The sequence below is a fragment of the Carex rostrata genome, chromosome 17, assembly GCF_964058835.1.
Source record: "Carex rostrata chromosome 17, lpCarRost1.2, whole genome shotgun sequence".
Lineage (NCBI taxonomy): Eukaryota > Viridiplantae > Streptophyta > Magnoliopsida > Poales > Cyperaceae > Carex > Carex rostrata.
Window position 1 is genome coordinate 1172018 of NC_135934.1, and position 70682 is coordinate 1242699.

The 70682-nt window shown below is 32.8% G+C and overlaps 8 protein-coding genes and 1 long non-coding RNA gene across 12 annotated transcripts; 5 read left to right on the plus strand and 4 right to left on the minus strand.

Moving 5' to 3' along the window:
- The first annotated feature begins 3961 nt into the window (after positions 1-3961).
- LOC144568645 (GDSL esterase/lipase At5g45910-like) lies at positions 3962-15894 on the plus strand. The gene is made up of 6 exons (XM_078319018.1): positions 3962-4208; positions 4338-4550; positions 4647-4795; positions 5203-5476; positions 5567-5752; positions 15694-15894. The coding sequence occupies exons 1-6, from the start codon at positions 3962-3964 to the stop codon at positions 15780-15782; spliced, it is 1158 nt and encodes a 385-aa protein (XP_078175144.1). The 3' UTR covers positions 15783-15894.
- On the minus strand, positions 14727-15481 carry LOC144567952 (uncharacterized). The gene is made up of 3 exons (XR_013515570.1): positions 15198-15481; positions 14908-14958; positions 14727-14811 (listed from the first exon to the last, which is right to left on the minus strand). It is a non-coding gene; the product is annotated as an uncharacterized LOC144567952 (long non-coding RNA).
- Positions 15895-16143: 249 nt separating the features above from the next.
- Positions 16144-18867, plus strand: LOC144567951 (U-box domain-containing protein 70-like). The gene is made up of 3 exons (XM_078318152.1): positions 16144-16867; positions 17092-17844; positions 18622-18867. The coding sequence occupies exons 1-3, from the start codon at positions 16532-16534 to the stop codon at positions 18811-18813; spliced, it is 1281 nt and encodes a 426-aa protein (XP_078174278.1). The 5' UTR covers positions 16144-16531; the 3' UTR covers positions 18814-18867.
- Positions 18868-27824: 8957 nt separating this feature from the next.
- On the plus strand, positions 27825-30264 carry LOC144568496 (GDSL esterase/lipase At5g45910-like). Its single transcript, XM_078318857.1, has 5 exons — positions 27825-28176; positions 28367-28582; positions 28704-28852; positions 29507-29780; positions 29865-30264. The coding sequence occupies exons 1-5, from the start codon at positions 27930-27932 to the stop codon at positions 30092-30094; spliced, it is 1116 nt and encodes a 371-aa protein (XP_078174983.1). The 5' UTR covers positions 27825-27929; the 3' UTR covers positions 30095-30264.
- Positions 30265-32628: 2364 nt separating this feature from the next.
- On the plus strand, positions 32629-34556 carry LOC144568711 (GDSL esterase/lipase At1g28600-like). The gene is made up of 5 exons (XM_078319080.1): positions 32629-32948; positions 33347-33562; positions 33672-33820; positions 33910-34183; positions 34268-34556. The coding sequence occupies exons 1-5, from the start codon at positions 32705-32707 to the stop codon at positions 34483-34485; spliced, it is 1101 nt and encodes a 366-aa protein (XP_078175206.1). The 5' UTR covers positions 32629-32704; the 3' UTR covers positions 34486-34556.
- Positions 34557-37682: 3126 nt separating this feature from the next.
- LOC144568521 (GDSL esterase/lipase At5g45910-like) lies at positions 37683-39879 on the plus strand. The gene is made up of 4 exons (XM_078318882.1): positions 37683-37981; positions 38474-38689; positions 38791-38942; positions 39324-39879. The coding sequence occupies exons 1-4, from the start codon at positions 37735-37737 to the stop codon at positions 39876-39878; spliced, it is 1170 nt and encodes a 389-aa protein (XP_078175008.1). The 5' UTR covers positions 37683-37734; the 3' UTR covers position 39879.
- A 1244-nt stretch (positions 39880-41123) lies between these two features.
- LOC144568415 (protein trichome birefringence-like 38) lies at positions 41124-44670 on the minus strand. 3 transcript variants are annotated; one of them, XM_078318760.1, is made up of 6 exons: positions 44332-44670; positions 44058-44229; positions 42387-42559; positions 42141-42296; positions 41695-41987; positions 41124-41246 (listed from the first exon to the last, which is right to left on the minus strand). In XM_078318760.1, the coding sequence occupies exons 1-6, from the start codon at positions 44574-44576 to the stop codon at positions 41149-41151; spliced, it is 1137 nt and encodes a 378-aa protein (XP_078174886.1). In that variant the 5' UTR covers positions 44577-44670; the 3' UTR covers positions 41124-41148. The 3 variants fall into 3 exon arrangements, with proteins under 3 accessions (XP_078174886.1, XP_078174885.1, XP_078174887.1); XM_078318759.1 differs by having other exon boundaries at positions 41124-41242; positions 41691-41987; XM_078318761.1 differs by having other exon boundaries at positions 41138-41251.
- Positions 44671-51143: 6473 nt separating this feature from the next.
- On the minus strand, positions 51144-52349 carry LOC144568352 (fruit bromelain-like). Its single transcript, XM_078318671.1, has 2 exons — positions 51927-52349; positions 51144-51797 (listed from the first exon to the last, which is right to left on the minus strand). Exons 1-2 carry the CDS (start codon positions 52303-52305, stop codon positions 51199-51201), a joined length of 978 nt encoding a protein of 325 aa, XP_078174797.1. The 5' UTR covers positions 52306-52349; the 3' UTR covers positions 51144-51198.
- Positions 52350-60717: 8368 nt separating this feature from the next.
- Positions 60718-66737, minus strand: LOC144568536 (uncharacterized). 2 transcript variants are annotated; one of them, XM_078318898.1, is made up of 11 exons: positions 66592-66737; positions 65885-66087; positions 65519-65774; positions 64945-65034; positions 64363-64494; positions 63841-63909; positions 63332-63409; positions 62634-62723; positions 62328-62459; positions 61452-61552; positions 60718-61006 (listed from the first exon to the last, which is right to left on the minus strand). In XM_078318898.1, exons 2-11 carry the CDS (start codon positions 66077-66079, stop codon positions 60893-60895), a joined length of 1257 nt encoding a protein of 418 aa, XP_078175024.1. In that variant the 5' UTR covers positions 66080-66087; positions 66592-66737; the 3' UTR covers positions 60718-60892. The 2 variants fall into 2 exon arrangements, with proteins under 2 accessions (XP_078175024.1, XP_078175025.1); XM_078318899.1 differs by having other exon boundaries at positions 65885-66079; positions 66592-66720.
- Positions 66738-70682: the final 3945 nt, after the last annotated feature.

Here is a 70682-nt window from a genome sequence, read left to right on the forward strand (position 1 = left end):
TTTCATTTTTTGCATTTATAACAAATACTCCAAAATAATTGAGAAACAAAAATAATTGTACAAACTTTGTGACACAAAACATAGACAACTATTGATTCACCAATATTAAAACTCTTGATTGGAAGAATCGAGGGCCTAGAAACTAAATTCATCCTCACCTTGGTCCGTGTCCAACTCTTCGTCAGTACATGCCAAAAAATATAATTACAGTTACAATTACAATTACAACTCTCCGTACATTACATGCCAAGAAACAATTACAATTACCAACGCACTATCTAACTAGTTGAGAAATAAAATAACTTCCACAGCACCCAACAAGTAGAAGTTACAAAAATTGCCCAATGCACCCTGATTTGTACATTTCAGTTCTTTTTAGCATTAGTTTTAGCATGCTACCAATGCACATGATCCCTGTCTGTCAATTGCTCAACAGTAAGCGCACAGAAAGAGACAAGACTTGATCTACTGTTTAAAAGACAATGTGAGCTGAGAGGGACATTAGTAATAGAATTTATAAAAGAAATATGAAATTTCATACCTTATAAAAGAAATCTACTGTTCAAAAGACAATGTGAGCTGGTAGCATAATCATTATGCGGACTCAAATATTGGGATCGAACAGATGTTCTGCAGCCCAAATTCTTTTTTTTTTAGAGAAAATTTATTAAGAATCATTTTCTGTGCCAGACCCCAAAAATTAGAATGGTTCTGTACTTTTGCGGTAAAAAATCAAATCATTTTCCGTACCAAAAATCATATCACTTTTTTTTTTATTAATAAATTTTTTGTTAAAAAAAGAGGTTGGGGCCGAAGAACGTCTGTGCGGACGGTGAACTTTCAGTATTTGAAGTCACAAAACACCCGTGCGACCTGGGTAATTTTTGAATTCTAACCAAACGGATCGAGATGCTTTATTTTTTTATTTTTATTATGCTATAAGTAAACATTTCGGTCTCATGCAAGCATAACTTTGTGCCCCGTGAAACGCTAATGAAGTTTTTAAATGTTTTGTTTAAAATTACTTGTGACATACAAGGCGTAAATAGTAAAACGTTTATAAGTAACTTCGCGAATTGGATATAAGGAACCGAATTTTCTGCTCCCTTGTGGGCAGGAAAATCCTGCCCACATGTGGATTTGGCCGTGCGATCTGTGTTTAGATCCGCGCTGTGATGAAGCGTTGATGAACTTAAAATAAGACGGAAACGGAAGATTTTGTAAGCAGCGTCTCCGTTATTTTCATTTTCTCTTCAAATTCTCTTCCTGATCTATCGTATTCCCTTCCTAATTTCTCTCTCCTTGGGCCCCTGCTTCCTTTCCCGCTCCGCCTCCCGATTGCTCTCTTCCTCTTCGTTGCGCCTGGCCTCCTGCTCCTCTTCAATTGCTCATGCACTTCCTCGTCCTACACACAGTACCATTTCTTCCTCTTGGTTGCACCTCGTCTCTCTCAAGACTCATGCCGTGAGGGAGAAGGGCTCTCTCCACAGCTACTAATTAGCAACCATGTGTAAATACGTAATTCCTTGAGAAATTGTTATGAGCGTTTCGATGTGTAACTCCTTCAGGCAAACATCCTGACCTTTAATTTGACCTTATTGTTTTCTGACTCATGCCGCGAGGGAGGACTCATGTCTTTGTACCTTTGACAAATTAGCAAAGAATTAACAAATATAAGAACATGACAAAAAAAATGAATGTGACATTGTACCTGTGGATCTTGATCTATACCAAATCATGAAATACACTGAAAGATGTAAAACGAAATACCATGCTGAATTCAACAAGCAATATCATTGGTATCCAACAAAGCAAAAACAGTGGCTCAAACAAAGCAAAACAGAATCTAAGAGGAATTGCAGTGCTGATTCGATCCATTAAAACGAGTTCAACATTCGATCCATTAAAAAAATGCCAAATTGCATAATAAAAATTGTCAAATTACATAACTAATACATATAAAACTTTTCTTAATTAAAAAGGCTCAATCATACAATGTTCAAGGAGAAAATTAGAAAAGATAACAAATTGTTCTTTTTTTAAAAAAAAAAAAGCTGACAGTTGCCGTCAGTTGGATATATTAAAGAAACGAGTTCAACATTACAACTTCTACTCACTGGTAACATTTACCAGTCATCAGCTAACAGAAAAAGAACAAAACAAAATACAAAGAAACAATTCTTTGAACAACTTGCATGGATTTTATAGTATTGTTCCCTTTCCCACGTCTTTTTAGCAATATCTCTTCCAAAGTTTTGCTTCCTGTATTGATCTTTCTGGTAGTTGACACGCCTCCACTCACGCTCCTCTAAAAATTCTGTCATTTCGATGTTTCCAAATCAGCCAGCAAACACATATGAAGGTTCAACCCCATTCCTTTATGCTCAAGACTCCTGATTGTGCTATGATCTCCCTTGAGCAACTGTTCTACTCTGTTCAAAATTAGTTCTGAAGTATTGAATTTTGGGCTTTGTTCTACTCTGTTCAATTTATGTTTCTCATTTTTCATGTACAAAGAATTAGATTTTGACATTCAATTTCGCTTTCTCCTGTCCTATGCGATTTTTCTTTAATGGTAATTTTATGTTGATTTTTGAATGATTTCTGGAGAAGAACAGACTCTTCATCTGAATGGGCGTGGTGCCGCGTGAGCCAATACATTGAGATCGCTTTGTTTTTAATAAACTACATGTAGCATGGAAAATAATTAAATAAATAGTAAATGATATTGATTGACTCATAATTTGTGGGCTCATGTAAAATTAAATGATAGAGAGGAAGAGGTGTGATGTGCGCAATTGTTGTGATTGGAGTAGAAAAAATGGCACGGCGGAGCTGGCTCTGTCACGGAACGACACAGTTACGGCACGTATATCGGTTACGTGTAGTGACTCGCGTGGCAACTAATTAAAAGAACTGGTTCCAGGGAGCGGTTGATTTAGAGATTTGTCAAGAAACAGCTGGTTTCGATAATCAGTTCCTTCTATTAAATAAAAAATCAAGCAATTTTTCTAAATTTTTATATTATTCCTGAAAATAAAAAAGTTTTTGCGATAAGGCCCATTCTAAATTTTTCTAAATCTACTGGATACGTATACGTAATTAAGGCGACAATTAATGCACCATGCCAGAAATATTTGAAAATGTCATTATAAAAAAAGTAAGTTATTAATATGTTTAGAAAAAAAATTGTGTTTGATATGTTTTTTTTTTCTTTCTTATGAACAAGTAGACATGAATTATTTTTCCAGAATCAGGGGTAGATAGTTGTCAGCTCGTGAATTTTAAAATTTAATTCATACCCATGTAAATTTGGGAGAGGGGGGTTTCCGATGGGCATCGGACCAAATCCGGTTCGATGGGGGGTTTAAACCGTCAGATCTGCTTTAGGATTCGCACTCGCAATTTCGCGTCTGCTTTAAAATCCGTACACACTAATCCTAAAGCAGATCTGACGGTTTAAACCCCCCATCGAACCAGATTTGGTCCGATGCCCATCGGACACCCCCCTCTCCCTGTAAATTTGGGCCTCTGCCTACCTCTGGAATACAATTTAATTTGCCTATTTGGTCTCATCCCTCGGTGAAATTAACTTAGTTGTTGCAAGGGATTACATTCATCTTGTCTCCGTGTTCTTCGCCAATGTTTTAGCTTTTCTGTTTTTTCTCTTCCCGTTGTTTTCCAGGATTAAATGAGGAAGATGATTCCTTCAAAAGTATTAAAGAATGATTTATATGAACATAAAAGGAGTGGTAAAAGGGATCATGTGAATCATGCTTACAAAAAAACACACAGAAAAAAAGTGGGGCCACTTGTAATTCAATAGAGCTACCACATTTAATCAAATAGACGCACAATTTTCTTTTGCTATATATATTTAAAGGAGCATGCAATTTGTATCCAAGACATCAATCAAACACGGTTGCCATTAAAATTTCAAATACCACCTCTAGCTCAAATTATGAAAGCACTGTTGCCATTCCTTCTGGTACTATTTTCATCTTTCCACCCTGCAATCTCTAACACCATTCCATGCTTCAATGCAATTTTTATCTTCGGAGCTTCTTATGAGGACACTGGAAATATTGCTATTCTGGCACCAACAGCTCCTGCTGACCACCCGCTTTTAAATCTGCCTTATGGTGAGACCTACTTCCACCATCCCACTGGCCGCGCATCAGATGGTCGTCTGATTATCGACATAATTGGTAGTCTCTATTTTGAATCGTTTTTTTTAATAAAAAGAAGAATACCTGATTATTACAAATAACAATTTTGTTTCTAAATAGAAACATGAATAAATTAATTACCTTTTTACATACTTTTGCTGTTTGCAGCTACAAAATTGGGGTTCCAATTCATACCACCCTCCTTGTCCCAAGGGCAAGACTTCACCAAAGGGGCAAATTTTGCTGTTTCTGGTGCAACCACACTCAATCTTGCCTTCTTTCAGCAAAACAACATTACAAATGATCAGCTTATCCAAAATATCTCTTTGAGTGTTCAGCTCGGGTGGTTTGAGAATATGAAGCCTTCCATATGCAACACAAGTGAGTATAAATTTCGTAATGTTTGTGTTTGTACATGTATCAGCTATTTTATTGCTAATTAAACTGATTTACATATTCCTAAAAAAATTCATGTAGCCTGTGTGAAGTATTTTAAGAAATCACTCTTCATATTTGGAAAGTTTGGAGACAATGACTATCTTTACATGTTGTACTCGGGGAAGACTGTCGATTTTGTTAATTCTACAGTTCCGCTTGTTGTTGACACCATTAGATCAGCTCTTGAGGTACATAATACTGCACAATTATTATTAGCACATCAGCTACTATTTGATATTTAATTTTATTCCAACGAAGTGTTCCTCTGCTCGAGTATCAAATGGCAAATGCCTGTTTAGAAGGCTGTTTGTAGGGAACACTATTATTTAGTATTTACAGTCAGGGGCGGATTCAGAATTTTCATTAGGAGGGCAAAAAAATATCGAATCGGATTTAAACCCATATATGTGGAGCCACATGGTCTGCAATAACCCCCCCTGAATTTTGAGTTTTTTGCAAACCCATATATATATGTAGACTACGGACCAAGACTAGGGAACTGCTGGCGTGTATATATGTATAAATTTTTAACCGCATTAACTCAACAAAAGGAGGAAACCAGATATGTACAATTGACAAACAAATCTTGTTGCAGAGGTTGCTGAAACAAGGGGTGACGCAATTGGTAGTGCCAGGAATCAGACCGAATGGATGCATGCCTTTAATCCTCGCATATTTTGCAAGCACAAACAGGTCAGATTATGATTCTCTTGGATGTCTGAAAGTATATAACAATATAGCAATTTACCACAATGCATTGCTAAGGGACGCTGTGAAGCAGCTACGAGTCGAGTTCCCACAAGCAAAGATCAGCTATAGTGAATTCTACGAGCCAATTATCGATTTTGTGACAAATCCATACCGATATGGTAAGTTCTTCCTCATCAGATAATTTCTCAGAAACAAAATTCATAATCTTCTATATAAATTTCAATGAGAAAGTCAAAATTAATGTACAGGATTTATTAGTGGAACAGCACTTCGGGCATGTTGTGGAAGCGGGGGGCCATACAACTATAACTTGATCGCTAGTTGTGGGCAACCCGGAGCAACTGCATGCCCATACCCGTCTTCTTTTATAAACTGGGATGGATTGCACTTGACCGAGACATCGTACGACATTATTGCAAACGGCTGGCTGAATGGTTTTTATGCAGATCCACCTATATTGGCTCTCTAATTGAATCTCATGAGTCTGATTTTGTTGTAGTGAATGATGTAGGGAAATAACATATTTGTACAAATCTTCTCAAGAGTAATAATTTTTCTCTTTTGTTAAGTTACATTGTATAGTAACGTATATTCAGTGTTTTAAAATGCGGCCGCATGGGCCGCATATGCGTATGCGGTCGGCAGCCGTGCTCAGAATGTCCATGCAGTTTTTTCATGCGGTTTTTTCATGCGGTTTTTCCATGCGGCCGCATATGCGGTCCGAATATGCAGTCATGCGGATTAAAAATGCGGCCATGCGGTCTGAATATGTGGCCATGCGGACTGAAATATGCGGTCATGCAGTTTTCCTATGTGGTTTTGATAATTTGATTGTATTTTAATTAAAATTTATATTAAAAAAATCAAAAAATTATTGTTGGTTATGTTATTATGTGAAAATAAATTCAAATATATGAATATGAATATATATACATGAATTTTTATTTTAAAATCTGCATATATAAATCCGCATGAAAATCCGCATATGTGTCCGCATACCGCATATGCAGTATGCAGTGGCCTTCCGCATGCATGAACAAAATCGCATTTTAAAACACTGCTTATATTTGTTGCTTCAAAATTATACCGGGTTAGTCAGTGAGAGTCTGCACATCATGCTGAACAAAGTTATATTTTGCCCGACATAATTTTATAAAAGCTGTCAAATATTAGTAATGCGTTAGCTTGCAGTTATAGGGAACTCATGAAATTAGTTAGTTTACACGTTTTACTTATTGTTTTTCATCTTCCTCTAGCTGTTATTTATCTTGTACTTATTGTCTTTCATACTTTGTTGTTTGAATCCCCGTTCAATTGTACTGAGATCATCACTTACTTTATTGTTTGCGTGCCACTTTGAGCTCCATTCAATTTAGAGAAACCAATCATTTGCGTGCCATTTTTTTATTGCCTTGTAGCCCTTAAGTGTTCCTCGTCCATTTCTACTTGCAAAAGAACAAAACTTAAACTGCATTAATTGGATCTCATGTGTCAATATTAATCAATTAATATACCAATATACGAATACTAAACTATAGAAAATTAACAAAGAACTGACGACTTTTGAAAAATAGTAATAACAAAGAGGTTAATTAATTAGTCACTTCAAATGTGTCTGTAGTGTGTTTTCATAGCAGGCAAATAATTAATATGATGAAATCGATTTGTCATGCTTTGATAAATAAATTAATTTTCTCCAACATGTCTCTCTGTTTTTGGATTTATATTTAATGTATTCATATGATACATAGAATATAATCACTAAAACATTCAATAATATTGTATTTAATTACGTAATTATATAATTCGGATGCAGAAGAATAGACTTTGAAAATAATAAAATTTTCAGACATAAAATAAAATAATTTGAAAATAATATATTTTTGGTATTTAAGTGTATATATATCAATGGGTCTAATTAGTCGATATTGCCTGGTCATATTTGTTATTTATTTTCTTCAAAGAAAACAGTTGCATGTAATATATTAAAAATTCTTAATGTTATGTAATAAGAGAGATAGTACCCTTTGCTTCATCTTCTCCTCTATACTCTAGGACTAGGACGACGAGCATGTGAAGGCCAATTTGGTCTTTCTTCAATGCACATATATGTTGGTGCTGTCATAATTTTGTTGAGCATTGTGATTTTTATTAGTCTTTAACCCATAAAAATTACAACAATCTTTTAAAAAAAACAAAAACAAATAACTTACGTTTAAATCGCGGTAGAAATTAGAGATCGATTTGCCTCCGTGATATATTAGTTCAATGATTTCTTGTTTCTTAAATAGAGGAGGATAAGTAATTTATGGCAACAAATTTCCGTTACTCTTTTTATTTTTCAGTTGACTCATCGGATTCCGCGCCAAAAAAATTGATCCCGCGCCAAGACTAATTTATATGTTTGGAAAGAAAAATTCGGTGGATACTATGTTTCTATTATTATTAAATGATGTGTACAAGTAGCTTTATTTTGGTCTCATAAATTATTATCTAATGATCAAGGTTAAATTAATTTGTAACAAGTGCATAGATCTTTTTATTATAGTATAAATTTACTTGGTAACAACAAAATTATGAACTAAGTCTTATATATTCAACCTTGATAGTGCTAAGCAAACCTACTTATATATTTTTGTACATATTAATTATTTATAATTTTTTTTAAATTTGATACAAAATCATTAGTTTAGGATAGTCTAGAAACAATTATTTTTAAATAGTTACATACCTCTTACTATTCAAATATATTTGGATCGATTGTTCGGTTTTTGAAAACATATATAAAGGAAATGAGGCACGATGAAGTATGAAAGACATGAGACATTTTAACCCTACTATTTAAAAAAAGATTTATTTTTAATATGAAGATGATGCTATTAAATATTGAGATGTATGAAGCTACAAGGTTTCAGAGAAATATTTTGAATATATCTAAGAATTATTTGTCAAAAATAATATTATTTTGACAATATTAACAATATCTAATAATTATTTGTCAAATCAAATTAATTTAATAATATTGATAATTAAAAAATATAATATATGATGCTCGAAATATACATGACTTAGTAATTAAATTCTCAAATAATTAGACATTTTTTTCAATATACTTGATAATACAACAATATAATCATGAATATTATGTTTTAAAAAGATATAATATTATGTTTTAAAAAGATATTTAAGTACACTTTGAGCATACTTGATTATTGGACAGTTTGAATATACTATGGTCTGCTTCTTTCATTTCATACTAGATTTCTTTACTTATTTTTAAAGATTGAGATCGCTTTTGTTTTTAAATAGAAAAAGATGGATAGTTTATGTCATGTTGTAGTTTTTTTTTAATAGAAAATGATATATAAAAAAAGATAGATAGTTTATGCCATGATGTTTAGTTTTTTTTTTTTAAATAGTGATGACGCAATAATCGCTATTTAGAACCTTAAAATGCATACATTCAATCATAACATAAACGTTCATAAATAAGATATAGTGTGTGAAAATTACTCTTTTTTTAATTAACCAAATTATTAATTTCTGAAAATTATATTTTATTTATTTAACCTAATTATTAATTTTGGAAATAGCATTAAGCCCTCTCACTTGATTGGTTGTTGGGATTACATACTTCAATTTATTTATTTTTTCTCCCTTAACATTTTAGAATATAGAATATACTTAAGGTACGATTGACAATGATAAAAAAATAATGTTTGTCTGTACCAAAACCAAAAAGTTTTAATAATTTTTTTTATAATATTTATAGCTAAAATTTAATAATATTTATAACTAAAAACTATATTATGATAAAATTTTATTATTTTTATATTGTTCGACTTCTTACTATGATCAATTAAAAAATATAAAATTTTCATTAAGGGTTTCAAGACCCATAACTCCATAAGATGTTATGGTTTATACGAGGGCAATTTTAATTTTATAGAGAATGTATCAAAAATGAATGTATTAAATTTAACTTATCTACTTTATTTTACCACAAGACATATACTAAATTAATTTAAAACCTGATAAATTTAGTATATAAACATATTATTTGTGAAGTATATCAAATTCATCAACAACTTAGATTCATCATTTAAAATCAATTTCATATATTTTGGAGTTAAGATTTCCAAAGAAGATGGTGAGATTGAAAGTTGCCCTAGTTTTACTATTTGTATTACTTAGAAAACTACTTAGAAAACCATTTCACCACTGCATGGGGCCTAAAAAGTTTTTAACTTTGCTTCATTTGGTTTCTCTGCCTAATAAAGAGAAAGGTTATTGAGGTAATTCAGACTATAGTTTTTTTTTTTTCTGTCGATTTTGCTAGCACATTTTGCGATCTCATAAACTCGGTTTTCATGTAATTCTTTTTTAATTCTATGTTAAAACTATTTATTGGCGGACTGTTTTTTGTGTTATTTGTTAAAAATAAATAATTTCATTTATTGACCGAAGAAGACAAATAGAAGACTAACTATTTTTTGGTTTACGCATGTGCAGCGTTGCTTGTGGGGCTGCTTAATGAAGCTTTTAGTGGCATTTCGCAATTGACAAAGACTCACCCATCTGTTTGCAATTTTTTTTTCAGTTAGGTATTTTATTTTTTCTCAAAAATATATAATTTGACATGATATGATGATATGAGAATTTTATGAATGTCTTAATTTATTTATTGTTTTTGTTCTAATTTTCAGATGAGAGTATCCCAAGCAAATACAAGCTAGAGCAGTTGGTAGATATGTTGGACGAAATAAACGCGAAAATGGTGGATCGGTTAAAGTTAGTTTATAGAAGTAAAATGCCGAAATATGAATCTTGAGATGACATTTTTGTTATTTTATATATATATATAGAGAGAGAGAGAGAGAGAGATAGACTAATGTGCTTCTATAAGCACTTGGCCCGAAGTGCTGCCACTCAATTTTTGATTTTTCAAAATCCAAACAGTCGATCCGAACCGTTCATCTTGTTCTTCATATTAATATTTGCTTGGAGACCAAATTTTACATTTTTTGGAATTTTTTTGCTATTTATTAAGCCACTTTGAAAATCGCTGATCCAACGGTGAACCCCTGATTTTACTGTTTGGCAAGCCACCGTTGGATCAGCGATTTTCAAAGTGGCTTAATAAATAGCAAACAAATTCCAAAAAATATAAAATTTGGTCTCCAAGCACATATTAATATGGAGAACAAGATGAACGGTTCGGATCGACTGTTTGGATTTTGAAAAATCAAAAATGAGGTGGTAGCACTTCGGGCCAAGTGCTTATGGAAGCACATTAGCCTATCTATATATATATATATATATTAATGTAAAATTGAAAGATAAATATAATTAATGTTATATGAAGGTTTCTTTAAATTGTTTATTTTTATTTTATATTATAGTTACTCCTTGACACCAATTTAGTGAGTAAACTCAGGGATTTTAGCATTACTCGCCATCTGAAAATAGCAGACACCAACTCCAATTACTGGTTTCTTGGAAATAATTAAGCCATCCAATTGGGACATTTGCATATATACATTGATCAACAGGGAAAGCATCGGGTGAACATGATAGCAAACCATGTGCAATTAAGATGCAATGGGAGATGGGACATTTTGGTCGGTGATTAATTAATGAGTTAGCTAGCTGGGATATATATATATGGCCCATCGAGCAAGCTCAAGATCGAACTGGCAAAGATGGCCCTAAGATGTGCCAAGATGTCTAGAAGCGAGAGAGCGACCTGATCTTTGATCTTGTTAATGAGGTATGGTCAGTGGGGATTGAATCGTCTGCCTCCTGGGGGCCGGAATTTTCTGCTCCTAGAGTCACTGTTGATGAACCCCTAAACTCTAAACCCTAAATCCTAAACCTCTAAACTCTAAACCCGGCCCCACCCTGCAGTGACTGAGGGGACAGGATTTTCCTGCACCCCGGGGGGCAGGTGATCTGCTTCCTAATCAGTGGTCGTTGAACCCGGCCTTGATGAAGAAGGCTGCTGGCTACTGCTGCTACTTTTTGTGGAATTTCTAGCTTTTCATAGTGAAATTCTCCAACATTAGTTGCAAACAAGAAAATTCAATTTACATCAACTATATTGTAATTTTTTTATATTAATTAGCTCAACTATATTATAATCATATTAAAATATTTTTTAGGTTAATTATTATTGTTTGTCTTTAAATAGTTAACATAATAATTTTGACAATCTTCATAAATAAATAAATAAATTCATATAATATATTAGACATGATATATATCAAGCATATAAAATATTATGAGATTTTATATAGTTAATTTAGGTTTTTTAAAGGAAAAAATATATATATAATAATCCTTAGCAGAGTTTTAAAGCATTTACTCAAATTGAATGACCCTTGATTGGTAGTAATTAATATGCATGAACTGTTTTTTTAATAAGTTAATTAATTAATTGCAAGGTGTTAAAAAAAATGCACATATATATGGCATTGATTTTTCAGTACCCATTGGCATACTTTTTTAGTTTTTTTTTTTTTAATTTGGGTAATACCGCACCATAAGTATTACAAAGGATATAATATTAAATTAGTCGCCAATTTAGATTAATCATCAACAAAGAAATTAAAAAAAAACATTGGAAAGCTGCAGGCTTAATCTAGTTTATAATCTGCAGAGAACATATTTTTAATTTGTTTCATTAGAATTATAGAAATAAAAAGTAACATGTGGTATTTTTTTTTTTTTTATTACGAAACTATACATTGTAAAGTTCAGACTTCAAAGTCAGTGTACATATATACAGCTAACAAAAGATTCCTCCTTTTTTGAAGTGAAAAATTACGAAAATATTTTTTTTTTATGAAAAACATGCATATTTTCCTACTCCCACCAACCAATGGCAGAGAAAATATTTTATTATCAATAGATCAAGCACCAAAAGAATATATAGGTGAAAGTGAACTACAGACAGCATTGAACTCATTATAGCTGAAAGTGACAAGATATCCGAATTATATCCGAATTATTCTTTTTTGGGGTGATGCCAAACCGAATGCTGAATTATTCGGTTGACCGAATTTTGACTGAATTAAACCCGAATAATTCGCGAATTTTATGAACTTTTCCCGAATTTTACAAATTATTCACAAATTTTTTCCGAATTTTTCCAAGAACAATTATTTTTTTTTTGTTTTTTTTGGCTCCCTTGCAGGACTGAGATTTCTGATCCGGATAATTTTGAATTATTTTCGAATTATATCCGAATTATTCTTGAATCACGAATTTTTGATCTCGCCTAATCAAACCCAAATAATTTATTTGTCACTATGATTGAACTTACCATTTTCGGAATAGTGAACAAAGCCAGTCGGCCCGGGCGTCGTTTTCAGTAAGCGATTAGCCCAATTTAAAGAATTGATTTATTGATAATAAAATAGAGTAATTGCAAAACAACAGACAAAATAACAATCACACCCACACCCAAAATTAATAACAATCATAATTATATTTGTCAATTGTCAGGCCTCCTAATTAATATTCGTTTGATATATATATATATAGTTTTCTGTACACATGAGCAACTGGATTGATATCGGGCTCCACAACGGTCTCCACAGGTGCGATGTGCTAAGGTACCGTCGGATGAAATAATTGAGAGACGAATTGTGTAGACCGATTGTTGACTTTGTAACAGCTAGCTAGCGTGGTCAATTTAATTAAAAACAAAAATGTTAATATATTAATATTTTACCTGATCAAACTGACTTGGATCGTCAAAAGGAATTGTTTGAATATTTCCAATTACATAATGAAAATTTTCTTTATTATAATTATTTACCAGTTAACTTCAAATGGAAATATTCATTTTGTGATTGGAACTATTCAAACAATTGATGAAAATTTTCTTTGTCATAATTATTTAACAGTTGTTAACTTCAAATGGAAATTTTAATTTTGTGATTGGAACTATTCAAACAATTGATAAATCTTTTTTTATGATAATTATATTTTGCCAGTGGTTAACTTCAAATGGAAATTTTCATTTTGTGATTGGAACTATTCAAACAATTGATGAAAAATTTCTTTGTGATAATTATATTCCAAATGTCAACATCTGACAGCTAGCTATTATAAGAGGGAGTCTATGGATAAGATTTAGCATTGGCTTTAGTTGACCTCATTGGATCACGTAGAGACATCTAATAGAAATTAAGGCAAGCTAGCTACTCCTGATTTGATTTGCGATCTGTTTAGAATTAGCTTTCTTTTTCTTAGTCTGTATGTGTGAGACTCCTTGTGACAAGGGATAAAGCCTAATATATATATGAGGAGGGATCGGATGACACCCTTTTTTGGTGACATCGAATAACATCGTAAATTTTCAAAGTTTTCAAAGTCCAAACAGTCGATCCAAACCGTTCAACATAATATATATGTTAAAATGTGCTTGCAGATAAAATTTTACATTTTTTGGAATTTTTTTACTATTTATTAAGTATTTAACAAAATCGCTATATTCAGACCGTTGAATTTTTGTACCCATCTTAATAAATAGTAAAAAAATTCAGAAAAATGTAAAATTTGATCTGCAAGCACATTTTAACATATCCATTAAGTTGAACGGTTTGGATCGACTGTTTGGACTTTGAAAATGCACGGTGTCATCCGATGTCACCAAAAAAGATGTCATCCGATCCCTCCTCTATATATATATATATATATATATATATATATATATATATATAGAGGTAGGCTAATATACAATCGATTGTTCCTGGGGTCCCGTACAACCAAGTCATTTTCCGATTTTTAAAGTCCAAATGATCAATCCAAACCGTTCATCTTGTTCTCCATATTAATATGTGCTTGGAGACCAAATTTTACATTTTTTTGAATTTTTTTACTATTTATTAAGCCACTTTGAAAATCGCTGATCCAACGGTAGCTTCTGGTTTTACTGTTTTGTTAAGCCACCGTTGGATCAGCGGTTTTCAAAGTGGCTTAATAAATAGTAAAAAAATTCAGAAAAATGTAAAATTTGGTCTTAAAACACATATTAATATGGAGAACAAGATGAACGGTTTGGATTGATCATTTGGACTTTAAAAATCGGAAAATGACTTGGTTGTACGGGACCCCAGGAACAATCAATTGTATATTAGCCTACCTCTATATATATATATATATATATGAAAATTAGAAATAGGAGCTGGTGTTATTAATTAATATTGCGTAGAACTTAACAGATTTATTCCCTTTTTTTCCACAAAAAAAAAAAACAGATTTGTTCCTCAAGTTATATACTCTGGTGGCACCGCACCTGTACAACAAGTAAATTGTATAATTTTATTTGTTAATTTGAGAATGGAAGTGCGATGAATTGAGTTTATTAACTTGAAAATTTAATTTCTAGTCCTTCTATGCTTCTAATCGGATTGCTGCTACTCTCTTAGTTGGGTGTTGATGGGCGCAGCACAAAGTAACGCAGATGTGGTGGTTGTTGCATTGCCTGAGACAAATGGCCAACCAACTGAGATGATATTAGTTAAATTACAAAACTGATATTAGTTTAGTGTTAGTGTTATTTATGTAATGAATAATTTACCTGGTCAAACTGACTTGGTTCGTCAAAAAATAATTGTTTGAATATTTCCAACTACATAATTAAAATTTTCATTATGATAATCAGTTACCAATTGTTAACTTCAAATAGAAAATTTTCTTTAGGAATTGTTGGAACGATTCAATTTTCTCAAAACAAAGTGGAACTATTCAAACAATTGATGAAAATTTTCTTTAAGATAATTATATACCAATTGCCAATGTCTGACAGTGACAGGTACTCTAAGGGGGAGTCTATTGATAAGATTTAGCATTGGCCATAGTTGACCTCACCAGAAGAAACATCGAAGATTTAGCATTGGCCATAGTTGACCTCACCAGAAGAAACATCGATCGCATTGAGACGTTCTAGAAATTAAGGCAAGCCAATCCAGATTTTTGCGATCTGTTTAGAAAGATCTTCTTCTTCTTTTTTCTTTTTTTTTTCCCTTTGTATGCTATTCAATTAGTTTATCAGACTGAGACTCCTCATGACAAGGGATAATGCCTAACAGAAAAATTAGATCCAGTTGGTATTATTGATATTGCGTGGAACATAACAGATTTATACCTTCTTTTTCCCAAACAAAAAACAGATTTGTACCTCAAGTTATATACTCTGGTGGCATCGCTTAGCTGAAGCTTCACAAAAGAAGTAAATGATAGTTTATTTGTTTGAGAATGGAAATGCGATGAATTGAGTTTACTAACTTGAAAATTTTCTGGTCCTTCTATGCTTCTGATTGGATTACTGCTACTCTCTTAGTTGGGTTTTGATGGCAGCACCAAGTAACACAGATGAGGTGTTTGTTGCATTGCCTGAGACATCATCAAGCACATCTCCTATATCAAATAATGAGGCCACAACAAAAGAGGTGATATTGTTATCTTTTATGTTTCATACTAATTAGAAAATGTTTGTTGATTCACTTGAGGCTTCACCTTTGCAATCCAACTATGACAGTATTCAGAGACCATAAGAGGTAACCTTTTTAATTTGTGTTCCCTGAAAATGTGGTCAGTAAAGAGTTTATCATAAGATCAAAAGCCTGCTTAAGTTTCACACCGAGCATTGAACTAACTGAAAGAAATCTGAGCTTTCTGTTTGTTTTCATTAAAAAACATTTTCATTAAGATAAGTTTTTTGCTATGTTGATTGATGTTTCCTTTCGGAGGAAGATACTGATGTAGATGCTTCTTTAATTTAGATGCTTCATGAGGCATCCATAGAAGCTGACAACTTCAAAAAGATGGTTGAAGGAATGTTTGAGGCCCACAAGAAAATGACCCACCTAGTAGTAATGATTTCCAGACTTACCTCCTAATATTTCTTTTAAATAATAACACAATCTTACAATATAAATACAATTTTTCTGTAATTGTATATTACTGTTTAATGAAAGACTTAAACATTGCAGAACACGCTATCAAAGAGTTTGCAGGAAAAAGAGCAAGAAATTACAGAGCTCAAGGAAACATTACAGAGAGAAAAACAAGAAATTGAAAAAGTCAAGGTAGAGAATGACCTCCTCAAAAGTCAAAGAGATGCATATTTTAACCAGAGTCAGGTGGCCAATGAGAGGAGGCTTGCATTGGAAAAACAAGTTTCTGATTATGAACTCATTGTCATGAATTGGCAACTTCTTTCAGCATCAACCAGCAACTCCGTAGAGTCCTTACATGCTGATTTAAACAAAACGCAACAGGAAAGGGATAACTTGCTGAGAAAAGTCGCAGAGCTACGCATGCAAAAGGAAAATATAGGTAGCGGCTCCTGTACAGCATTGAACTCTGAGTTTTCCTGGCAAGAACTGCAACAAGCAACCGAGAATTTTAGTGAGTCATTAAAGATTGGGGAAGGTGGATTTGGACCTGTTTACAAAGGTTCTCTTCGTCAAACCATGGTAGCAATTAAGTTGTTGCATTCCCAGAGCCTACAGGGCATAACACAATTCCAACAAGAGGTAAATTTAATGTACCAAAATTGCAATAAAGGTTCAGACAGACCAGAGTATGACTGAATTAAGTTGTCCACTTAAGTGCAGCAAAATAGATTGGATGCATTCTAGGGTACCATCTACAGTGGCAATCTTTGATATACCCTAATTTATATTGACCTTATATTAAATTATAACACTGTTCATTTTAGTTTAAATCTTTTTAAGATTTCATCCTTTTCTAATAACAGATTACCATCCTCACGAAAGTGAGGCACCCAAATCTAGTAACTCTTATAGGAGCCTGCTCAGAAGAATCGGCACTTGTATATGAGTACTTATCTAATGGTAGCCTTGAGGACCGTCTGACATGTGCCAACAACAGCCCACCTCTGACATGGCAGGTGCGCGCCCGCATCATGAGCGAGATCTGTCTCGCTCTCATTTTTCTCCACTCAAATAAACCCCAACTAGTAGTACATGGAGATCTCAAGCCCGCAAACATTCTCCTTGACACCAATTTAGTGAGTAAACTCAGCGATTTTGGCATTTCTCGCCTCCTAAACTTACCAGACACCAACTCCACTGCTTTCTTGGAAACAACCTGTCCAATTGGGACATTTGCATACATGGATCCTGAGTATTCATCAACAGGGATTCTGACACCAAAATCAGACATCTACGCCTTCGGCATCATAATCCTTCGTCTCATAACAGGAAAGCCTCCGGTGAACATAGCAAACCAAGTGAAAGATGCAGTGGGAGACGGGGCCTTTGGGTCGGTGATTGATGTGTTAGCTGGGGCATGGCCCTTTGAGCAAACTAAGGAATTGGCAATGATGGCCCTAAGATGTGCCGACATATCTAGAAGCAAACGACCTGATCTTGTTAATGAGGTCTGGGCAGTGGTGGAACCCTTAATGAAGGCTGCTGCTTCTTGCGTTGAACCATGCAGTCTTGGAGAAAAGAACATACCATCACACTTCATCTGTCCAATATTTCAGGTAACTATTTCCAATTATTTAATTGGCACCCAACAATAGTATGTGTATACCATTATTATTATTTTTCTATATTTTCAGAATCATATTTGTTATTTAATTGAAGAAACAAGACTATTTTCACCCTAATTTATATGATTACCACAAGTTTGGAGCCCTATCATGAGCACAACTCATCTTTGTATTAATAATTCAAAATTTAAATTCCAAACAAGAAATGTAAAAGTTAAATCTTGTTTAATTTCTAAAATAATATAATTACGTCAAAATTAGAAAAATAGGAGACCGTTCAGTGTAAGATAGAGAAGCCGAAACTATTGTGATTAATTTAATTGCAGTTTATATATTTCCACCTTTTCATCTTGTACAAAATGAACTCATAATATTTTTAACTTCAATACAAGATCAACAGTTCACATTTGCATTTGAAATTAAAAGTTTGAATTATTTGTGTAAAAAAAAATTCTGGTTATGATGGAGCACCAGAAGTTTTAGTGCATGGATCCCTCAACTAATATCCGAGAAGGGTTATATTAACGACCGTAATATTTCTTCAATCATAACAACCTATAAAATGATTATCAGAAGTAATGTAAAAGTATAATTATAGATATGTTTTTTTAATAGTTTTTGATTTGTTGTTTATAAAACTTAATGCAATTTGGGAAATCATTTGTCATTGTTGCAATTTGTAGGGTTAAAACATATACATTATGAAATTAGTTGACTGAAAAATAGAAGAAACGTGTAATTAAAATATATATGTTGCTTTGGTTTCAGGAAGTCATGCATGATCCTTGTATCGCAGCAGATGGATTCACATATGAAGCAGAGGCAATAAAATGGTGGCTTGAAAGTGGGTACAAAACATCTCCAATGACCAACTTGGAATTTGCAGATCACAATCTGATTTGCAATCGTGGGCTTCGTTCTGCCATTCAGGAATGGCTCCAACAGCACCCACAGTCTTAATCTATCAAGCGGTTCATTTTTTTTTTTTTTTTGGAGAAAGAAATGTGAAAGTTAAGTCTCGGGATTCATTGATATGACCATCTAGAGTGTCAAAGAGTAACAAAAGGAGAAGAAAAAGAAATGCTTCTTTGAACCAGTGTTTGAGTGATAATATTGATAAATAAATAAAAAGGTACATATTTTTCTAGTTTTATATAATGAAACTTTCTAGTTGTACATTAGTTGCAAACATGGAAATTCGAATTACATGAACTACATTGCAATCTTTTCTATTAAGCTCAAACTATATTACAATCCTATCCAAGTATCTTTTTTAAGTTATAGTTGTTTGACTTTAGATATTTGACATAATAATTTTGACAATCTTCATAAATAAAACTTTAATTATATATATATATAGGAATATGCTAGCATGCTATGCATAGCATAGAGCCCCTCCATGCAACGCCTTGGATTTCGACTTTTCAAAATTCGAACGGTCGATCCGAACCGTTCATCTTGTTCTCCATATTAATATGTATTTGGAGACCAAATTTTACATTTTTTGGAATTTTTTTACTATTTCTTTAGATTTATTGAAAATCGCTGTTTTTTTATGGTTCAGATTTGCTGAAAACAGCGATTTTCAATAAATCTAAAGAAATAGTAAACAAATTCCAAAAAATGTAAAATTTGGTCCCCAAACACATATTAATATGGAGAACAAGATGAACGGTTCGGATCGACCGTTAGAATTTTGAAAAGTCGAAATCCAAGGCGTTGCATGGAGGGGCTCTATGCTATGCATAGCATATTCCTATATATATATATATCATGAGAGTGACTAATATGTATTCGGTAGCATATATATGGGCCGAAATGCATACCGTCCAAATTTGAAATTTAAAAATCCAAAAAGTCGATCTGAACCGTTCATCTTGTTCTCCATATTAATATGTGCTTGGAGACCAAATTTTACATTTTTCTGATTTTTTTTTTACTATTTTTTTAGATAGGTAGAAAATCACTTGATCTAAAAAATTCTGCACCATTCAGATATTTGATTTTCTATCTATCTAAAAAAATAGTAAAAAAATACCAAAAATTGTAAAATTTGGTCTCCAAACACATATTAATATGGAGAACAAGATGAACGGTTCGGATCGACCGTTAAGATTTTGAAAAGTCCAATATTGAGCCATTGCACGGAGGGGAGCTATGCTACGCGTAGCATGCTAGCATATTCCATATATATATAATATGATGAGATTTTTTTAGTAAAACAATTTACATTTTTTAAAGAAAATATATAATAATCCTTAATAGAGTAGGAAAGCATTTACTAAAATTGAATGACCACACGATCGACTAGATGCAGTTATATTTTTCTAATTCTAATTAGAGCGCTCTTCTAATTATTTGTTATTTGTTGTATCCCCCATTAACCCATATAAATTCTCAAAATGTATATATCTGTTGTTGCACTATAATATTGCAATTATTTGAATATATAGTTAAACATCTGTAATCTTCGGCTTTGATTGGTGGCTCAAAATCAAAATAATTAAATTGTTGTGGCAGAGCTTAAATAGCAACACTGTTAACTATAAAACATAAACATGGTACACAGAAAGAGGGGAAAAAAATTACCTCCTTCTCATCGTTCGCTCCGGCTCTTCTTTTTGTTTCCCGGCTAGGGTTTCTTTGATTTTTCCGGAGAGAGAAAGAGAGCAGGTGCGGCGGGGTGGATTGGGGTGGGTTCCCTGCGAAGGAAAGGAGAACATTAATTAATTCTAGAGTTGTGGTTTTACAATTACAAGTTGAATTCGAAAATTGGAATGGGCTTTAGGCCCATATGTCGAATTCGAAATGCCCAAGGGAGCAGAATTTTTCTTTTTGAATCTGAATCGTCCAATCAGAATCTACACGACTATTAACGCGAACTATGCATTTCATTTCGGACCAAATTGATTCATATTCTTATCGGACGGCTATGATTCAAACAGAAATATTTTGTACCCTCAGATATGGACTCCCTGCTGCGAGGAAGAAGAGTACCCAGGCACGGCCTAAATTAATTTTTATAGTGCGAGAATTTAATTTTGCAAGTAATTGTCTCTCATCAGGTGTCGTGTCTATCGAATCAAAATTTCAACGGAGAAATTTTTTTTTTTCGGGCCTATCTTAGATGTACGGTTTATCCGATTTTTATTTTTTTATGATAAAAAATATTAAGAATTGAATTTACTCTATTTTATCTTCTGTTCTATTTCTCAATAATTTATGGACAGAAAAAATAAAAAATTAAGTCAATCGATCTGCGTCAAATGTATAGTGTTTGTGTCTCATATTTCTTTATGAGTTAGTCTATGGTACTATCCATATTACGATTTGGTTCGTAATACGGATCAATATTTTTATTTTCAAAATTCTAACGGTCGATCCGAACCGTTCAACATATATTCCTCATCTGAATATGTACTTGCAGATCAAATTTTATATTTTTTAGAATTTTTTTACTATTTTTTAAGATACATAGAAAATCACTGTTTTTGGATGGTCCAGAATTTTCAGATCAAGTGATTTTGTAACTATCTTAAAAAATAGTAGAAAAATTCTAAAATATATAAATTTGATCTGCAAGTACATATTCATATGGAGAATATGTTGAACGGTTCGGATCAACCGTTAGGATTTTGAAAATAAAAATATTAATCCGTATTACGAACCAACCCGTGATATGCATAGTACCATTGCCTCACTCTTTCTTGATTGTCCAAACCTCACAAAGCATTAGTTAACCTTGTTTTCTATTAAAACTTTAGTGTATTTCATTTGCAAGATATGATATAAAAAACTTATGAATAAAATTACCTTTGTAATGGTCATAATGAACTTTCTATCTGAGTTATCATTTTTAAGAAGTATAACTGCAATCTGATTAATCCGAGGATAAAAAAATTACCTATTTAAAATTAAATTGATTACGTATGAATTGAATTTTATAAACTTGATAAAAATATTTTGAATATAGATTTTAGAAAATTAGATCAAGTACATGATTTTTAAGAAAAACTTGCATACTAATAAAGGCTATGCTACTTTGCAAAACGCGGATCAACTTGTACCATGTGTTCATATCTATATTATCGAAGTTCAAATAGTCAATTTGGTCCACTTAATATGATCTCTCTATGACAATGTAATTGGAGACTGGATTTTACTATTTTATTTTTAAATTATCAACTCTTTAGATAGAATTTTTTTTTTTAATTAGTAACTTTAAATGTCTATTAAAAATGAGAAGGGTTCAAATGCCTCCATTTTTTGTGCCTCCATCATGCCTCCATTTTTTAAAACTTAAATAACTCAAAATTTAAAACTTAAATGTCAAAATAAAACCGTTGGATGTGATTTATGTTATTTTCTCTATGTGTCCATAAAAAAATATTACATTTTGATTTTGCTTTTATGTGAATCAATAAGTTCAAAAATCAACGTCTATAAATTATCCACATTAGTATACATTTTTTACAAGCTCAAGATGATAACCAAAACAAAGTTGAAATGATATAATTTTTTACACGTGCATAGATATAATGATGTAGTTCATATCCAACGGTTTTATTTTGAATTTTAAGATTTGAATTTTGAGTTATTAAAGTTTTTAAAAGTGGAGGCATGATGGAGGCACAAAAAATGGAGGCATTTGAACCCTCCTCATTAAAAATTATATTGATAAAAATGGATCAAATTACCGTGATTTCTATTTCTATTCTTTTATTCTCATTAAATCCTCTAAACTACTCTAATATTCTAATCACAATCACTCTAATATCTTAATTCTCATCTCGCTCCGCGACCGAATACACTTGTTCGACTGTCGCAATGCTCTGGTGACAATCGGATTTGCTCACCATCGTGCTCAAATCGAAATGTTAATCACTCTAATACATTTATATCAATTTCGCTCCATAACCAGATCCGCTTCTTCGACTGTCGCCGCACTCTGACGACGGCCAGATCTACTCACTGTCGCGCTCTAATTGAGATGAGGACTCTACACTATGAACTCTGATGGTATCGCACTCTCCGCTCTGATCCCTCCCCTCTCCCTCATTGAGCAGGTGAGTTAATTGCGCTCTCAACGGAATTAGTCGTCGCGACAGGGTGAGATGGGACAGACACGGACAAGACCGTGCGCGCGGGAGAAAGAAGAAAAAAGAGAACCCTAGGGTCTCTCTTCACAGCGCAAAAGAAAGGGAGAGGAAGGGCCCAGGAGAAGTGAAATGGAGAGGGAGGAAAAGAAATAAAAATAAATAAAAAGGGAGTGCGTCAAGATTCGTGCATAATTTATATTTGGGCGGTTGGATGTTCTTGATTCCTTTAAAATTCACATCTTGATCTATAACCCCACTAATCACTTAATTAAATCACTAAATATTTAACTTAATTTCCTTATTATTATTTGTATTTTTATAATAGATTTCTCAAATTCCCAATATGCCAAATAAATTTGCATTTATAATTCGACTTATTCCTGGATCTAATAAGTCTTAATTTTTCTTCGTACTGTTCTCATGTTTTTCTAAAGCTAATAAGGTCTAACTTGGTTACTCCAATTTAGACTGACCAAAATTATTTGTTTGGTTGATGTTTAAAGTTACATCTCTATTGAGTTATTCCTTTTGATAAGAATTTGGTGGTTAAGGCATAATTTGATATTACAAATTATTTGTCTTACAAAATTTGTAATATCAATAATAAAATTATTATTTGTATTTTTTATTAAAATAAATTGTACAAGAAAATAAGTTATGTACAAATTATTCTATATCTTAGAGATGTACATTGCATTTAGCGAATATTTTTTAGTTCAACTTACCAATTTATTTTGTCAAAAATATGTTGGATTGTTCAACTTACCAGCTCGCATCAAACTCAGCCACAAATTTCGCTGCCTCATACTCGCCTCAGCCGCCCTCGCTCTTTCCGTCGATCTCCCTGTCCACCCGACGCTGGTGCCCCGGCTGCTGATTTTGAGCTGCCTCCTAAGCCATTTGAAGACTCCTCTCTATTCTTGGTAAGCACTTCATCTCCCTCATTCTCTCTGATTTTTTTAAACTTCTCTTAATTTAATTCTGTTATAATTCAATTAGCAATAGCTATTTTTTACATTGGGTTAAGTACCATCTTTCTACCCAATTAAACTTGTATCAAAATCAAATTGTTGTTGCTGAACTCATAGCCTTATTTTTTTTCCCTATGATTGATGTCACGTATGAAAGTCCTCTGAACGTTTACTGTTTTAGTTTATTTTATACACATCAATTAATTAGAACATTTTAGTAGTTCATGTTTGCTGGTACGAATGAGATCTGACAGAACACACAAACATAAAATTTAATTTAAGTAGTTCATTTTAGTATCATAACTTGTATAATAGGTATAATAAAGAAACTAACCAAAAAAAACTAAAGAATTATGTTGTGAACTATCTAACTACCAGAGGATCTGAATTCCAGAGCTTTGTGATAGGATCGCTAATTCAAAACACATATTTTTTATAATTTTGTTATGCACTTTGTATGAGAAAGTATTTTAAAGAATTTAATTATACTTTTTGAAAGTTAGAAAGGGTTAAAGAATTTCCTTTTCTAAGTCTGAACAAGGCATTCAGAAATTGCTTGTCGGATCTAACAGTGAATATCCAGCAATCTGATCAAGCAACTGTGTGGGAAATCATTCTCATAACCAGAAATTAAGCTGGATATTTTTAATCTAAAGAACTTCACCGAGCAACTGAGTGTGTGGGACTTGACCCGTTTCCATTTGGTCCATTTTTTCTACTTTTTAAAATTAGTCCAAATTGTTGACTTTCAAATTGTGTTTTGAATTATCAGGAAGACGCAATAATGAAGATTCCAGGCCTTGATTCTGACAAGAAGAAAGAAGAGAACAAGCTGAAAGAAAAAGGAAAAACATTGCTATTTTGATTTGATTTGATTTTTTTTTTGTTGAAATATTGATTACACAGTAATGTTGTGTTGTAATCTATGCACTGGATATATGTGAAATGCAAATTATTCAGATTAGCATATTTTACAAATTGCAGTTATGTATGGTATCCATCAAGCGGTACTGCTATGCTATCGCTTACAATATTCACCGAGTCCATACCCTCTAACCCGTTAGCAAAATCTAAACCACAACTTGACCTCTTGTTCAATCCTGTCAGCCAACAGGTACGCATGCAGGTACCGCTTGAAGCTTCTCTTAGTGAAAATTGTTGTTGTTGAGGCTTACGCTGGTGCCCCTTGTCAATTATCAAATTAATCAGAATGAGATCGTTGATCCGTCAGCTAATGTAAAAAGACAGCTCTTGCTAATTAAGGTATAACTAAATTAAATGAGTGAGTCTATGGTACTATGCATATTACGATTTGCTATCGTGCTACGGCTCTATATTCGAGTTTTCAAATCCTAAGGGTCGATCCGAACCGTTCATCTTGTTCTCCATATTAATATGTGTTTCGAGACCAAATTTTACATTTTTTGAAATTTGTTTACTATTTTTTTATATTTATTGAAAATCACTGTTTTTGGATGGTCCAGAATTTTCAGATCAAGTGATTTTCTAAATATTTAAAAAAATAGTAAAACTTTTTCAAAAAATGTAAAATTTGATTTTCAAACACATATTAATATGGAGAACAAGATGAACGGTTCGGATCGACAATGGAGAGAGAATGAGGGAGATGAAGTGCTTACCAACAATGGATTGTTGGGATTCTTGAAATGGCCAAGGAGGCGGCTGGTTTGTCAACAAATTAAATATAAACTATAAAGCGATAATTGATAATCCTTAATTTCAATTGTTTGAATAGTTCCAGTTGCCAAATGACCATTTTTTTTGTGATAATTAATTATTTACAAGTTGTCAATTTTGTTAAAGTTGACATTAGAGAAAAGGATGGGCTGGATGGCCCAATATATTAATTGGTTTAACTTTAATGGTTTCACATGCATGTTTATTAAAGTTACGTTCTATCTTCCCGGACCCGGAGAAAGTGGGGAGGGGACCCACTGCAATTAACTACCAAGAGGAACAAAAATTCAGGATTTTTTTTTTTTATCAAAACAAATAATTTGCATTATCAATTATTTATATGACAAATCAAATTATTAGAGTACACGCATAAAATATCATTCTTATTTTTATTTTTATATGAACTAATAAGTTCAAAAGTTGACTTCCATAAATTATTCCCCCATATTTCTTCTTAAAAAAATATCTATAAATTATTTATATTTGTGTATTTTTTTTTTTTAAGTTCTTGAAATCAATCAAATAATATCACATTGTCGTAATCTTAGATTACATGTGCACTGAAAAAATTATATAGATAGTATCTAATAGTTTTAATTTAATTAATATTTGAATTTTACATTTCAAGTCATGATGAATACACTTTTAGCCTTGACTTAGTTCCGTAATAAGACCAAAATCATTAACTAATGCTTTGGCAAAAACTTTTAAATTATGACCTCTCTTTCTAAAGTTTGAATTTTAAAGTTTATGTTTAGACACTTCAATAAATTTTGTTTCTCAAATACGAGTATTATTATTTCCTTAATTTATAAACAACGAATCAAAATTTTGCATATTCTACAATCCGAAAATATGAAAAGAAAATCAAATATATGCACATTGTTTTTCGTTGACCAACTTTGATAAAATAACATCCATCGCGAATTAACAATTTCAATTCTCCACACTTGTGACAACCTTGATGAACAGTGCCAACTCGACTTTTTAAGAGCAGTGCGGGTAAACGTTTAGCAAGTCAAAATAGGTGAAATATGGAGAAAATAAAACAGAAACACAGTTGGCTGTTGGCTGTTGGCTGCATTGTTTTTGGCACAGAAAAAAAAGATATAAAAGAGAAAATACCATGGGTACCAAGAATCCGAATAATTCATTTGGGAAGTTACAAGCAAATATTCAGCTAACTTATTAGTTTTACACGGTAACTACACGGAAAAGCATACTGACGATCCCACCATATTCTTTTCCAATATACGCCACGTGTCAAATGCGTATTGGTTTGTTAGCTTTCCAATCTCTACTAATTGTCAACTCCATGATCCCAAGATCGAGGCGCCACGTGGCTGGACTGGTCCCCATCAAAGATGGATGGATAACGGCTGGTTCTCCTAAGACGCGCTCAATGCGTGAATCGAGTCATTTTTTAACCCATAATTAAGGCCTCCATTTTTTTTAGACACTGATTACTGAACTATAGAGTTTCTAGTACACAAAATTCGGATTAAAAATTTCAGCGGAAAATCAGCGAAATTCCGTCAAAATTTAAAGAAAATAAAAAGGAGTAGATTGGCCCCGTAGGAGTGTAAATGTAGTGGATTCGGAGCGGATAATGCTAATATTATATCTATATTCGTTTTTCAATGAGCAGATATGAATACAGATAGTAAATGGATATCAAATTTAAAATCATACTTGCCTTAAATGGATACGGATACAGAGCCGATAATCAATGGATACATATTCAAATATGGATACATGACGAATAATTATCAGATAATTAAGTTATGTACTTTAAGATACAAAAAAATGATTTCTTGTTGTCTTGAAATAATGACAAAAACCAATTTAGTATAGACTAAAAACATACTAGCTACATTTACAGACTAAAATCTTGAAAAAAAAAGAATTGAGAATGAAGAAATTGAGGTAAAATAGAAAAAAATTGTGTTATTATAGCACTATTACTAGCAAAAGAAGAGATTAAATTAAAAATCATATCTTTTTTTTAGAGTTGCTATAATCTTTTTTTTTTCTTTTTCTTTTTCTTTTTGTTTTCTTTTTCTTTTTCGTTTTTTTCAAAAGAGTTGCTGTAAAATCTGAATTGAACCAAAATTGGTCAATTTAATATTTTCTTCTCCCAAAATTAAATTCGTTATAGCTAGCAGCCATGTGCCATGCATGCATACTATATTCCATTAATTTAAAGTCTCTTGCAATATAGTAATACACTAGCTCTAGTATATAATCCAAACTTGCTTGCTTTAGCAGCTACAAACTCGTTCCTTTATTTACCTCATCTCCTTCTTCTATGGAGATATTGCTACCCTGTTTTCTCCTTTTCCTTTCCTTGTTCAAGCAAGCATACTGTACTGAATGTTCACAGTACAATGCTATATTTAGTTTCGGTAACTCGTATGCCGACACAGGAAACTTCGTTAATTTAATGAAGGGAGTGCTTCCGTACGATAATTTTGAGCACTCCCCTTATGGAATGACCTACTTTGGCTACCCCACAGGTCGCGGTTCCGATGGTCGTCTTGTTATTGATTTCATTGGTATGTTCTTTTTGTGTCACAAGTGATCTCATTTTCAGAATCAGAGGAAACCAGAGCAGAGCAGAAATATAAATACTAAAATATCCTTCATCTTCTTGTCACACAAAAGATTAACGTTGGTATTTAAATGCGAAATTACGTTCCATTAGAATTGAAATAAGTTGGAATTTTTTTGTTTGAATTGTTTCAGCCCTGGATCTTGGCCTTCCTCTTGTACCAGCGTACTTCTCAAAAGGCAAGGATTTCAAACAGGGAGCAAACTTTGCCTCCATTGGTTCGACAGCACTTAAGCTGGACTATTTTCGTCAGCGTAACATTACTAATGTACCACCAGTGGACACTTCAAGTAGTGTTCAACTCGGGTGGTTCGATCAATTCAAGCCTTCAATATGCAACACAACTGAAGGTATATGTAATAAATTCAAACTATTATTATTCACTTAGTATTGCCTCCTACTGTTGGAGCCTTGTAATAACAGTGCTTTTGTTTTCTTCAACTTTGAATTACAAAAAAAAAAATCATACAGCATGCAAGGCTTACTTCAGCAAATCCCTTTTCATATTCGGAGAGTTTGGAGGAAACGATTACAATTTCGTATTGTCAGCTGGAAAATCCATAAGTGAAGTCAAGTCTTATGTGCCTGTCGTTATCGACACCATTAAAGGGGCAGCTGAGGTATACACAGCTTATTATATGTCCTTAATTAGAATTCAATTTGCCATCATGTAGAGGTTACTAGCTAGGAGTACAGGTGATCAAAAAGCTCTCTCCTTACGTCATATGAACAAATTGATGTAAACAGAGATTAAAAAGAATTACGTAGAGATAGGATTTGAAATTTTGAATTGACGAAATGCATGAATGCTTTCCTATCAACGTAATTGTATAGTGGTTTAGACTTTGAACGCTTCAAAGATAACTTGGTTTTCGATTGGAATTTTAGAAAAGAAGGTAGCTTCAAGATATTTTGGTCAAGAGGTGATGGTGGTTTTGTAAAGGACTGTTTGTCAGTTGTGTTTTTGCTATGAAATGGAAACTAAGAAGTTCTTTAATTTTCATGCCCCCTTTCTCAAAAATATCACAAAAAAATAACTCATGGGTTTAGTCAAGCTACAAATAATTGTATAAAATCATTAGAAGGGTTAAGTAACTAAGAAGGAAGATGCATGTATACCAAGCTACAACATGGATGATGCTATATATATATCTAATGAAATCACATCCAAACATCCAGTTGATCGTCCATATCTAGCTAGCACTATTATATTGGTTTCTTACAGACATATATTCACATTTTGAAAGCATTAACTATTTGCATATTGCTTGCAGTCATTGCTCAAACAAGGTGCCATGAACATTGTATTACCCGGAAACCTACCGACAGGATGCATTCCGATTATCTTGACAATATATGCAAGCCCAAACAAGACAGACTACGATCGTCTCGGATGCTTGAAACGTTTCAACTCCATTGGATTTTACCATAATGGCAAGCTAAAGGAAGCAGTTGTACAGCTCCAGCAAAAGTATCCGAAGGCCAAAATTAGCTATGCTGACTACTACGAACCACTCATCCATTTCTTGCAACGCCCAAAACATTTTGGTGAGTTATTCTTATGATCCAAATTATAATCTATGAATAATCTAATTCCTTTATTTGTCATGTTATTTAAATTGAATTTTTCAGGATTTACTAATGGAGCACCCCTAAGAATTTGCTGTGGAGGAGGGGGGCCATATAACTACAACCTCACTGCTACTTGCGGCCAACCCGGTGTACCGGCTTGCACGTACCCGTCTACATACATAAATTGGGATGGAATACATCTAACCGAGGCAGCATATAGAATTATAGCAACAGGTTGGCTGAAAGGTCCTTATGCTCATCCGCCAATTTTATCTGGTTATCACAAGTAATTACCCTGCTTCTTAGCTCTTGATATGGAATCAAAGTGTGGATGTTGTTCAAATATTGGTTCACTTGTAAGCCATGTCAACGACTGATATCGTTTACTTCTGTTTGGATTTCTGTAACTTTTTTTACCAGAATGTGAAACTAGCTAGTGTTTTGTTGTTTCGTGTTCGTTGGAATGGTGAATAAATCATAACAAATAAAAAAAAAAATGATAAATTTATGAAAGAGAAGATGAGATGTTTTTGAATTCAGCAAAAGAATTTAAAATTTTTGATAGTAAATTGAGGCTGTATTTGTTTTGATGAATGTATGAACAGTTTAATTACTTCAAAAGGATATATTACGGATAGTTAAAATGTTATTTGACACAAAAAATTTGTAACATGCTTGTAGATTTGCCAACAAATCGGATCTCTTTTTGTTCAAGCCTACTAAAAAATGCATATCAACCAATCATATTTTTCTCTTCTTCAATATTTTTTATTTATTGAAAGTCAATGACTGATCCCCAATTCCAAGGTACATAAGAAGAAGCTGCTTAAGACTTCACTGATGACGTAATCACCATAATTACTATATATATATATATAGATAGATAGATAGATATATAGAAGCTTCCCAGAGCGTGACTTCCCCAGTAATTTACTTTGCTCTGTTTTAATTTAGAACAATTGAAGAAGAGGGCATTATCGGTGGAGATGAAGCAGTCAATGGGGTTTATTAATCTAATCTAGGTCAATATTACGAGAATGTAGAATCCAATGAAATTTTCGTAAGGTTGATAATTAACTCCAACATGTTGAAGTTTGTTCTTTCTTTTATTAATTCTGATATGCATGCACGCTCATTTTCTGGAGATAATCAAAACATTTTTATTTTTATTTTCTGACAATGTAGCTCATGATGATGAGCTTAAGCTATAAATAAAAAAATAAAAAATAAAAAGTGCAGTAAGTAAAGTAAAACAGAAAGGGTCAAAAAAAAGAAAGAAAAAAGGAAAAATTGAAACAAAATTGCAGTGTACACCTCCTTGCTTGTAGTGATGCAATCTTATGCATTAATTTTTATCTGTGAATATTAGTGCTGGACCGCTATATGCTCCATCAAATCTTGCACTGTGGTTGTTGAATTCTGAATATTCTAGCTCACCGTTCCCTCCAAATTATAAACTGTGCTATAAGAAACAGGGATCTCTCATTTTTAGAGTACACAGTGCTTAATAATGCCCCCAGTGATATGGTTGTCCCGTGTGAAATCTGATTTTCAATTCTTGATACAATGCCCGAGTAAATGAGCAATCATTGAGTATATGTGCTACTGTTTCAAAGTCCACTTGACATAATAGATCAAATCCTGTTGTATCTGTTTGCAATTCGAGGTTCGTTCTTCATAGCAAAATATATATGCTTTTTTAACTGAAAAAACTCCAGTTGATCCCCATTTCCAACTAACACCATCTGCCCTGTCAGTTAACTGGGGCCTCACTTGTATATATTTTGTCTCGAAAAAAATACAAAATTATGTTTGTGTTTAAAATGATCATATAATTATGCTTTGAAATTTTGCCTCACACTATCATATTTTCTGGCTTCGTTCATGCGGCTGTATTCAACGAGATAATTAATACCCCTCGTGCCGGGTCTGGATCCCTAAAGTAACTCAATTTTTGGATTTTAGATCGAGATCGTCTGATTCGAATCCGTCGCTCAAGATTGCTTAGCAATTCGAATTCATATCTCGAGATGTGTGCACTCTACTTCGGATAGATTATCACAGATTCAAATCGGGCAGTCTTGCGATTGAAAACTTAAAGATTGAATTACTTCACTGGATCTGAACTCCCTCGTGCCTTGGTAAAATGTCAATAAAAAGCAATATCCTATATATCATACAAGAGAACAGCCAAAAATTCATTGCGAAAATAATAAAAATAATAAAATATTAATAGTAATAGTAATAATAATAATAATAACAAAATGTACATAAATGATGACTTAACAGAGTAAAAGAAGATGGATGAATACATGTCAAGAAATTATTTGTCTTGCTTTAATATATGTGCTATATAGCTATAATCATATAGCGGTTGCATATTTTAACAACTTGGCTATGGATGTGATTGCATGTCTGCGACAAAGAACTTAGAAAAAAAGGTTTGGAAATTGGAGAGTTACATTGTTTAATTCGATATCTTATTGCAACTATGATGTACTCAAATCAATATTGCATCTCTCTTTCTTTCTTTTCTGAGGAAATGGAATTTTTTTTTATATCTGTTTAATCTTAAAAATACATTGATTATGCTGATTTATCAGAACATATTTACATTAAAAAAAAAAACTGGTCCATGAAAGGAATTAAGGAAAATATAAAAGGGTATATTCCAACCTAGCGTTTGTGTGATTAGTTCATGCGACCCCTTCAATTGCTTTCAAGACGTAGAAGTTGTCATGTATATTATTTTTTTCCCATAATTCTGAAACCAATTATTCTTGACCTTGTATATATAACACTAAAATTGATTGCTTCAGACCTCATAATCTCACCAAAAAATAGAGAGGAAAGTTATAAAATAAGAAAGCTCTCACATTCCTCTCTTCTCCTCTAAAGCCATGGAGCTATTGCTTCCCTGTTTTCTCCTCTTCATCTCATTATTCACCAGTGCATACTGCGCTGATAAATCTTACAATGCTATATTTAGTTTTGGTGATTCTTATGCCGACACAGGAAACTTCATTGTTTTAGTAAGAGGAGCGATCCCATATGATGTGTTCGAGCACCCTCCTTATGGAATGACCTACTTCGGCAAGCCCACAGGCCGAGGTTGTGATGGCCGTCTTGTCCTTGATTTCATTGGTATATTTTGTAAACTTTTTTGTGCATATGGTTTTCCATTTTAAGAAAATAGAATGAATAAAGAGCAAACATCTTACTTGATTATTCATGAAAAGAACCTTAAATATCCATCATGATATTGCAAATTTGCAATACAATTTACAAAAGCTTCTCTCTAATTAGAGTCAGAACTTCTCAATTATTCCTGGCAAATTTTGTTGCTCGGCTAGAGAAATTCTATATAAATCAGGTGATATTTGTTGATTATAACTATATGCAACATATATATTTATAGCTTTTCGTTGCAATTGCTGTAAGTCTGTAACAGTACAATCAAATTAATTTTATCCCGAACCCCAATTTTCATTCAATATTAAACGTTACAAATGGTTAACGGAGATATTGTATTTCCACGCCAGCCCAGGATCTTGGTCTCCCTCTTGTACCACCGTTCGTTGCACAAGGCCAGAATTTCAGCACAGGTGTAAACTACGCAGTTATCGGGGCAACTGCACTGAACCTCAGTTACTTCCGTGAGCATAATATTACAAATGTACCGCCAACGGACACCTCAATTAGTTTTCAAATTGATTTGTTCTTGAGATTCAAGAATTCGACATGCAACACAACAAAATGTACGTATATTTAATTTATAGATCTTTTATACAACTTGCATTGGACCTTAATTTATATATAGTTTTTGCTTTGGCTGATATTACAACTGAAAGGAAAGAACATATGCAGCATGCCAGGATTACTTTGGAAAATCCCTCTTCATATTGGGAGAGTTTGGCGGCAACGACTATACCTTTGTATTGTCGGCCGGAAAATCCATAAATGAAGCCAAGTCCTACGTGCCTGTCGTTATCAACACCATTAAAAAGGCCGCTGAGGTAAGCAGCAATTTATGGAAATTCAATTAAGAAGCACAAAATTTTATGTAAGTTCTCAAATTTTAATTCTCTGTTACATTTGGTTGCAGACATTGCTGCAACAAGGAGCATTGAATCTAGTACTTCCTGGAAATTTACCAACAGGATGCATACCAATTATGTTAACCACCTATGCTAGCACGAACAAGTCAGACTACGATCATCTTGGATGCTTGAAGGAACTTAACACCCTTGGATTTTACCACAACACAAAGCTAAAAGAGTTGGTGGAACAGCTCAAAGTTGCTTACCCTCTGGCAAGGATCATCTATGCTGACTACTACGAGCCGATGATCCAATTCTTGCAAAATCCAGACAAATTTGGTGAGTTTTTGATATTGACCGCAATTCCAATTCCAATTTATAAATATTTATCTTATAGTTTGTGCTTCTTAATTGAATTTTCAGGATTTACTAATGAAGCACCACTTAAAATTTGCTGTGGTGGAGGGGGGCCATATAACTACAACTTCACGGCTACTTGCGGGCAACCTGGTGTACCAGCTTGCGCGAACCCGTCTACTTACATAAATTGGGATGGAATACATTTAACTGAGGCAGCTTACAGAATTATAGCAACAGGTTGGATGAAAGGTCCTTATGCTCATCCGCCAATTTTATCTTGATATTGAATCAAAGTGTGGATGTTGTTCAAATATTGGTTCACTTGTTAGCTATATATGTCAACGACTGCTATATATTACTTGTTTGAGTTTTAAGTGTTCGTGATTTGTTTGCAAATATTAATTATACTAAGAGGTCAGAGAATTGTTGTATTGCAAATATTAAATTGGGGGTTAATTTGGTCTGGCCAAAATTTTATGGATAGAACAATAATATATTTGACAGATGTACAGATCGATCTTATTACTGACTGATCTCATCTAAGCCGACTAAACAAAATTATCCAACAATAATTTGTTTCTCTGAAAATGAAATCTTAGTTCAATTAATTGTTATGCCTCTCTTATTTCAACAAGGCCTAACAGCCCAGTCCTCATGAGTTCATCTCAATTTTGGTTTGAAGAGAAGAAATGAAGAACCACGGCCCACGGGCCTTAAAGCAAAACATAGAAATCAAGCCCAATCAGGTACAAAATTTGTATAGTCCTCTTCAACCTATTTTATTACATAAAGATACAAAATTTGTATAGTCCTCTTCAACAAGGCCTATTTTAGTGAATATATAAGTTTAAAATTGTGATCTCATTTAAATTTTTAAAATTTTGATGTCTATCCATTTACTACTGTAGATCCATCTAAAATTTTAAAAACATAATTCCAACTTTAAAAATTAAAAGATGGGCAAGTGATCCGACGGAATCAAAATCAAAATTTTTGCATGGTCCAAGACTAAAATCTTCAAACTCTCAAATCACAACAATTACAGACCATTTTTTAGTAAACTGTAAACATAACAATAACTAGAGTTTATTCCTTTCAACATTTATACTTATAAGAAGTCTGTACAAATAAAAAAGGTGACACCATTAATCTTTTGTTCAATATTATTATGTTCATAAAAATAAAAAAATAAAAAAGATATCAAACTGCACAAAGCAAGAATTTTCATATTTTTATAAAGTGCAGTAATTTAAAAAATTTATTCTCCAACCTTAAAAGGGGGGAATTTGGCATAAATAATTACCTCAAGGTTGTCTATGTTCCCTAAATTATGTAGATGATGGCATGATTCATACCTCATTTACATTATTTTCATTTTTTTTTTATAAGTAAAGGTTGAAGGTCAATAGTTTGGTGGCTTGACCTCCAACCTTTATTCAAAATAAATTGAAAATTAATGTAACCAACACTAATTTAAATATAAGTTACTGTAACCAACACTAATTAATATATAAAATAAAATAGTTCTTAAATGACTACATACCATACATCACCTAGTTAAATTATAATTTTAAAATAAATTTAATGTTTTCTATAATTGTATTTTATAATATAATTTTTTGGAGTTATTTAAAATAATTTCTAATATAAGTCAGGTTCTGGAATTTATTGCATAGCATATAATAGTATCCGTAGTGAAAATATATATTAATTATGAGAATGAATTATACATATAAATTGTTCTTGGTTTTGGATAATCTAATTGTTAGAAAATTATAGTTGCTAGTAAAACTTTCACAGGACATCGATCCATAATAAAAAATATATATATTAGCACGTACTTCTTTATTTTACATATGTCATAGCGTTATACTAACTAATTTAAATACGGTTTATAATATTTAGCCAATTTAACAATTTTAAGTTTCAAACTACAAACTATTATAAGATAGAGTTGTGGTTTTTAATAGAGGAGAGTTAAAATGTCTCATATTTTTCATATTTTATTGTGTTTCACATTTTTTATTATTTTTTTAAATTTAAACATTCAATTAAATAAATCAACATAATTTTCATATTAAAATGTGCATGCAATCAATTTTTATATGTTTTGAAAAAAATTTACTATATTTGTAGATAGATACAAAATTATTATTCTCTGATAGTCTAGAAACAACGATTTTGTACCTATCTAAACAAAATAGTAAAAATCTCCCAAAAAGAAATCTAATTTGGTCTCTAAACATATTTTAATATGAAAAAACATATTTTAATATGAAAATCATGTTGATCGGTTCGGAATTCGAATTAATTGTTTGAACTTTCAAAAAGAAATAATGAATGGGGGACATTTAAACCTACTCTTGTAAGAATTTTCGTATCCTCTCCATTAACTCAAAAAAGAATCTTTTGAGTTAATGCATCTGAACTGTTCAATTTGTTATAAAATTTGTATGAACTAGATTCACACTCTGAATTATAAGTTATGGTCAGATTAGCTCTATTTAAAATCAAACGAATGAAATGCGTTAACTCAAAAATGCTCTTTTGAGTTAATGCAGACGATGCGGACTCCTCTTTTAAATATAAAAACAAACAACAAAATTTGTTTTATTAGCAGCTCATTACACATCCAACGAGTCAATGATGAATAAATTCGAAACCTAAATTTCGTAAATCTTCCTAACTTTAATTAAATATGAGCTAGATCATATTTTTCTTTTATAAAAAAATCCGTACAACTTTGTCACTGTTTAATAACCAACACCAAAATCTTATGGTTTGCATTGATGTAGTGGCACCGCACAATCCAAAAACCTAGGCACTTCTTCAATGAGTTGAAACTAATTTAGGCATGTTCGCTGTAAGAAAATAAAAATTCACTCACATAAACAGTAAAAATTAATTCAAAAATTTTGTAATCTCATTCTTATTCTCTTTTCCCTCCATCCGTCGAAACGGATTCATATCCTCTCAGGTATTGTATAGGATTACTCTCACTTTACGGTTTGAGATTAAATCTCAACCGGTTTGAGATTCGGGTTAGCAATAGAGAGCAGTATTATTGGGCTTTGAGATTTGTGTCATGTTAAAAAGTACGGTAGAGATCTACTAATTGTAAAAGATTCCCTTGTCAGGTATTGGAGAGGATGTGAATTCCCACCGAACAGGCCCTTAGTTGTCAAAATTTTCCGAGGCAAATCCCAAGTAGAAAAATATGTAGCGGTTAGTCAGTACGTTGTCATACAATGAAGCACATACTCGCTATAATTCATTAATGAACAACCTTTTGCACGCCTATGAAATCTTGAAGCTCCAGAAATGACTGATTAAAGCATTTTAAAATAAATTGACAAAATATATAAGAGGAAATAGTTAAGCTTGAAAAAAAAAAATTAACAGAAATGCCCTCAATGTATTGTTGAATAGTTAGGTGCATGATCTCAATAAATAGAAAATTACAATTTAAGGAACTCTGCTTCTCTTCTCTTCTCTTCTCTTCTCTTCTCTTCTCATTCTCTTCTGAAACCATGGGGCTATTGAGCATCTATTTTCTCCTCTTCATATCATTCTTCATCCATGCAAACTCTACTACATCTCCACAATACAATGCTATTTTTAGCTTTGGTGACTCTTATGCCGATACCGGAAACTTTGTCAAATTAGTCAAGGATTTTCTCCCTTCAGTCGTCTTCGACAATCCCCAGTATGGCATGACATACTTCGGTCGCCCTACTGGCCGAAGTTCTGACGGCCGTCTTGTTGTTGATTTTATCGGTAAGTCTAATTTTTGCAATGTGTTCTTTTAGTATTTTGATATATATTTGTTCAAGAGAATAAAGTAGCCAAAATAAAGCTATAAGAGTTATCTTGTATGTAAATTCCTTGTAACATCAATGTTTAAATGGAGAAGTTAAAAATGTGATGTTTCTAATGTGTGGTTTCAAGACTAAAATTGCTATATGAAAATGTGCAGAAATGTTTACAAAAAATTTCTGTCCCATTTTTGGGCTCTTTTCAATCTTCTTGTATTGAAGTTGTTATTTCTAAAATTGATTAGGTTTTAGATGCTATGATTTTGTAATTTGATGTCAATTTTAACATGAAAAAACACCTTTTCAAAAGATATGTTGTTCTTTTTTTTTCCCTCTGTAAAGTGTTCACTTAGAAGAAGAAAAACAGAGGACATATTTTCACTTATCAAGTTTTCAAATAAACCCCTTATAGTATGCTTTTCAAATTATTTTGTGGCTCTCCATTATGTGGCAGCTGAAGCTCTAGGTTTTCCTCACATACCACCTTACCTGTCGAAAGACGAGGACTTCACTAAGGGAGCGAATTTTGCCGTAATCGGTGCAACAGCACTCGACCTAGACTTCTTCCATAACAATAACATTACCAGCATTCCACCGATAAACAGTTCCATGAATGTTCAAGTCGGATGGTTCCAAGAACTGAAGTCTTCTTACTGCAACACAACAGAATGTTTGTACATTTAATCTAGTTTCAATTTAATCTACGATATATTAATTTTAACAAACAAAAGAAATTAATGTATGTATGTATGTATGTATGTATGTATGCAGCATGCAGGGAGTATTTGAGCAAATCCCTCTTCTTATTTGGAGAATTTGGAGGGAACGACTATAACTTCCTGTTATTGGCAGGAAAAACCATAGACCAAATCAAGTACTCCTACGTGCCAACCGTTATTGATACCATTAAACTGGCAGCTGAGGTATTTAATTAATTAATTAATTAACCAACAATTAGTGCAAATCATGTAGGGTTTGGCATTAATTATTAGTATTTGTTCATATTAACAAAATTGCAACGTAATTGCATGTCCCCTTGTAGCAAAACCGTCAATTTTTGTATTCCTTAATTTGTTTCTCACTTGTATATTTTACCATTTAATTTGTTTGAAAATTCAATTGGGCCAGTGGTCCTAGCCCATAACAGCTCTCCTGACTCCTGGCCTTTTTAATTTTTAATTAGTAAAAATGCCAACCTAATGTGCACGTACCTCTTTATATTATACATTTATACTTATACAACAACATATTTATTACATAAAAGGGCTAAAACTGTCAATTAAAATGAATGATTGGTTTTGCAGTCACTGCTGAAACAGGGCGTAATGCATATGGTACTGCCCGGAAACATACCGACAGGATGCGTGCCAATAGTGTTGACGATGTACGGAAGCACAAACAAGAAAGACTATGATCATCTCGGATGCCTCAAGGAGTACAACACAATTGGAATTACTCACAACACATTGCTTCGCGAGGTAGTCAGGCAGCTGCAGGACAAGTTTCCTGAGGCAAGGATCAGCTACGGAGACTACTACAAACCCGTCATTCAATTGTTGCAGAAAAACGAGCGGCGGTTGAATGAATACCCATTGAATATGGAAACAGAATGTCCAGGAGCAGGAGCAGGAGCAGGAGCAGGAGGAGCAACAATTGAAGCGCCTCTTAGAGTTTGCTGTGGAGGAGGGGGTCCATATAACTTCAACCTTAGTCTTGTTTGTGGACAACCCGGTTCAATAGCATGTGACAATCCATTTACTTCTATAAATTGGGATGGAATCCACCTCACAGAGGCTGCTTATAATTATATAGCCATTCACTGGCTAAAAGGTCACTCCACCATATTCACATCCATCTAATTATAATTAATTAATTAATTAATTAATTATATATCAATGTACCAAGATTGGTTTAAGTGAAATTTGCTACACTGGTGGACCACATACACCAATGTAATAAAATCACACAAAAAATGCTTGATTAATCATTCATTTTATATGGAAAGTTAATTACTCACGAACAAAAAGCATATGTGTGTGATATTGTTGAGTGTTCTTTTACGATCATAAAATGTCATTAGATGATTTTCATATTTATTATTTTATTATAGATTACAGAATAAAAAGAGGTCACAATAATACGACTTAGATTGTTATGATATTTATATGAAATTATCGAATCTTAGTTTCGTTACAAAAATTAGATAATGGAAGAAACTGATGATGAAAATTAAAAATGTTTACAAATGTTTTAGAAATCATGCAACAAAATTAATTTTAATCAAGTATATAACATTTGAACAAATTTAAAATTATTTCTTAATTTGATCACATTTGAAATGAAAATTTTAGATTGAGCTAATGGGTCGCCATATACACTAATTTACAAGCCAGTGTTGGCATAAAACTTAAAGATTGGGTGCAGCAATTCGCCATATATCAAGTATTAATAGAGAATTTATTCAAAGAATCCACACAATTAATGGTCGACCTTCGTTCGTTGGGTGCAGCAATCGGGGTTTTTTAGTTTAATTTTTTTCAGAAAATGGTACATTTAAATATTTCGGAAATTACACATTTCTACTGAAATCACATGTTATTCTGACAGTGATAGTTCTAAATTATTGGCACAAGTTTTCTAAGGCAGAAATTCTCCAAACAGAGAGCCAAATTGGCTATATTTGCACATGGTTTCTTATATTATATTATATTATATTATATTATCCACAAAATTAACAAATTATTTATGATATGCTAGGGTCTTATTAATTCATAATATTATATATAGCTGACAAATGTTCCCTCCGTTGATTTTAAAACTTAACCTTAATTTCCTCTGTTTCTCAAAATACAAGATACTCTTTAAATATGTTCTAATGAAAATATAATCTACAACCGTTTATTAGATCTGAATTTTACAAATATTAAATTTCCAATTTATTCTGTTGTTCTTTTACAAATATTATCACATACATGTTTACTATTAAATTTACAAATATGTATTTTTTTTTCCACTAAAAGAAAATATACATATAAATTATGATGTTGGAAAGTAAGATTCTATCAAACAAACCTTTTTTTTTTCCTATATATCTTCTTTATCTATATATGTCCCTTAGAAGGCATGGAATTAGCAATCTAGAAGCAACAGGGACATTGCAAAGATTAGCATTGCTGTTGTAATTGGTGTCACTGGATTTGCTATTTCATTGCCTCCCCTGCTGCTTCCTACACTATTAATACATTCTTTAACCATGCATTTCAACTATAATTTTATTTATAATTAAAAAAATTGTTTTATATTCCAGAGTATTCAATCCTAACTCACAACATCACTTGTCAATAGAATAGGGACACCAAAACTAATCTGATAAAACAAGACCAATATTTTTTTTCTTGAGTAAAAATACAATGGAATTAAGTTTTAGTGAAAGCTATACATGAATATTTCATCCTTTGGATGAATTTCTCTCTGACAAAATTGTCACAACCATCAAATACCTGGCATCTCTTTATGCTCTTTTTTTTTTTCTTTTTTGAGAAGATCTTGATGCTCTCTTGTTTATTGATTGTGTATATATTCCGACCAAAATAATGAAAAACAACTGCAATGAATGATGAATAACCTTTCCTATAATAAATAATAGTGGTTGTGTGAAATTTCCTTCTCACTTGCCTTGAAGCATAGAAGCATAGAGCAACTGGTTCCATGTGTCAGGGACACCGGCAAGGCACCAGTGAGTGCAGTCGTCGTCAAATTTTGCCCCGCTATATTTGGAGGGATGCCCGTCTTTTCTTAGCTGGGACAGGAATGTTATATCTAGCAAATAAACTGGTTTAGACATGCTACTCAACGTGCTTTTCACAACAGCCTCTTGTGGCGGAGGACCCGCAGGGTATGTGGATGTGTTAAGTGGTTGTGTTTCTCCCATACATGTGCTTGTGATCGGAGCTCCCCATTCTTTGCCACTGAATAAAAACGAATACAACTTATAAATCATGTTGAGACTTGAGATATATAGATGGTGTTGATCTCAAATGAACAAATCAAATAATCAATAATAGGGTTTAGGGTTTGGTATTTATCTGGAGCCGGCCCAATGGGCTTGGTTTGACACTTACTGATAGTGAACTGGAGAGACACCCTGATAGTAAACTTTTGTAGTCGAAGGAACACTTGAATCAACCCATTTAGCCCATGTCTGCAATCCCCTTGTAAAAGCAACCGTCCGATCCATGTCCTTTAGAAACTTTTGTCCATCTTGAATGTAATCCCACCTACATGTAAAACCACTTGCATGCTATCACTCCAAGTAACTTCAAAATCAAAACAGCATTTTTAACAAAATAAAGAACACAAGTTCTTACGGTTGCGCTGATCCCGCTCGAGGCCACCAATGCCCTGTGTTGAAGATTAAGATGTCAGCGTTCCATGAGTGACCGGCTTGGATCGAGTCGAGCTTTAGAATTCGCCCCATCGGTGCACTGACGAGGTCAACCAAATAATGCGAGAGGTAATACATCAAGCTCACATTGTACTCCTGCAACGTGTATTTTTCCTTTTGGTGAGGACTGAAGATGCTTCTTTTATGATAATTTGGGGACCAATTTACAGCTTGAATCAACTTCAACTAACGGACATGATTTGATTGACATGTAATTATGTAACATGCTCTTAATTAATGGGTAGGAGCTACAACCCTGTTGGTTAATGATTACCTTTTGACTTTTGCAAAGCTCTTTATATGAAGATTACTTTTCCAATTATTAAATAGGATCTAGCTACAGCTCTGTTGCTACATCTAATTATCAAATCTGGGATTGTCGAATGGTGTATTTATTTGGAGCATCAAATTGGGATAGAGTTCAATTCGAATCCGTATCACCCCAGTTACCTGAGGTGCAAGCAATAAATCTGAACTGTTCTTTACATGTGGCACGAATCTCAAAGAAGACCTCCTACAGTCCAACCGGTTCCGGATTGAGTTTGGCCCAACTGGAATTAATCTGAACCGTTCGTTCTTTTAAATTGCACCTCAGGTACCTGGACGGATATGCACTCCCCAGGTACTGCTTGAACCTGGCCGAAACGGACGGTCCATATTTACTCTCAATTCAGAATTTTAAATTGGCACGAATTTCAAAGCACAACTAATACTTCCCTCCTCCCTAGTTTAGTACGCTAATTCAAATTCATAGTATAATTAATGGTGAGAAAGGCGAAAAGGTGTTCAGCTGAGACGACAGACTACACACAGCTAGCCTGGCAATACAGATTCTTCGACACGGTTTCTTATACGCTCTACCATGTGGCATAAATCTAACAAATGGAATGGAACCGAAGGGTTTATTGACTTTATTATTGTTACCGAACCCACAGAACATACTACACTCTGTACTGACAACATAAGATCTGATGCTCAAACAGTATAGAAAACTAATGGGCTGTAATTGAAGAAAATAGAAAGAAAGAAAGGTGAAAAAGGGTCAAAGATGGTCTTATGCATCCTCACATGCTGCATGCACAACTCACATGCGGAGATGCCTTCTTTCTGACCTCATTGTTTGTTTGGTGCTTATATCTCCCTCTCACACAGTCTCACGTGCATTCCCTCTCATTTGTACCCAATTTCATTATTCATTTCTTAGCGTGTGTGCGGTGTGTGACCACTGCTTGGGTAGGAAAATCTTTGACCTTTTTCAAGGTTTTCTCTTCAATTATATTTATGTTTCAAAGTGTCATGTGTTGTTGGTTTTACTAATGTGGTATGTTCGCTTATACACCTGTATGATGTTATGTATCTCCATTAAATTATCAATATTATATATCTTAAGCATAATGCATGCCAAGATATTCAATTCATTCATAATTAAAAAAATAACAGTACAACTTCATCGATCTCTCTCTCACCTCTTAAATGCTACTTTTCTGTTTTCCAGAAGAAAGAACAGACACTGTCGGCAGATATGTCCTTGACAAATGTTTTCCCAAATTGTAACATAAAATTTGAATAGCAAAAAAGAGGAGCAAATTCATACCTCAAATCTGACTATAGTAAGCAAATCGGTTTGAGTCCTAGTTGTTCTCGCTTTCGGCACAGCCGCATTGATCATGCAGAGCAGCGACTCGTACTGATTCAAGCTCAGTGAATCCCCTACAAACATCACTTTCTTCCCATTCCATTTCTTCAATAGATCCACACCATCAAAGCTTCATACAACAACAACAAATAAATAACATCTAAAATTAGAAAATTATGAAAAAGATTATGAAACATTGTAACTTGATGTGTTAGTATATATATATACTAACCTTGGTACCTCACATCCACTTGGCTTCCATTGGTATTTTTGATACAATTTGTCGGGTCGGCCATACTTGATACATTCGAACTCTGGGCGAATGAATGGGCAGGTATTTGAATCGTAAAGCAGGTACGACTGATTAATTACCCAATTTCCAGTATACAAGTTGCAACCAGCAGTTGCATCTGCGCTTACACTGAAAACAGAGTATGAGAAGAAAAGGAGAAGCAGAGACTCAAAACCAATGCCCATCTTGGTTTTGAGTCTCTTATCTTCTGATTAGTTTCTGAGTCTCTGTTATCCTCTGAATTGCCTCATATAGGCAAGAGGAGGTGTTATAATTAGAGAGTTCCGAAAGCGATGCGTTTGTTGATTATATTTTGTGTAAATTTGGGTTCTTTTCAATGGGGGAGAATGGAAACAGAAAGACAGAAAAAGGGTTGTTACAATACTTGGCATTAGGAATTAGATACGGTACAATGACGGCTGTTAATGCTATTTATTGAAGGAGAGAGGAGAGAGGAGAGAGAAAGAAACTGTAAAAATGTGGAAGGAATCAATCAATCAATGGGTTTGTGTGATTGAACGAAAACAGAGTACTGGAGAGAGAAAAAAAAATACACAGCTTGCAAACGCAGGGATTGAATGTGCAAATTAATAAACAGAGTATTGATTGGATGGGCCCGGTCCAGACCAACCAGGAATTAACACAAACTGAACCGTAAAGAAATAAACCGAACCAGACCAAATAAATCATTCACAAACTATGAGAAGCGATATATAACAATCATTCAGGGTTCGTTTCGTCTTTCAAGTAAATGTAAACTATGTCGTTTGGAACATTCATGTATAAATTGTTACATTAATTTATGATTAGATGGCAAAAGCAAAATATTGAACTATAAAACACCTTTACAGAATCATTCCCTTGATTATATTCAACCAAATCTAGTGGCATGGCATTTAGAGAATGTTGGTCATGTAATTTGTTTACACTTTTTAAGTTATTCTCAGATGGTCCCCATAACGCCTAATTAAGGTGGTACCCATAATCGTTTGGTGCTCGGAGTGGAGGAAAAATGTCATGCATGGTTTTGTTTGGTCTGGAAAAGGTTAATTTGGGGAGACAAAAGGTAACGAAATTCATGTTCTTTTGAAGAAAAGAATGTTACATTCTAAATATTATAATATGATTCAGGATGCATGTTTTGATTTATATACCTACAAAAAGGACTAATTGAAATCATGGTATCAAGTTTATACGTAATTTATAATTTTCTAAACATGTTATATGTACAAAGTTGGTATCAAGTTTTTAAAAACGTTTAACAACATTTTGTTGGTGGTATGCAATATTCTATTACGTTGTTTGAATAAATTTACAAAACACACATTAATTGAATTTAACCATTTATATAATTTATTAAGTTTGCATGTTCAAAGCTTTAATTACAAGATTTATAATGAAGAACCAAAAACAGATTCAGAGCTTTAATTACAAGATTTATTATGAAGAACCAAGATTTATGAAGTGCTGAATTTCAAGATTCTTTTGATGAACCTAAGAAGTCAACAAAATTTTATGAAGCTATATATTTATGTAATAATCAAGTAGCTAGTTAAGTAAATATATTTGAGGCTTGTTGATTTTTGGAGTTTCGCTTTGAGTGGACCAAATAAGATGGAACAAATAAAAACGAAATAGTCAGAGAGTTTCAATTTGGTTTCGTCCAAAAATGTTATTCATATGGTAAAGCTTATCAAGTTTTGTGGGACAAATTATATTAACCATTCTAGACGGACATAAACGCTCAGAACGGTTAATATCATTTTGAGTTAAATTGCGGAAACCCTAACTTCAATATCCATACAATTCGACCTCATGATAAGTTTTTGCCCATTAGAACGGATCTTGATGAATATGAATTCCCCACTATAAAAAGAATTATTTCACTTCAGATTCTTCAAGCTAGCCGCCTCTCACATTTGAAAATGCATTAATTTGCAACTCTTGAAAGCTTCTATTGTTGAGTGAGTTTAAACTTCAATATATTCTCAACACGCTCAACTTAACTTCTAGGAGATAGTTTAGTGTCTATGATTTAGTTCTAGAGCCTTCCCATCCTAGCTAGTGTGGTCTGCTTGTAGGACGTGAAGGAGTATACTAGCTCGAGTGTTTCCGCTCAATACATCTAAAGCTGTATGACGATAGATCCTCTACGTATGACTCGCCGGTTGTGGATTTTAGGCCCAACCTGTACACGAAGTTGGCCGTGACAACCCACACGATTTGAGATCACGTGTCATTAATTAGATATATCATTTCTTTTTGGGTAATAGAAAGTGGCATGCACCAACGAAGTTGCTCTATCTAGAGACAGATATTTTATGTCGAACTTCTGTGTGTCAGATTTTCCTAAACTCTTCTCTATTTACTTTACTTATACACGACTATTTAACTTGTTAGTTTAGAGTACTTAACTGAAAAACGTAAAAGAATTTCTGAAACTCTCTTAAATATCCCTCTAAGTGTTGTTAGAGACTACTCATTTAACGCTAACAATTTACTCAGTTTAAAAGACTTTTAAGCGTCATTTAACGAGATATGTATTAATTTAACGCTAGAAAATTAATAAGACGGTAAAACGGTTTAATTTTAAATTTAATTGCTCCTTTAAAAAAAATATTGGTGCATTAACAATGTCCCACCAGTGGACAAATTCTAAATGAAATGATTTCGGACGAACAAAAAAAATCATTGATCCCCTTTGAATAAAATATTACACCAGTTGTTTGCAGATAGATATTAATTAATTCACAAATTTGGATTATCTTAGTTTTGTCCTGTTTTGTTTGTTTGGTTTCTTTATTTCTGATCTATTAAATGAAACCGTTCATATAATCCGTTTAAATGGTTCTTTGGCTACACAATTACAAAAGATGTTTTCTTAGTTCTTTTTGCAAGCAATCTTACCGTTTCAAATTCAAATTTTATTGAAGTAGGTACAAATTTCATTTAATCTTGCAGAAAGGAGCTTTTATTTTAATTATGTTTATCTTTATTTAGTTCTTTACAACTTGTTTTTTTTTTGTAAATTAGAGATAAAATCTATTAATAATTAAAAAAGTTATAATAAATTAAGGAATTCGTGAGAATAGTCGTGCAAAGAAATCTCTGGTCAAATTTTCCAACTAGCGATTTTTGACCGAACTACTAACTAGAAGGTCACTAGCTGATATATATTTTCAAGTGATAATAAATATATAACCCTAATGTTTTACTTACAATTAGATCACAAGAGTATGATCACACCGTGTAGTATACATGGGGATATCGATCCACAAAAATAGTTGTATTAAGTTCAAACCGTTCACTAATTCTAGGTAAGTTGCTAATTTGCACAATCTGCATGCAATTGTGTGTTATGCTCACCTAGAGTGCTTGGTGAACATGACTCCAAAATATATCGAATTGGCTTCAAACGACGAATCCAAATTGTTTAAACTGATCTAATTCGCAAGTGATGCAGCTGGTACCTGCAATATTTAAAAAAAAATAGAAGTCATTTAGATTTAGTACAAAGTCAAATAATAAAAAACAAAATATAAAAAATGAATGCATTAAAATAATTTATAAAATTTTATTTTTTTCACCGCTTGACTTTATACTAAATGAATTTTAAAATTTTGCATGTACATGCATCACTTGTAAAATAAATCGGTTTCAATAATTTGGGTTTATCATTTGAAACTAATACAATAAATTTTAGAGTTATGCTCATCAAATTTTCTTAGTGAGCAAAACACAATTGCAACAGAAAAAAATTAATCAACATAACAATAACAAGTATTTATACATAAAGTTCCAACAGAAAAATTGACAAAATAGAAGTTGAACTCAGTAAAAAAGAAAAAGTTACATAACTTACACAAAATAAAAAAAAATAAAAAAAAAGGAAAGTGGGGTTGGTGATTGGGAACGGGAGAATTAAGTGGGGATGGGATAATCTATAATAAATTAAAAAATATTTGAAACCTAACATTTGAAATGTGATCCCTTTATTTATATTAGGTAAAGAAAAAATATTTAATGCTGGTTTATAGTTTATCAAATAATATTTAAATTGTATAAAATTTAATATAAAACCACCCTTTTTGTAACGTGAGCCGTTTGTACACATTTATCTTTTAGAACTATAGATTATTGAGAAACATTGTCAATATTGGTATTAAATCGTTGTCAAGGGCCCCATCCCAATAATAAACAGTAAGTTAATAAATACCTTTATAATTAATTTAATCTCATTATCGTTTAACTTCAACAAATATGAAAATAGTTGTCTTGGTATTAATATGCTTAGCATGTGTACTCTTTTGTTGCCGAAAGTTGTTTTTTTTTTACTAGAATGTTATACTTTTATTGCTAAAGTGGAGGAGCATATCTCATTTAAGTAATTTTGTAGAGTTCGGATTTTCTAAGATAACTCAAATTTTGAGTTTAAATCAGGACCATTTGATCAATTTTGACACAAATATTAAAAAATTATGCGAATTTTCAGTTTAAATCCATTTGGCTCGAATGTTGATCAGACAACATGAAACCAAACTCAAAATTTCAGTTACTTCAAGCAATCAGAACCCAATTTTATAGAGACTTCTCTAATTATTCAGAAAATTTCAATGCTCTCCGCGTATGAGGTCGTATTTTTGAAAGTTTGATGAAGAAATCTATTATAGATATTAAATAGTTGGATGTCTTGATCTTCTACTTAAAAAAAATTGTTGAGAAACTTTAGCTTGCTTTTATATTATATAGGGGCCCACTAGTCAGCATATTTGGAGTACAATCTCTTGTATAGAAATGCAACAGAAAATCTGGATCATGTGCTTTTACAATAGGAGAATGTTTTTTTTTTTTTTTCGATTAATGACTAGGAGAATGTAAATAGGTCAAAAAGTAACGACTTCAAATCGGAATAATTGGCAACACTTTATAAACCCTAATATATTGTTGCAATTTCTCTGCTCGAATCCTTGTCACGGGTCACAGACATGTGGGTCTATCAGAATAGTGACCCGCATCGAACTTTGGAAAGTTGAGATTTGTACCAGGAAATCCAAACAGACAAGACACCTTATCTAAATTTAGTTTGTGATCTAATTAAGTCGGAACTATCTTGAAAAATGAAAACACTAGTAGCTATATAAGATAAGCTTGAAAGAATGGATTCATGAGCAAGTTATTCTTCTCATCATCTCATCTCATCTCATAACAGAGACTCCTTACCTTCCACTACACATCAATTGAGATCCTTATCTTGAAAATGATTTATTTGTTACACATGCAAAATAAAATATTGGATTGGTCACATACGTCAAGTTTTTTTGACAAGACATTTATTGCTAATTGCTACAAGGGGACAAAATTAAATTTATTTGATTTGCACCATAGTCTTTTTTTTTTCTTTTTTCTTTTTTTTTTGGGGGGGGGGGGGGGGGGGGGGGGGGGGGGGGGGGGGGTTGATTGCACCATTTTAGTAGAAGCTAAGCTATGTCCAAATCTGTATTGGAGTATTAATTTTACTAAAAGGTGCTTTATGTTATATAAATTTTGACAACGAAATGTGTTCCAAACCTTTTTAGTTAGATTCAACAAAAGGGTACAATCTTCCCTAATTAAGATAAACAAGTGGTATATTTTACAAGAATTTGAGAGGATTGGTATTTTCTAGCAGCAAAGATGTCTGCTATGGTATTTTTAATAGAGTGAAATAAAATTTTAATGGCGTAATTTTTATAATTATATTAAATATGACTATTTTTTATAATATATTCTGAAAATATATAAAAATAGAAGTATATTTTGAAGAAAAATTTAAGTGAGACCTAATATTATAATTCTAACTCTTAAATATGTTCTTATAGTTTATATTGAGAAAAATATTAAAACAAAATCTTAATTTAAAAAAAATAAATAAGCTGAAGAGACATGGATATCATATTATAATTTTTTCGCAAAACATATTCTTCTTTTCTGAGACTCTATGACCTTGGAAAGGTTATTACAAATTTACAACAAACCAGCTGGAAAACATGGTCAGAGTACGAAAAGGCCCAAAAAAAAAGAAGACAGGCCACCGCTACAGGCTACAGCTGGTTGAGGTACAACTCAGCTGACACAAAAGCAAACTAGTAATTATCTCCCTATCAAGGCTAGAAAACGGGCCAAACGGGCCAAACGGGCTGAATGAATCATTTTCGAGGGGATTTTAATTTTAATTTAACCCATCCCAATTGCCATCTAGATTGTTGTAAACATATCAAGACGTACTGTTCATTTTACATCGCACGGTTCAGATTGAGCCCGGTTAAATCACAGCTAGATAGGACATGTAGGAGCACATATATATATGATCGAAAGTTCTTCTGAAATGGTTGTTCTTAGGGTTTTGGATAAGTGTTGACGAGTCAAACGGGTAATTGACCCAGTACTCAAACATTTTGTACACCAGTTGAACTTAATAAAGCAAGCTAGCTCTAACCTGGAACGCATATCATGATGCATGCATGCATCTAGATTGATATACTTCTTATTATTCTCGATTTAGCTAGATTATTTCAAAAGCATTATTAAATTGAACGAACTATATATATCTTATCAATATGTGGCACCAAATTTTACTAAGTCACACACACACACACATGAAAAAACATTGTAAATAAATAAAGCATCCATCAACCAAGAATAGTAATTATCATATGTACGCAAATATAGATAAATTTAGGTTATACAAGTACGTGTGTCACAATTATGTAAATTAATTATCTGCTTATTTAGTCAAATATCTAACATTTTAATTATTAATTAGATCCCTTAAATGATCGGATAGTATGCATGAATGGCAAGACCACACATGCCTGATTTTTTACTGACATCCTTTGCAATATACATATATCCCTTATCGCCCCACGACGTTCCCCACGAATTCTTTGCAATCCAATATTTTTTTCCTCCATTATTCTCTCCATAACCAACTATAGTCATTGCGTGATCGAGTTTAACCCCGCAAGGCCCGTCGTAGATTCCATCTCCACTGTAGAACTGAAAGCTACTGCCTCTACTATCAAAGTAAACCACCACTGGTTGCTGAGCAACAGCTGCCATGAGCATTGTCTCATTTTTCCTAGGTACTGTGCCATAACCTCTTAATGCAGCTGCATTATTATTATTATGCATGATTTTATTTGCATGGCACTTGCCTTGAACTTTTTTGTAGGGATATTCAGCCTCTGAAGCAATGCCACCGTTGGATACAATGAATTCAAATGCCTTGTCAGACCAACCGCCATCGCATCCGGAACTTGTAGTAACACAATCTATCAACTCTTGCTCAGATAGAGATACTAACTCTCCAGTCTTTATTTTCACAATCCCTTCTGTTGCTGCAACTGCCGCGAATGCCCAGCATGATCCTGTGTGCATATCAGTTCAAACATGTATTAATAAGTTGATATATATATATATATATATATATAGTATTTGGCACATATTAGAGATATATTGAATGTACGAAAAATTGAAAACAATTAATTGTAACTTACCACACCTTCCTTGTTCCTTGATATCAGTTACTGCACCTCTAGATCTCCAATCCATAGATGATGGTACTGATGTTAGGTTCAGTTGATGATTTGACGGGCGCAATGATGGTGAGGATGGAGTCGCTCCGGTGTACTTGGCTGAAAACTCTTCTCTTGTCAGATCGGCAAAATGGTTAATAGAAAGTGTATATCCATATTTGTTCTCACGGTTAAATTTGTCAATAAATTTCACATTATCAGCAAACACCTCCAATCGGTACTGCCTCTCTGCAGTGCTTAAGTAATTTTTCCCATGTTCAACCACCCAGTTTTCAAATCTCTCATGAAATGTATTATTATTAACTATAGTGCTACCAGCTGAAGTTAGGAAACATGACATTAACAAACTGAAATATATGATAAACAGAAGAGAAAAGAGGCAAGCCATTTCTGTTTGGTGTGGAGAGATTGTGTTGTATCTGCATGGTTTATATAGGAGGCTACGTAGTTGATCTAATTGACACATTAATTATATTTTTTTTTTTATAATTAACTAAATTAATTCAATGATGGTAAGTAAGATATAGTGGGGTGGTCAAAGATATCTCGAATTCTAGCTGTAGTGCATTGCCATCTGGGTGCTAGCTAAGATAAAGTGACGGCCATTTAAGTCACAAGGAATAAGGCGTGTTCATCATGCGGATAAGGACGCAAAGACCTTAATTAATGTTGACCCAAAATCATAAAATACATGCTTCCATATATAGTATAGGAGTAGAATAATTAGGGTGCTTAAGTTGAGTGAATTTCTTTGTGAATTTAACTATAAAAATGTAACAATTTGAATAGCGGAAATTCACACATAAAGAATTGAACACATAATTACCAACTTGGTACCTACGTCCTCCACACTCACACACACACTTTTTTTCTTTATTTCTTACACGAATTATTCTTACAGGGAAAGGAGGGTTGGTTTTATAGAACGAACCTCCCTCCAATTTTCTAGATCCTACTTTCTTTTCTTTTTTTCCTTTCTTTACTTTTTAGTCTGCTTCAACATAAAATATATTAGATTGATTTTAAATTAAGAACTCAAATGGTTGAAACTCTTCTACTTTATAAGAGATGTATCTACATACAAAAAAAATGAATTTTCAAATTAATTTTATATAGAGTCAAGTGGTCAAAAATATTCAAAAAATGAATGTATTGAAATTAATTTATAAACATTTTATTTTAAAATGAATGTATTGAAATTAATTTATAAACATTTTATTTTGACCGCTTGACTTTATACTAAATAAATTTGAAAGTTCAATTTTTTTGCATACAGATGCATTACTCGTAAAATAGAAGGTTTCAAAGGTTCGGATTTGTCATTTAAAACCAATCTAATAGATTTTAGAGTTCAGTTTATCGGTTCGTCATTTAAAATCAATCAAATAGATTTTAGAGTTGAGTTTACAAAAATAGTTGGTGAACTTAGAAACACTCTGGTTCTACTCTATGTATACTCTATAGTTACGGATTCGAACTTTTCAGCCCTTATTTCTGTAATAATTCTCCGTTCATTCTGCATCTAAAGATAATTGTACAATTAATATCAATCATTAACATGTAATTATTTATATTTTTTAACAATTAATATTAATTGTACAATTAGCTAGGATCTATTATTTAAATATAAAAACGATCAACTAGATTAAAATTAATTCCAAAACTTATAATTTTTTTTTAACACTTGACTTTATACTACATTAATTCAAAAACTCATAAATGTTGTATATAAATACATCACTCATGAAGTAGATTGGTTTGATCAGCATTTCAGATTTATCGTTTGAAGTCAATTAATCCAATAAATATTTGCATAGGTGAACACTCCAAAGTTTTTTTATGAACTTAAGTACGAGACCAAATCCTCTGCCCCCAGAGTCACTGTCGGTGGGCCTCCAATTCAAAAATTAACAATGACCAGCCCCACCTAACAGTGACTGAGAGGGCAGGATTTTCCTGCACCCGGGGAGCAGGTGAACTCCTTCCCTTAAATACACCCTAATTCTACTTCTTAAATCCTATCCTGATGCAAGGATCCTTAAACATGCACCAATATTTCATATTGGGTCTCTAACCTCTCTTCAATCATATTCAAATATGAAATATTAAAACAAAAATCATGTTAATTTTAATAGCTTGAAATTCTATCTCAAGTTTGAACGAGATTTAATTTGTAAATAGCATGCGCCACTTTATTATTTTTGCAGATCGTTCCTTTTGTTTTAGTGGAGCAACCCTCCTGTCGCCCGAAAGCGATTTGGGGATGAATATCGGCGCACATAAGACAACATAAGATTTTTCAGGACACGTGATTCTTAATGTCCCTCAATTCATTTTTTTTTTTTTTTTTCCTATTAACAACAAATTAAAGTGAACTATGTGCTGTCGAGCACTAGCTCCAAATGAATTTCTTTTTTGGAATTGTATGAAATATGTGAAGTATTAGAAAGGTGGATTTTTTTTTTTTAATACGATAAAGGATTCGAATCATTGTTATTCGGTTCGTTCCGACATTTTTATTTTTACTCTTTTTTTAATATATTTTAATAAAAATAATCAAACTTTTGAAAACAAATTTAAAAATATTCAAGTGGCAGAATTTTTCTGCGACTTAGAGATTTTTTTTTTTTTTGCAACTTAAATTTTTTTTTTATTTTGCACTCTTAAAACCCCATTGCACTATATTTCTTTGAATTTTGAAAAAAATAATAATTATTGTGTAAATGACATATATTGAACAATCATAGATAGTTTGAATGATCTTTGAATAATAAATGGAATTATAATTCATTAAAAAAAATAAACAAACACACAAAATAAATAATAAATGCATTTTAAAATAATTATATGGATAATTCTTGAATAATTTCTTAGGCTTTTGAAAAAAACTAATACTGGTTACGACTAATCTATATGGGTGCGTTATCGATATTTTGACGTCATCGATGTTTTGGCAATAATAAAGTTATGGCCGTTTAGAGAGCATGGATGCGTCATCGATGTTTTGGTAACGAGGTATCGATGCACTTTTGTCATCGTTAAGCCAGGCATAAAGCATTAGTGTGTTGTTGGTGTTTTTGCACAGAAGCAATATTTTTTTTTAAAATTTAAACAGTCATAACTTTGGCTAAAAAAGTCGGATTTGCACGTATGACCACAATTCGGAAAGAGGGGGGGACAAGACAGATCCAGATTTTGCCCGGAAAAATCCTTGGGCATCCGAAAGAATCAGAATTGCAAAAAAATATCGTTTAGTACCTCAAAAATTCATTTTAAGTTTTCTATCAGCGGTAGACATACAACGATCGATATTTTGGCAGCCCGGGTGATGTAGAATTTTCCATAATTTGAGGTGTTTTGGTTTATTTTGTTATTTTTTTAAAGGATATAAATAAATATTTCGGCAATATATCTTCATGGGTATAAATTTGTAGTTAAATGCGACCTAAACATTATTCCATATGATCACTATGAAACCTTTAGCGACCCATTTTAGCCGCAGTTGAATGTAGCCTGAACATTGAACAATTAATCTTTTGTGGGAGCATTATAAAGAAATCAAATCTCCTGCTCTTAGAGTCACTGCGGGTGGACCCGGTAACTCTTAAAGAGTTTAGGATTAAAATAGTTTAGAATTTAGAATTAAAATGAGACACACTCTGCAGTAACTCGGGGAGCCCAGGAAGACAGACGATTCGATCCCCATTATAAAACCTTTGATTTGACCAGTCTTAGAACTGAACAAAAAGTAGCAAATTAGTAGCTTGCTTTAGACCAAACTTTAACACATCATATAAGCTTCTGATTCCATTCACGTCAAAATCCACAAGTGGCACCATACACGTGCGACCTTGATTTAATGTGTTGACTTGGATGCTTTCAGAATTTTATTTGTCATTTTATGAAGTAGGGGAGCGGAGGTAACTTGAGGACTGGCACAAAAATAAATGCTCGTGGTTGAACCCTGACTTACAGCTGATTTATTTGTTAATAGTTTGTTTGTTACTGGATCAAGATGAAGTCTAACTCATTCGCCATAAGTTCGGTTCATAATTAACAAGTTTAAGTTATAGGACTTAGCTTGCTCGTCAGTTTGTGAACTAGTTCAGCTAGGTATCAATTTATGAATTTGTGTGCATTTTATAATGTATATTGCAATTTAATAATTCTTTTTAAAATTTGGCTGGTTGTATTATATGAGAACTTTATTTTGTACCAGTGAAAATACACGGATTCTGTACCAGATTTTGTACACAGATTTATGTGAATACTTTCTTATTGAAGCAGGCTGAGAAGGCAGAAAAAGACTTGGAAGGGTCTCAAGGGGTCTATGCACAAACAAATGGAGTTCCTTGATTTTGATTAATGTCTCTTTGACTCTGTTCAGTTTTTTTTGTTAATTAAAATATAATTAACTTCGATGAGATTATATCTAATTACATTACATTAATCAAATTATATTATAATAACAGAAGAAGTTATATCACTATATGTCAAAAAAAGATATTGAGGGTAATTTGGTCTTTATGTTTATTCTTATAGCAAAATACATTTTTTATTCACTCATCCTCCATTCTTAATCCATAGAATCGTTGCCGAACACCAACTCCTTAGTAAAGATTAAATTGTTAAGCCTCAGCTTCTGTCGACCAGAGGTCTCCACAAGGCGATAAGCGATTATATCACCTTCCTGAAATGCATTATTAACAACATAATAACCAAAAAGGCAAAAAAAAAAAAAAATCATAAAAAAATTATCTCTAACTATGATAAATTCTGAATCCCCTCCTAATTAAGCATCATAACAACCACTAATTAAACTCATGCAAAATCACTGTTTTCCAGAAGATTATGACCATCCAAAAACAGTGATTTTGTCACCTATCTAAAAAAATAGTAAATTTTTTAAAAAATATATAAAATTTGGTCTCCAAACACAGTTTTATTGTTTTTTTAGATATGTTAAAATCACTGTTTTTCATAAGATTATGACCATCCAAAAAACAATGATTTTGTACCTATCTAAAAAAATAGTAAAAAATTTCCAAAAAATATAAAATTTGGTCTCCAAACACATTTTAATATGGAGATCATGTTGAGTGGATCGGATCGACTGTTTGGAGTTCAAAAATGGAGAAAGGATGTGAGGACCGACAGAATATTTTTTTTCCTTGGAGAAACAAAAACCTCCCCCTCTTCCATTTCCCATATATGGCGCATGAGTGTATCCATCAAAGCTCCTCATTTACACACAATTTAAAGCTTTATTTAAAGACACCCAACTAGCTCCAACCTCTCCTCTTCTTTCTATATATATAACTTGTAAGCCACCTTGCACTCTTCAAACTTCTCTGCTTCTCCATCCTTCTAGAAAAAAATTATAACAATATAAATCACCATCTCCATATACATGGAGAAGATATATGATCTGGATCATATTCTATAAAGTGGATATGATGGATATGAGTAAAGTTTTTATTCGTTAGTTTATTGGTTATCGGTATGAAATATGGATAAGAAAAATATTATGGTAATTTATTAAATAAGAATATAGGTAAAAGTTATTTCATATTCAATATTTTACAAGATAATTAATAAATATAAAATTACATGTAATAATTTTTCATCTATACATATAACATTTTGAAATTGATTTTATTACATTTTATATAATTTTTATTTAGTAATTTAGGATAAATTAATTTATCTAATATTTTATATAATTTTTATTAGTGGTTTATAAAAAAGAATTATTTATATAATATTTTATCATTTTATTTTATAATAATTTATATCTTTTAAAATAAAGGGATAAAAAATTATGAATGAAACAAAAAGTGATAGTTTTTTATATTTTGTGATATTAGATACATGATGTATATAATATATATGCATATTTATTTGTTATATTTTGTATTAAATTATATATGTATCAATTTATTCGTACCATAATCCGTACCATTGACACCCCTAAAAATCGATGGTTTGCCTCACCAAATTTTTACTTTCTTTGCAATTTTAATGTTCGTAAAATTAAAATTAAAAATTTGTACTTTAATTATTATTTACATTTTGAGACTTGTTATTATTTTATTCATACTTGTTGTCTTGTTTATTGCACTTTTTAGACCATACCGTTCATAGAAGCTTTAGACCAAAAATTTAATAATTCAAGGTTGTTCAAGCTTAAGTTATATATTCAATTAATTCCAAGTTAGTTGGTCAGTAGCTTAGATCTCATACTCATTGCATCGTAACTACAAATTAGTTACAAATGTTGATATAATAATTATAAAGTTCAAACAGTCGATCCAAACAGTTAAATATGATTTCCATATGAAAATATAATTGCACATCAATTTTTACATTTTTTTAGAATTGTTTTACTAATTTTTCTAAATAGGTAGAAAATCAATTTTTTCCGAATTGTTAATTAAATTTAGATCAATTAATTTTTTACGCATAAAAAACAGTAAAAAAAATAGTATGAAATTCATTGAGAAATAAATGAAGCAAAAAGAAACATCTTTTGTTATCGGGGTAAATGTGCTCCTAAATCCATTACATATTTAGTTAATTTCTCTCAAGTTTTCTTTCTTTTTCCTCTCCTCCACTGCATTTTAAATTAATTACTTGTGTGTTTTTGCATATATAGAGTTCAGAAGCATTTTAATAAATAAATTAATTAAGGTTGTTTCCAATCTTCGTATCAGAAAAAAAATATATTAAAAGTTAGAATTTCAGAATAAGAAAATTTCAATAAAAATATTGCATTTACAAATTTAGGCATACAGTAGAGAAACACACAAGAGTTATTTGTTACTTTTATGCCATTTTATATTTTTAGACACATTAAAGACATTCAATTACAAACAAGAAAAGAATTATGAAAATACATGAGCCGTCAGATCAGATCGAATAAATATGATGAAAGCTCAGTATCTTCCGAATTTTTTATTTATACCATAATAAAAATAAAAAAATAAACCAAAACACTCTGATTTTGGGAGAATTTCACATCTACCCAGGTCGTCAAACCAATCTGCGGCTCCATTCATGGAGGGCGCTGATTATTGGCTTGCGGCTCCTAAAAGTCCAAAAAATTCACTGTAATATTAAATATGTTTAAGTTTTGAGAGGCCTCTAAACCAATCTGTGGCTCCATTAGAGGCTGCAGATTGACTTGACGGTCCGGATAGATGTGGAATTCCTCATAATTTGTGGTGTTTTGGTTTATCTTTATATTTTGAAAGGGTATAAATAAAAATTTCGGCAATATCTTTATGGGTATAAATTTGTAGTTATATGATGATTATGAAACTTTTAGTGACCCGTTTTAGAACCTTTGAATAGGACTCGCTATTAATAAATTGGTACCCGAACAGAGAATTCAAAAGGTTATGAACAAATTAATCTAACAGTTATTATTATTTATCGGCAGTTGAATGTAGCATTTAGCCAGAATGCCAGAACATTGAACAATCTTTTGTGGGAGTGGGACCATTATAGAACCTTTGATTTGACCAGTCTTAGAACTAAATAAATAGTAGCTAAGTGGCTTGCTCTTGCTTTAGACCAAACTTTAACACATCATATATATAAGCTTCTGATTCCATTCACGTCAAAATCCACAACTGGCACCATACACGTGCGACATGATTTAATGTGTTGACTCGGATGCTTTCAGAATTTTATTTGTTCTTTTATGAAGTAGGGTAGAGTGAGAAAAATAGCACGGCAGAGATGGTTTCATTATAGAACGGTACGGTTATGATACGGAATGGAACAACACTTGTGTTGATTACGTACCATGATTATTTGTGTCATAATTATGTTTAGAAAATTAGACACGATACGGTACGCGAAAGATCTAGTGACGGCACGGTACGACACGTGGTCACATGTAATTAATTAGAACCGTCAGATCTTGACCAAATAGTGAATCTTGAATAAACTAACTTAAATTATGATTAAATGGTCACACGAATCACGTAAGTCGGGGTAGATCTAGGATTTTTGTCAGGGGAGGGGGCAAAAATATAGCAAATCGAATTTAAAATAGTTAATCAGATTTAAATTCATTAACTAATCGGATACTCTAGTATACATTGGATCTACCCTTACACGTGAGTCACGTTTAATCACGGCATATTTCAGCACATCATGACTATTCATGTGTTATAACCACCCCTTCATATTTTGGTCACGTCATGACACACTACATAAAAAATTAATTTAGTCACAACACAATACAAAATGAGACTAAAATCACAACATATTAGTTAGAGCACGATACAACACGGCACTTTTTTTCACTCTAAATAGGGGACCGGAGGTAAGTAGTGCTTTAAATAATTGCCTAAATTTTAGGTGGCAAATATGTTGTGTTTTAAATAATTGCTTTGCAGTTAGAAAACCTCTTTTTATTGCAAAAACATAATATAATTTGTCCAGGGAACACTAAATTGTGTATCATATTACGCTTAAAATTCTGCATTATTTGATGTCCGGTCCTTGTTAATAAAATTATCAGAATAATATCAAACATACCTCCCCAGGTACATCCGAATGATTCCTTAGCAAGAAATTTTATGGAGATTCTAGTACATCTTCATCCAAATTGAACCAAAGGAACCCACTAGATCTCAACTTGTGCTCAGCAGACACTGGTACCAGCAACAACATTTATGCCAGATTAACTTTCATTTTACTATATTATAGATCCGAGAACTCTATTTCTCAAAGACAGAGCTGAAAGGTAACTCAAACTTTATTAGGAAAAAACTAAAACAAACCGCAATTACATTATTAATCTTAGAAATCAACGTAAAAAAATGCTAAAGGAAGCTGCCTTTTACACTATTTGTTCTCCTAGTAAACACTCGGGTTTCTTTTTCTTTGATCTTCAGTATTGACTTGAATAAGATTTACAATATCTCCCAATCTGAATCAACAGAATTTGTATCTGATTTGTGTGCAACTTCGCCCGGACAGGATTTCAAGGATCGCCACCTTGAGAAAAATTTAGCTGCCAACTTTTTCTACCAAAAGCAAAGTATACCCAAGTCAATACATTATTTTGACCTATAAAACGTTAGGATTTGATACTAATATATGACCGAAATTTTTATTAAAAGAATAAAAAAAAAACCCAAACACCCCAAAAATGGAGGAATTCCACATTTACCCTGGCCGCTAAGCCAATCTGCGGCTCATTTATGAGAGGCTGCAGATTGACTTAGAGGACCCCCAAAAGCACAAAAAATGCACTGTAATATTGAATAAATTTAAGTTTTCTCTAAACCAATCTGCGGCCCCCATAAATGGGCCACAAAAATTGTCTTAGCGGCCTAAACCCCCCATAAATTGGCTTAGCGGCCGGTTAAATATGGAATTCCCCATTTTGGGGGTGTTTTTTTTTTTTTTTTTTTTGAAAGGGTATAAATAAAATTTCGGAATATATGACAGCCTAACCAGTGCCATTACCTTGGAAGGTTTCTTAATGGATTCATAATAGGAAACCAAGTCAAGATCATAATCGACATCATCTTCCCAGTCATCCTTTAGATCTACATCCTCAAAACCTCCTGCATCATGAAAAACACAATAATAACATACCAAAGAGGGGGAAAACCTACTACTTAAATAGATACATACATTTGAGAGTCAAATGCCAAATCTCAAAATTTTAGGTAATAGGTTGTTAGAAAAATTCCCAAGTTTGGTTGGCTTGATCAGGGAATGCAGATACCTAATAAATGATCTCAAATTGAAGGGTAATTTATACATGGTTCCGTGTATAACATAAATGGGAGTATCTAGTTATACCTCAAAATAATCATGTTCATTGGATTTTGCTTTCTATTTTAGTGAGGTATGAGACAGTTTTTTTGATACAGAAAGGTGGAGGTCTAACCTACCAACTTCCATTTAATTGTCCATAAAGGACCCCTAATCAGGGTTTCAAACCCGTGATCTCCCACATCAGTGGACCTGTGCCTTTGTCACTAGATCAAAGACTAGTTCTTAGGTATGAGCCAATTTAGCTTTCTATCTTGTATTAAGGGGAACTCACTATTTGGTGACTTGACAAAACCCTATTTGGATTTCACCTAACCTCAAGCAGACATAAAATAACATGAAATATTAACTGTTCTACATGGAATTTTAACTTAGGCAAAAAAAAAAAAAAAAAAAAAACCCTACGGCCCATTCCCGCCAAACAAGAAAATAATTGAGTGGAATTGGGTTTTAAACTTTTGCAGTCAGACCCCTGCTTTTTACAACTAGGTTCCTCCTTTATTATTCTATGAGCCAATGCTGAACGGGCCCTATAATAATTAAGGGGAACAAAACACGTACCAAATTCAAGTGGCTTCGAAAAGTTAACTAAATTGTCAGCCTCTGCTGTGGTTTCATCTGTCTTGTCACCGGGACCCACAGGAGAGGTCACATCATGAGATTTGCTAACTTCCGCCAATGCATTAGGATCCACTGATTAAATTTTTGTAGAAGTTAAAAAAAAGAGTAGCAATACAGTAATGACAGACAAACAACAGACAAATTTCAGCATTCTTTGCTTTTCATATATTACAAAGGATGTCGGGACAAACTCAAGCTAATGAAGTTACACACAAAACCATTAAAAGTAGAGGAATAGGAAGGTACCTTGTGCTTTGATTGGTACAGCATCAACTTTTGAAGATGACATATTAGATGTTCTGTCATGTAGTAGGGCTTCTTCTATAACCTCAAAACCTGCAATTTGTTTGAACAAAAAGATATTTCATATATAATATTTATTATTTAATTATCAATAATGTATTCTTTGTTTTTTAAATATATTTCAAAAGAGATTGAGCAAAAGGCAACAATGATAGCTTTTACAGATAAATTCTGACGTGAAAACAAAAAAAGTTAGTGGAATATTATGCACACCAAATGTGCGAAATGGCCATGTGGAGATAGCATATTAGAAGACATGTCATTATCTTGCAGGGTTTCTAATGGAAGAAACTCCTTAGCTAGAACTTGTTTTAATCAGCTAATGCGAATCAGAATAGTACCCAGTCAATATTATCAAATTGAAGGGTAATTTATCCATGGTTCACTCTGCAACAGATAAATGAGAATGTCTGGTTATACCTTGTAAAATTCTCTTTTGTTGGATTTAGTCATTCAATTTTAGCGAGTTATGAGCCAGTTTAGGCTCTACTGGTGTCAAGGGGAACTCACTTTTTAGTACCTTGACTAAACCCTATAGGACTCAACATAGCCTCAAGATAAATACCGTAAAATAATAACTGTTCTACAGAAGTTAACTGCAGCAAAAAAGCAATATTAATTACTGGAAACAAAACACATACAATCGGGTAATGAATCGAAAGCCACACTGAAGTTGCCATCATGAGATTTTCTACCTTCTGGGAATGCATCTAGATTCCCTGATAAAATTTTGGTAAATATTTAAACATATAGCAATAGTGCAATAGAGCAATACAGTACGAACTAAGAAGTCAAGCATCTGGCCAACTTAGACCCAAACTTATGTTCACGATTAGAAGTTAAATAATATTTTAATAACCATTAGAAGTAGTGGAACGCGTAGGTACCATGTGTTTTAATCGGTACAACATTATCCATGGTTCAGCCTGGTTATACCTTGTAAGAATCTTTTTTATTTTTTGTTGGATTTAGCAAATTCTATTTTAGTGAGGTATGAGCCAGTTTAGCTTTAATGTGAACTCACTTTTTAGTCCCTTAACTAAACCCTATTTGATTCGACAAAGACTCAAGAAGATAGAAAATACCGTGAAATAATTATTGTCCTCCAGAAATTAACTACAGCAAAAGAAAAAGGGAACAAAACGCATACAATGATCTATCTCAGAAAGGAACAAATCAAAAGACTCTTCTGTGAAATCATCCAGCTTGTCACTAGGCCCTGCTCAAATTTTGGTAAATATTTAAAATATAGCAGTAGTGCAATACTGTAAGAAGTCAAGCATCTGGCCAAGATATAAAGCCAAACCGATGCTAATCATTAAAAGTTACATAATAATGTAAAAACCATTAGAAGTAATGGAACACATAGGTACCATGTGTTTTAATCGGCACCACATCAACCATGGTTCAGTTTGTAACAGATAAATCGGAGTGTCTAGTTATACCTCGTGAAAATCTTTTTTTTTTGGGTTTAACCATCCTATTTTAGTGAGGTATGAGACAGTTTAGCTTCCTACCAGTGTTACGAAGAACTCCCTTTTAAGTCCCTTCACTAAACCCTATTGGACAGGATAGCCTCAAGAAAACATAAACTACCAGAAAATAATAACTATTCTACAGAAGCTATCTGAAGCAAAAGACCTATAGTAATTAAGGGGAACAAAACACATACAATGTGCAAATATATCTGGAATGGTGGATAAACCGACATTCTGAGCTGTGATTTCATCTGTCTTGTCATCGGAAACCACACTGGTGCTGTCATCATTAGATTTGCTAACTTCCGACAATGCATCTAGATACCCTGATAAAATTTTGGCAAATATTTTTAATATGGTAATACTGCAATAGAGTAAGAAGTCAAGCATCTGGTGAACTGCATAATTGTTCAATCCCAAATTAACAATTCCCAAATTTTGGCCAAATCAAAGCACCATTTTTACCTGAACTGCATAATTGTTCAATTCTTTCCAGCAAGATAACTTAATGTATTTAAGGTATGATTCATTATCATTTTTCATTTTTGTAATGCATAGAAATAAAAAAAGAATAACTACAGAACAGTTGTTGCATTATACTCTGGGTATATGTAGGTTTGATCCCAGAATTACAACAAAAGAACCAAATCATAGCAGAATGAAACTCAGGGACAAAACCACAAGTTTCTAATTTTCCAAATTATGAAATTTGGAATGTCAAATTATATACGATGCAAAAAATGCAAAAGAAAAAAAGTAATACGACATTGCTGTACCATGGATCACGTCCTCACTGGCTTGCGAGTACAGCATAGCATCTGTGACTTTATCTTGCAATGCAGCCTTTTGGCCAATAACCAAATTATCTACAGAAAAAAAAATGGAAAAAGGACAAAAGTAAAAAAAAAAAAAAACATCAAGCTTGATACTAAGCATGTCAATTCCTAAATCCACATAGAGTCGTTACCCTAGAAATACAACATATTAGGCACCAGGTCACCAATTTGAAAATCATCTCTAATTATGCCCCCAATACCTCAATTTTATAGTTTGGCTGAAAACAAATTTATTTAAGCAATCAATCTCATCAATTAAATTCAATTTTACCTCAAAACTTAGGTTTCTGTTTCTCTTTTGGATAACATGTAAAAAAGTAAAGTTAATATAAAAATGTCTTCAGCTAGTTGCTCTTTCATTTCCAAATCCATTTTTCTATTTATTATTTTTTTGCCTTAATTAAACCCCAATAACATCAGTTGAGAGTTAGTTACCTCAAGAAAACACACATAGCAATAACAAGCACAGAAAATCTCAGCTATGATTTGCAAATCAATAATAACAAACACATACCTAATGGGGTTTTTATTTCAGATTCTTGGTCAGAGGCAATATTTGCATCGGCAGATTCTAAATTATCATTTGAAACTGCAGATATTGCAAATTCCTCAAGCCCTTGTTCATTTTCATTGAGGTTGATTTGAGGCTCAATATTCTCACAAGTGCTCCTCACTGACTCTTCATCAATTGGACCAATATCCATGCCCAACCAATCAGTTGACACCTCCTCAGCAAACTTTTTGGCCAAATCAACACACTTGCCAGATAACTATCCACAAGAAGAGAATAATAATTAGAGTATTTTATACCTTGGCAAGTTTTTCCAATCAGTAACATAAGAAACTGGAAAAGAAAAATGAAAAGAAACAGCACAATTACCTTGGCAAGTTTAGAGACGTCGCATGCTTTGCCGAGATCATTATACAGCCTTCCGAGTCCATCGAATGAATAAAAATTCAAATCCATTAGACAAAGCCTATCCGTCAGATCGTCATCCAATTTTGTTGCTATTTCACAAGCTTTCTGAGATAATTGTGCCAGTTTATGGCACTTCTCTTCAATGTCCTTCTGCATCTAAAAGGCTGTATAATAAATAAAAATTCACTATGAATTCTATCTTCAGAATTGAATAATGCTCATATTATATACTCAGAGAAGAGATGGCATCACCAAAAATTAGTACTAACAATGGAATTCTATTAGCAGAATGAAAATACCAAAAATTGAATTTCTTGCTTTACATGCCTATTTTTATTTCGAAAATAGAGCACCCATAATTTTATAAAAATAAATTGCCCGAAATACTCTTGAAAACCCAGAATAGAACATAATATTGAATCAAAAAATCTAAAAGTAAGAAAATTTAGTCACAGAGAAATAACTAAAATTAGGAATTCCATTTTTCTCTCTCTTTTTTTTACCTAGTTTTAATATTATTTATAATTATTTTTGGAGTCGCTTTTACAAGAAAAGTAAAACCACATACGCAATATTTAACGCAAAACCTAAAAACCAACCTAAGAGGGAAGCGATTAGCCTAAAGAAGCAACCGAGAGCGGGAAAAAATAGAGAAGAAGAACAAGTACCTGAGAAGTAGAACATCAGAGAGCATGATTAGAAAGAACCTTTCTACCTACTTTAAAAAAAAAAGGGTTAATTTGTGAGATTTTAAGAGTTCGCAGAGTGATGAGCTGAGAGCGTGCGAAGGAGAAAGAAAGGTTGCTTTTCGCGAAAGTGCAAACACTTGCGAAAGGGTAGGAACTAGGAAGACAACCAACCAAGGTACATATTTTAACAGATCAGTTTTGGCTTCAAGCAGCGCACAGACTCTAGAATCAAAACAGTGCTGATATGGTTTGTGCGCTGCATGAAGTAAATACTACTCTGTTAAATTATTTACCCGACCGCGCCGAGAACCGTTGTTCCGTTTGTGTTTTCTCTTTGTCAAATTAAAAGTATTTGAGGTTTCTAACTTCCAAGCCACAAAATAAAAATAAAATAGTTATATAGTTTTTTAAAATTTTAAAATCAAATTGTAGTTTTTTTTTTGTTTTTTTTTATGGTTAGCTGGCAAGTGTCAAACTAACAAATATATTATATGAAAAAATAATTACATAGCTAGCTTGTATAGTAGTTTACCCCCTCCCCCCTCCCATTTTATCTATTGAGTGAGTCTATGGTACTATGCATATCACGGGTTGTTACTGTGCTACGGCTCTATATTTGAGTTTTCAAATCCTAACGGTCGATCCGAACCGTTCATCTTGTTCTCCATATTAATATGTGTTTGGAGACCAAATTTTACATTTTTTGAAATTTTTTTACTATTTTTTTAGATTTATTGAAAATCACTTGATCTGAAAATTTTGGACCATCCAAAAACAGTGATTTTTTTACTAGCTAAGCTCGTTTTACAAGATTTAAGAAAGTTGTGTCCAATCATTAATTTCTAGTGATGCGCTCGCGATAACCATTTCGGGTGGTCTTTCTCTTGTCTGTAAATAGCTTCTTGTTTCTTTCGTGCCAAATACCCCATGCTCCTGCCGCCCATACCGTATCCCATGTGCGCTTCAAATGTCCATGTAGTGACAATCTGATGTATAGCCAAATATCCCCCAGCTTCATGTCACGAAGAGGTCTATATGTCAAGTTGAATTCGGCCATCAGGCCTCCCCAGACCGCTTTTGCATAAGGGCAATTCCACAACATGTGATCACAAGTTTCTACCTCCGTTGAATTGCATAGCGCGCACCCCTGCGGCACATTGTAGCCTCTTATAATAAGCATCTCCTGCGTCAGTAGGTTGTTCCATGTTACCAACCATAAATATTGTAGTTCTTGTCTTCTTGATATTTTATTCTATGTATAACATTTTTTTTACTCAATACAACTTGAATTATTGATTTTACTAATATAAAATATTGATATATTAAGACTGTGCTCCACGAAACGGACGTAAAAGTTCATTAATGGAAAATGAAGGAAGAGTTTCATGGGTGAGTCTCCCCTCCGAACAGTGAACTTACACCCTTGTTTGGAGGTGAAGGATTTGACCAAAAACGTATACAGTGTTCATCTTGTCTCTCCTCCGAAAAGTAATTGTTTCCCTCCACTTCCTCTCTGTTTTCTCCTTTCTGGAGCAGGTGGATTTGCTCTGACCGAGCGGTCTGCGATGAAGTTCTCCTTTGCACAACGAATTTCACTTTCTCTCCCTCCGCGTTCCTTCAATTGGAGCATAGCCTAAAGTGATTTAGTATTTACTCGTGTGACCTGAAAAAGAAAATTAAGAAAATGCTTAAGGTCATTGAGAATCAGCTTTTAGTCTAGTGGCAAAGACAATATCATCTATGTGAGAGGTCGCAGGTTCGAAACTTAGAAGTAATTATTTGTAGATATTATATAATTTAGTGACTTGACCTACAACATTTACTCAAAATAAATTAAATTATGTCACTCATATCCAGCTAAAATGCAGCTTGAAAGCCTCAATTAATATAAAGTTCTGTAGAAAATTATCAAAACTGTGTCTAGTCACTAGTGTTAATGTAATAGGGAATTTTTCAATGAGGGGGATAATGACTGGTTGAGTTTGTTTTTTTGTTATTGGTTATTTATTCATTTATTTTTTAACTTAATTTCGACATGCTATTTAGTACTTTAACTGAGGCGGAAGAATGTATAAGCAAAGGGGTGCCAATCACCGCCTATAAATTAAAGTTTTTCATTTTTGTCTTTTGAAAATTATTTTTTATAAAAAATTATATTATTACTCTTCTTTATAAAATTAAATTACATAACATTTACTTATTCAACCTCTCGATCTCAATTTTCCAATTAATTGTACTCCTAAATTTTTACCAAATATAACTCTGCCAATTATGATGTTTGAAAAAATTTGTAAGTCACACAAATTCCATCTGTTTCGTGAACCTTAATGAAGAAAATAAAATAAGTAAATTGAAAAACACCCATGAGGCCATGACATAATCCATATAGAGAATTTATGGAGGGAAAAATGTCTCTAGTCTGATTTTTTGTGGCCGGTGTGGACCAATGTGAAAGTAGCGAGTGACTAACCAACATCCGGATTCATGCATCTTTTCAATTACTTAGTAGAGGCCTCATTTTAGTTTGTCGGGTCTTTTTCAGTACCTTGTATTATAATTAGTTGTTTCTTTTCGGCCACCCAGAAACTAAATTCATGGGACCATTAGCTAATAGCTATTGCTTTCAAAAATATTTTAAAACAGAGTAGGAATATGATAATGGAGACGTGTAGCTGTAGCACTACCTTAAGTTAATTAACCCTTTTTGGCTTCAGATACTGTTAGACATAAAAAAATATGATCCCATCCGTCGTTACTATTACTATCATCACCATCACCATCATCAATTATTATTATAAATTACATTAAACAGTTTGGATTGATTGTTAGGACTTTCAAATCAACAAATTGAATCCATTGTGTGAATCAATTTGCGCTATGCATAGGTCCTTAACCCCACTCTATCAGTATATATATTTTCATTCTTAGAATAGAACTAGGGTGTTCTTCATTGGTGAACTCAAATCTAAAATCCATTAAATCAGTTTTAAATGACGAATCTGAATTGTTTTTTTTTTTGAAGAAACCGGACAGTGGCTGTCAGGTATTATATTAATAAAGCAACATCATTACAGGGTTCAAATTGAACAACACAAAAGGTAGCTTGACTGAACTAATCAGTGCCAGCAAAACCAGAAAAAAAAAAAAAAAAAAAAAAAAAAAAAAAAACTAGCCCTGCAACAACCAGAGTAATTAGGTATTGATTTTAAAGCAATAACCTATCTTTCTCCTTCTTACTACTACAATTATTCTCCCATAACGTTGCCTCATGGATAATCCAATAAGTGAGCACATCCACCGGGGGTAGTTTGTCTTCAAAGATTTTGGAATTTCGCTGTCTCCAAATGAACCAACACACAACCGAGAAGAGTATTCTCCATCGATGCCTTGCTCTAGCATTGCCTCTGAACTGACTGGCCGATCTGATCCAAACCTCTGTGACTGAATCAGCTTGTACCAGTAGAGTCGTACCAGCATACACCTCCAATTTATCCCATATTGCCCTTGAGTATGAGCAACAAAAAAACAGGTGCAGGCCCGTTTCCAATTCACAATCATCACAGATAACACAATTGTAAGTGCAATTGAAGTTTCTTTTTTGCATTACCTCGCCCGTTAACAATTTCCCTTGTAGAAGAAGATAGATAAATATTTTAACAGTAGGCGGAATTGAAAATTCCCAAATTTTTGAGAATTGTCATTTGAGATGTCCACCTGCCATGAGGCTGGAATAAGAGGATTTGGCACTGTAAACCCCCTGAGATGTCCATCTCCATCTCAGATCATCGGATGAGTCATTGAAAGTAGGTGTTGGTTGGCTTATTTGCATGGTGGTCCACAGAGCTGAATTAGCTGCATCTCTAAGGCTAATTTTATGATGTAGTTGTCTAGACCCCGATTGAGCTAAGACATTCTTTCCCCAACAATCATACCAGAATGAGATAGTATACCCATTGCCGATTACCCATACCGTTGACCAATCAAAGATGAATTTGATGGAATGAAGCTGCAACCAGAAAAAGGAGCCCTGCTTTGACCACGTCAGAGGACCTGGTGAGAATGCCCCTTGC

What these genes read in the sequence shown, in the direction of transcription:
- LOC144568645 (XM_078319018.1), top strand. Translation starts at nt 3,962, where the DNA reads ATGAAAGCACTGTTGCCATTCCTTCTGGTACTATTTTCATCTTTCCAC. An exon ending in CCATTAGATCAGCTCTTGAG is followed by an intron (nt 4,796 to 5,202) that starts GTACATAATACT and finishes ATCTTGTTGCAG; the next exon opens with AGGTTGCTGAAACAAGGGGT. An exon ending in TGCAAACGGCTGGCTGAATG is followed by an intron (nt 5,753 to 15,693) that starts GTTTTTATGCAG and finishes GGCAGCACCAAG; the next exon opens with TAACACAGATGAGGTGTTTG.
- LOC144567951 (XM_078318152.1), top strand. Translation starts at nt 16,532, where the DNA reads ATGAATTGGCAACTTCTTTCAGCATCAACCAGCAACTCCGTAGAGTCC. An exon ending in TAACACAATTCCAACAAGAG is followed by an intron (nt 16,868 to 17,091) that starts GTAAATTTAATG and finishes TTCTAATAACAG; the next exon opens with ATTACCATCCTCACGAAAGT. An exon ending in TCATCTGTCCAATATTTCAG is followed by an intron (nt 17,845 to 18,621) that starts GTAACTATTTCC and finishes CTTTGGTTTCAG; the next exon opens with GAAGTCATGCATGATCCTTG.
- LOC144568496 (XM_078318857.1), top strand. Translation starts at nt 27,930, where the DNA reads ATGGAGATATTGCTACCCTGTTTTCTCCTTTTCCTTTCCTTGTTCAAG. An exon ending in AATATGCAACACAACTGAAG is followed by an intron (nt 28,583 to 28,703) that starts GTATATGTAATA and finishes AAAATCATACAG; the next exon opens with CATGCAAGGCTTACTTCAGC. An exon ending in CCATTAAAGGGGCAGCTGAG is followed by an intron (nt 28,853 to 29,506) that starts GTATACACAGCT and finishes TATTGCTTGCAG; the next exon opens with TCATTGCTCAAACAAGGTGC.
- LOC144568711 (XM_078319080.1), top strand. Translation starts at nt 32,705, where the DNA reads ATGGAGCTATTGCTTCCCTGTTTTCTCCTCTTCATCTCATTATTCACC. An exon ending in TCTTGTCCTTGATTTCATTG is followed by an intron (nt 32,949 to 33,346) that starts GTATATTTTGTA and finishes TTTCCACGCCAG; the next exon opens with CCCAGGATCTTGGTCTCCCT. An exon ending in GCAAAATCCAGACAAATTTG is followed by an intron (nt 34,184 to 34,267) that starts GTGAGTTTTTGA and finishes TTGAATTTTCAG; the next exon opens with GATTTACTAATGAAGCACCA.
- LOC144568521 (XM_078318882.1), top strand. Translation starts at nt 37,735, where the DNA reads ATGGGGCTATTGAGCATCTATTTTCTCCTCTTCATATCATTCTTCATC. An exon ending in TTACTGCAACACAACAGAAT is followed by an intron (nt 38,690 to 38,790) that starts GTTTGTACATTT and finishes GTATGTATGCAG; the next exon opens with CATGCAGGGAGTATTTGAGC. An exon ending in CCATTAAACTGGCAGCTGAG is followed by an intron (nt 38,943 to 39,323) that starts GTATTTAATTAA and finishes TTGGTTTTGCAG; the next exon opens with TCACTGCTGAAACAGGGCGT.
- LOC144568415 (XM_078318760.1), bottom strand. Translation starts at nt 44,576, where the DNA reads ATGGGCATTGGTTTTGAGTCTCTGCTTCTCCTTTTCTTCTCATACTCT. An exon ending in AGTGGATGTGAGGTACCAAG is followed by an intron (nt 44,230 to 44,331) that starts GTTAGTATATAT and finishes TGTTGTATGAAG; the next exon opens with CTTTGATGGTGTGGATCTAT. An exon ending in TTACTATAGTCAGATTTGAG is followed by an intron (nt 42,560 to 44,057) that starts GTATGAATTTGC and finishes TACACGTTGCAG; the next exon opens with GAGTACAATGTGAGCTTGAT.
- LOC144568352 (XM_078318671.1), bottom strand. Translation starts at nt 52,305, where the DNA reads ATGTCATGTTTCCTAACTTCAGCTGGTAGCACTATAGTTAATAATAAT. An exon ending in CAAGGAACAAGGAAGGTGTG is followed by an intron (nt 51,798 to 51,926) that starts GTAAGTTACAAT and finishes ATATGCACACAG; the next exon opens with GATCATGCTGGGCATTCGCG.
- LOC144568536 (XM_078318898.1), bottom strand. Translation starts at nt 66,079, where the DNA reads ATGCAGAAGGACATTGAAGAGAAGTGCCATAAACTGGCACAATTATCT. An exon ending in TGAAATAAAAACCCCATTAG is followed by an intron (nt 65,035 to 65,518) that starts GTATGTGTTTGT and finishes TTTTTTCTGTAG; the next exon opens with ATAATTTGGTTATTGGCCAA. An exon ending in CCATTAAGAAACCTTCCAAG is followed by an intron (nt 61,007 to 61,451) that starts GTAATGGCACTG and finishes TGCTTTTGGTAG; the next exon opens with AAAAAGTTGGCAGCTAAATT.